General features: G+C 45.8%; 3 protein-coding genes across 4 annotated transcripts; 1 reads left to right on the top strand and 2 right to left on the bottom strand.

The window, feature by feature from the left end:
* Positions 1-28,055: 28,055 nt before the first annotated feature.
* On the bottom strand, positions 28,056-34,137 carry LOC136464781 (actin-related protein 2/3 complex subunit 1B-like). Its single transcript, XM_066463733.1, has 15 exons — positions 33,976-34,137; positions 32,749-32,834; positions 32,596-32,672; positions 32,403-32,497; positions 31,776-31,845; positions 31,416-31,485; positions 31,062-31,135; positions 30,931-30,973; positions 30,242-30,323; positions 30,038-30,126; positions 29,863-29,948; positions 29,524-29,584; positions 28,615-28,721; positions 28,467-28,525; positions 28,056-28,387 (listed from the first exon to the last, which is right to left on the bottom strand). Exons 1-15 carry the CDS (start codon positions 34,043-34,045, stop codon positions 28,329-28,331), a joined length of 1,128 nt encoding a protein of 375 aa, XP_066319830.1. The 5' UTR covers positions 34,046-34,137; the 3' UTR covers positions 28,056-28,328.
* A 4,995-nt stretch (positions 34,138-39,132) lies between these two features.
* LOC136467950 (probable voltage-gated potassium channel subunit beta) lies at positions 39,133-43,519 on the top strand. The gene is made up of 4 exons (XM_066466795.1): positions 39,133-39,833; positions 42,273-42,416; positions 42,865-43,029; positions 43,135-43,519. Exons 1-4 carry the CDS (start codon positions 39,270-39,272, stop codon positions 43,246-43,248), a joined length of 987 nt encoding a protein of 328 aa, XP_066322892.1. The 5' UTR covers positions 39,133-39,269; the 3' UTR covers positions 43,249-43,519.
* A 469-nt stretch (positions 43,520-43,988) lies between these two features.
* Positions 43,989-46,516, bottom strand: LOC136464779 (auxin-responsive protein IAA10-like). 2 transcript variants are annotated; one of them, XM_066463731.1, is made up of 5 exons: positions 46,018-46,516; positions 45,181-45,476; positions 44,703-44,805; positions 44,530-44,591; positions 43,989-44,347 (listed from the first exon to the last, which is right to left on the bottom strand). In XM_066463731.1, the coding sequence occupies exons 1-5, from the start codon at positions 46,392-46,394 to the stop codon at positions 44,289-44,291; spliced, it is 897 nt and encodes a 298-aa protein (XP_066319828.1). In that variant the 5' UTR covers positions 46,395-46,516; the 3' UTR covers positions 43,989-44,288. The 2 variants fall into 2 exon arrangements, with proteins under 2 accessions (XP_066319828.1, XP_066319829.1); XM_066463732.1 differs by having other exon boundaries at positions 45,181-45,473.
* Between the last annotated feature and the right edge of the window lie 22,979 nt (positions 46,517-69,495).

Genomic DNA, 69,495 nt, shown 5'->3' with positions numbered 1-69,495 from the left:
AGCAATGCCAATCGGTTTCAAAAGTTGTGGGAGATAAAGTGAACTTTGATGAAAGTTAAGAGAGGTCAAAGGACGTTTTCTCTTTTAAAATTTTTTGCTCCAATCCCAAAAGGATCCTTTATTAGTCCTCCCTGCCCTTGTACAAGGAAAAAAATCTCTATAAAAAAGTATAAATTTACGTGTGCGTCACCTTGTGCAACCAGGAAAAAGTATAAAAAGGGTTCACGTAGCCGCCCACATTGTTTTCCCTAGGTTTGCGAGTGATTTTCTAAATGGTATTTTTTCAAAACAAGAGCATCCAAACCAAGTAGAAATTGTCTCTAAAGAAAAAAATATATCCTTTTTAGTCAGGTTTTGTGCGATTAATAGCCACGAGGCCCATAACCACAAACAAAAAAAATGTTTCACTTCACGGGAAAATTAGAACCAGCAGGGATAGACCCAGAAGTGGGCTAGGCCTCGGGCTCAACCCCTACCTTCTTTCCTCATTCTGCACGCAAAAGATGAGAGCCACTTACTTTCAGGCTGTACGTAGTCTATATATATGTCTGCCTCTTGCAAATTAGGCTACCAAATACTCATTTGTATTTATCCATGTTTATTTTGCAATAATACTTATCCTTGCATGTTTATTGCCGTCTCCACGTAGATACACTCTGTGGATTGAACACCGTCAGATTAGGGCTTTATGTTAGTCTCAGTAGAGATTTCATGTCTCAGTTTCTAAGACTTTTGTGTGGTGTCGGAGACAGTGTGAACTGGTTTTATCTCTATAAAACTCATTTTACTCTCATAAAACTTTGATAATATCTCTCTTCATTAATATTGTGCCATGTAACCAGGGGCATAGATAAGGGGAAAGGGAGCCCCCTAAGGTTGCTTAGTATATACTAGGACTTCTCATTAGTTGTACTAATCTTAAAAATTACAGGTAAAAGTCTTTCCGACTAAGGTAACAAAAGTCTAATTAGGAATAAAATATGTCTCCTTATTGTGTTTTTCTCAAGTTTTATATATATTGATTGTATAATTTTTTGTGGCTAGATAAAATAAACATGATGACAATTGTAACAATGTCCCTTTTTATCTTCTGTTTAGACAATTAGCACTTGTCCAAGATGAAGAAAAAGAAAAAGACTAGAGATGGTTTATAATTTTTTAAGCCAACATCAAGGCCAATAATTCTTTAAGCTGATATTAATGTATGACACTGGTATCTAAAAAAAAAGTTGTTGATACTTAACGGACCGCCATCTTCCTCTGTATCTGAATCCTGGCTCCGCCCCTGCATGTAGCATACTTGCAAAGTTGGTAGCTTATTTAATACTCATCAAACTCAGGCCATGTTTAGTTCACCCTAAATTCCCAACTTTGACACTATGCAAAAAGAAGATTCTCCATCACATCAAACTTGCGGTGCATGTATGGAGTACTAAATGTTGACGAAATCAAAAACCAATTGCACAGTTTGGTTGTACTTTGCGAGACGAACGTTTTGAGCCTAATTAGTCAACGGTTGAACAATTATTACCAAATAAAAACAATTATTACTAAACACGGCCTCACTTGAGACTAGCCTTAATTACCCGTTGTTTTAACAGTAAGTTGATGTACATTGATTCATCAGGTACGTACGTACCCTTTCAACCTTGCATTGATGAAGCAAGCAACACAAGTCATTGCTTAATGCATGCATGGATGATTTCACTCACACACTACTACTACACTAGTATAAACTTTGGTGCGTCATGCGTGTGTCCAACGAAAATTGAAGGCTACGAAAGGCCGGAGAGCGAAGTGATCGATATGCTGCATGGATCGCAGTATTAGTTAAAACTAAAAACTAGGGTTAGGCATGTACCATGAGGGCACAAGCTTCATGTGGGAGTGATGTGATTGGGCGATGTCGATCACGGCTGGGCCGGGGTGATCAGTGATCACCACGTACGTCTTGCTCCTGCCTGCCTTTCTATATCGGGAAACGTATGAACTGCTTTTCATCTCGTATAATGCCTCGGAATATATGACGGCCCATACCTAAAGTTTTTATATACATATGTGACGGCCGTACCTAAATGTAGCTAGGGTGAGATCTGTGTTGCTGTGGAATGCTAACACGCCTTTTTTTCGAGTTGGAAGAGAATTGTTAGTACATCCCCTTTGTTTAGGATGGAGAAAAAGATGGGATGTTACCATGGACGTTTGGATGCAAGTGGTTGATGCATGCGGCTGGCGATTAATATTATATCATCATTAGAGTAAGAGACTTTGAGTTTTGATTTTGGTGTGGAATTGTACTCCGCTCTTATTCCATACTGAGTATGTTGATGTGTGAATCGACATATCTATACCATAAAGAAGCGAAGGAAATAGAAAAATAGACTTTCACCTAAATATTTTTTACCCACCTTACTTTTGGTCTCTTAGATCTGATTTGATGAGTGGATCCGGTCGGAAAGATGACATCGACAACTTTCTGTCTCTCCGCGCTATCTGTCTGCCTCCGCGCTTCCTCGCTCCCTGCCCACCCCGTGACTCCGCCCGCGCAACACCGCCAACCGCCCTGCTTCCTCGCTGTGGGCTGCCCCTCCATCCCGATCTATACTGCATGCCCCTTCGCCCCCTCCTTGCCTGTCCATGAGTTCTTAGAGAATCGATCGCCTCTTCAATCGAAACCCTACCAAATCGATGGCTGACGGCGGCGGCGACGAGCTGGAGGCCGGCGGTGGATCGGCGCCGGTGTTCGATGGCCGCGGCGGCAGTGGCGAACTGGGGGCTAGTGGTGGATCAGCGCCGGCCCTGCCGCGCCTGCGGGATCTGATGACGACGACGGCGGCGGAGGCGGCGCCCTTGCGACCACGCGCTCCAAGAAGGGGCCGTCGTCCTCAACCGCCACACTCGAGACAGAGACAGAGTTCGACCGCGATGCGCGTGCCATCCGCGAGAGACAGCTCAAGCAGGCCCATGAGTCCCTTAAGAAGAATCCCTCCGGTGCCTCTGTCTCTGCCTTTGGGGAGGTGTACAAGGGGATCCACGGCTACACGGACTACAAGGCTGGGTTCCGGCGGGAGCACATGGTGTCTAGCAGAGAAGGCCGGCGGAGGATGAGCATGATGAGGAGGAGTTGCCCTTTGCCTGCTTCATTTGCAGGGAGCCATTCGTTGATCCAGTGGTCACCAAATGCAAGCACTACTTTTGTGAACATTGCGGTTTGAAGGTATGAATCACTTTGGTTTGCTTTTGTTATGTGCAAGTTGAAACTGATTTTCAGAGGCTCTATCAGGATGCTCGGAACAAGCTAAGAGGGCAAAAGATTGATCTTTTGCTTGCTATACTGCCAGAGAAAAACGACAGCTTTTATGGTAATATTTCTTATAGCAAAATTAGTTTCTTCATTGATTATCACATACATGTCATGCCTGACTACTCTGAACATTAGTTAATTGCAAAAGGATCTGTGAGAAATCTTGTCACTATCATTAGTGGTTCATCTTTCTATTAATTATGAGTTGCATCAATTTACACCATATTATGTCGTAGTGCTAATTTCTGTATTTTAAATTACGACAAACGAGGTACGAACTAGCTAAGTGCCTAGCGCCAAGAACACCAACATAGCTCTGAATCCCGCATACATAGGATGAAGAATATTGCACTTCACTATGAAGAATATTGCACTTCACACCACGACATACATAGGATGCTACCTAGCAGTTTATGACTGATTTGGAACCAAACTCTCAAGAGTGTTGGTTTCACTACAAGAATTTTGTCATTTGGCACATTGTTACGCTCTTACTTTCTGTGCTCAGTGCTTGTGAGTAGTCTTTAATAATGTGTCGAATGTCAATCACCTTCTTGGATTTTGCATTCTTGCTATATCTGTTATCTAATCTGGTTGCAGTTACCATACACAGGATGAAGAACTTGCACAACATCAAGTGTCTATGTTATTGTTTCTTGCTCTTGCTTGTGGCATAGCAATGTTTTTGTTCACTAAGGTGTTTGCTACTCAATTATTGACTGGTAAGACTCTACAGAAAAATATTCTATGAACCTATAACTATCATCTTGTTTTTCATACTTCCATGGAAGTGCTGATCATTTCTGTATTTTTTCACTATATTATCTCATTTTCTGCTTTGCTGCCTTGTCCTAGACTCAACCAGCTAAGCATGCAAATAGGGATTAGGTACTGCTTTTATCTTTACTGCTGATCTTGAGCATTTTGTTAGAATATGAATTTATCTAGAAAATATAAGACATTTGAATTTGTCTTGTCAGTTTATTCTTTGACATGCTCCTCGTGATACATTTAATGAACTTTATTTATATGTAGTACCTTCAGTATCACGTGCTTCATTAACTATATAACTTCTTTCCTTTTCCCGTCTACAACTTTTACTGGATCTGGGAACTTATTTCTTTGGCCAATACATATGCACATGTTTGTATAGTTCAACATCTCTCTCTGCAATATTATCGTGGTATCGCCCCAATTTAATTGATATGAAAGGAAATATTTCTGGGTAAAGCTAGCATCTTGTGGTTTTGAGTTTTTTTTATTGAGCATTAGTAGTAAAAAGGTCGGAATAAAATCTCAGCGGCTTGTGCATGAGAGTGGGAACAATGCAGAAACTGTCAACATACTTCGATCATAAGCTCTGCAAGTGGTTTGATGTGGGAGATGGAGATATTAGCTCATAACTGATAAATATTTATGTACTTATTAATAATGCCTCAGGAGTTTGCAACGTAGCCTCGTGTCGTAATAGTATTTTCCACTTCAAATAGGCTAGAATTTTATTGTCAATTGTAATTCCTCCTTTATGAATGAGATTTTTTTTATATCCACGTGCGCGTCGCACGTGAAGTTGTTTGCTTAACATATGTTATTGTCACCAAGAACATTAACAATAGAAGTTGTCTTTTTGTTAAAAGTTGGTTGCACATGGACCACAATTCAATCTAAAACATGTGTGAAAAGAAGGTTGGTTTATGTCAAAATTTTGTGTTGCAAAAAAGATAGGTTCGTAAAGAGCATCAGTGAAAAATAAAGCTGTAGACCAAGCCTGATGGTATTCATGTGGCACGAGGTTAATTTTAAATAATCAGGCTTAGGCATCGGCAGATAATGCTGTTTAGTGCAATATTTCCAAACGAAATACAAGTGAGCTGTTATTTCTTTGTTATTGATGGAAATATTAATTGTATGCATACCCATTTCTTGTAAATGTTTCTTCTGATAAATTTGTGTCTTGCAGAAGCTGGTGGCTGATGAAATGGTATGCTAATATTCAGTGTAAATAAAAAGCGTAAATTTTAAGTTTTCAAGAATTCATAATTTCAGATGATATGATTCTAACCGGAGAATTCGTTGTTGGGGCGAGAACCAGGACTGAATAAAAGGCATCCAATTTGTTGTGTCGCCTTTGTTGTAAATAGGATATCACGTATTCTGTTGCTTCCCCAGTGACTGCTGGTATACAAGTGCTGATACTTGTAGTGAAAGAAAGTTATTGTTTTAATTGTGGGTTGGATTTTGATATGAATGTAAATATGGTGTTGGTGCTTAGCAACCAACTCTTGTTGTAAATACACAATTTATTTCTACTTGAATTCTTGTTATCTACTACACATGAATTGAGCAGTCAACTCCTGCAGTAAATACATATTTTAATTTCTATCTGAGTTCTCTCGAATGTGCATTGTTATTTCTCGAAAATTTCACAGTAATTCCTCCTTTATGAACGACCATTTTTATGACCACGTGCAAGATGCACGTGCCTGTCCACTAGTATAAAGAAAATTGGGATATGGGGAGCTCATGTGTGCGTGGTGGGTCGGGCTCTATGTTGCACGCTCTCGATCTCTCGCCACCAAGGAATGTTAGTGGGCCGGGTAAACCATGGTAGACTAGCTCATGCTAGCCTAATGTTCGGCAAAGCGATTCGAAGGGTGTGGTCTCACTTGATCTGATCTAAGCACGAGAGGGTACTTACCATGTTCAGGCCCTGCTAGGGTAAAAGCCCTACATCCTGGGTAAGTCAGCCTCATATGCGGGTAATAACATACTTTTTGCAAGAGTGTGTATATGTAGTGGTGGGACCTGTGGCGTCAAAACAGGTCATCCAGTGAGAGACTGCAAGCATTGTCGCGAGGTCACAACGTGGCGGGCATAGTTCACCTCAAGTTGCGCCTACCACAATGGGTGCCTCCCACCTAGGACACATCAACTCCTCCTGTGAGAGAGTATCTCCAACAGTTTCCCAATATCACCCCTCATCCCCATAAACCTGTCATATTGAGGGAGATGATACAATTTCATTGCTCCATCAGCTCCCCAATAACGCCCCCTTTTTTAGTGGCCACCAAAAAATACCCCATCTCCCCACAAATAAAGGGGGACTTGCATCTCCCCCAATAGATTGGGCCCATCCCTAAGAGCATCTCCAGCAGTTCTCCAATACAACTCCCCCAATACAGTGATCATGGGATAGCCCAATATCACTTTTTGGATTATTGGAAGAGATGCTACAGCGGAAACCCAATAGTCTCCCCCAATACATGGGGTCTACTTGTCAGATTATAATTTTTTATTTTCTTTTTATCTTTTATTCTCTCCCGTAGGGTGTTTCTTCCCTGGACGTCCTTCTTCCCCATCTCATCAATCTCGTATCTCGCGAGGCATGGCGCTCTTCGATCCCCTCTGGCCCCCTCCATCGTCCCTGCCTCCCTAGCCATGGTACTCCTTCCCGACCATGGTGCACGGCGTCCATGTCCTCAGCCGCGACACGACGCCCTCGGGATGGAGCAACGCCGTGGACAAGCTTTGCGAGCACAACCATCGGCGTCGTCCTCCACCCTGGGCGAGTACGAGGTAAGATGTGGCAAGCGTGCTTGGGGAAGAGGTCCACCGTGGCCATGGCTTCCACATCCATGATGGCTTCCACATCCTCTCCACCCCGTTCACCTCCGGCCATGGCTGTGGACTCAAGCTGCTCGGCGGATGCATAGAGGAAGAAGTGGCAGTTATGATGGGCCCCACTTTATGGGGGGAGATGCAACTCCCCTTTGATTTGAGGGAGCTACTTTTTTGGTGGCACCAAAAAAGGAGGCCATATTGGGGAGCTGTTGGAGCAAGAAATTTGCCTCATCTTCCCCAATATGACAGTTTTATGGGGATGAGGAGTGGGATTGGAGGACTGTTAGAGATGCTCTAACTATCACCGTGCTCCCTCCTCTCTCTCTTGCCTCCCTCTACCATGGCATCGAGCACACCCATCGGCGGCCGCCCTTCTCCCTCTGCCAGCACGGCCATGGTCCCCGCCGCTGTGCCTCGGCTCGCAATGCCTTCTCCAACGCCGGTAGAGACACCTCTTGATTTGGCTGCTCTGCTCTAGGATCTCCTGCACCAGCGGTTCCAGCTCCTACGCCGTGACAACAATGATGACCTGGTGCCCCACCTCCTGCTCCTAGCGGCATGGCTCGGGGACCCAGTGGCATCTTTACGGGGTGGGCGGCGGATCTAGTGCATCTTGCTCCTTCGCTTGTATTTGCATGGATGGGCATCACTCTAGCTGACCGTCGCTGGTGGCTGGCCAACGTTGGTCAGAGCCAAGGCTAGGGCTAGGCGCGGACTAGATGGGGCCAGCAATGGAGCTACGTTGGCGACGCTATGGCCTACAGGAAGAAGACATCGGGAGAGAAAAGGAAAAGGAAAATAAATAGAACCTGATATGTGGGTCCTCAAGATGCTCTAAAAGAAGTTCTGAAAGAAGTAGAATGACTTCAAGTTAGAGCCTAGTCGCTCAAAGGGCCACCGCATGGGCCTGACACATGTCTACTTGGATCCACATGGAAAGTTCTCAGTAATACCAACCCTAGATCCCATGACACTAAGAGGCCTCATCGAGGGAGCCTCCACATGAGGGGGTTGTTGATGTACCACCTCCTTTTCAAAAAATATGATGAATATTAGAATTAGAAAAAGGCCAAATTGTAAACTTTGATTATTTATTAGTCAAACTTTCTTTATATTTATTGCAAAAAATATACCGCGTGTCTTTTGGTATGATATTGCTCATACTGGATATATCACTACTATAGAAAACTTTGTGGAGACGTGTGTTTTGGATTTTTGGAGGCAGCCAAGGCAACCGCCTCCATTCAAAGGTCATCGTTAATGCGCAGACCACGGAGGTGGGCGCTTTGCCCGCCTTGGTTAACCAATACGAAAAAACAAAAAAAGCCTACAGCCCAGCCCTAGCCCAGCCTAGATCTGGGCCTTGCACCGCCACCCCTGCGCACCACTGCTGTCGGGGGAGCAGGCCCTGCCCCGCGAGCGCCACCGCCAGGGTTGCCCGATCCGCCACCGAGGGAGCTCGATCCGCCGCATGCGCGTCCACCGTCACCGGATCTGGCCATTACACCTTAGCTAGAGTAGGGGCCGCCGCACCTCCCCTTCGCATCACCGCACCTTCACCGGATCTGGCCACTACACCTTCACCGGATCTAGCCACCACACCTCTATCTCGCCCCATGGTCGCGAATCCAGCTACATGGTCACAGATCTGGCCACCAGCGATAGATTCGGCCACCATGGTCGCCGGAGGAGGAGCCAAAGGAGCCAGGGGAGGAGCATGCACTGGTCGCCGAGAGAGGAGCCGAGGGAGGGGTGGGGCGCCATAGGGAGGGGAGGGGTTGGCTGGGAGAGGAGCATCGCCATGAGAGAAACAGGAGCGGAGAGGGGTGTTGTCATAAGGAGTGAGAGGAACAGGAGGAGAGCCGGGTGCCATAGGGAGTCGGGAGGGAGGGAGAGCACTGTAGGAAGGGAGAGGGTCGGGAGGGAGGGAGGGAGTGAAATGCTAAGAAATCCTAAGTCTAGGTTATATACAAGCCCGGTAGAGAATAAATATGGGCTTTTGCTTTGGCTGGGAGCTGGGCCACTATTTCTAGAGGCGAGCCTTATAGTGTGCCCGCCTCCGGAAATAGATTTACGGAGGCGGTCTCCGGAAATAGAGGATTTTTGGAGGCGGTTGTCTTACGACGCCCATCTCCGTAAATCAATTTTAGGAGGCGGTTATTTTTTGACCACCTCAATAAATTGATTTTACAAGGCGGACAAACATGACCGCCTCGGTAAATGAAATTGACTGCCTCCATTAATAGTGTCAGGTTCATAAACCCGGGGTCCCTCATGTACCGGCTTCCCAACGAAGGCTTGGCCCAGCAGACAACATTGCGAACAACGCGCAACTCATGGGCTGGCCCAAACACCTAAACAACAGGCTAAAAGGACAATCCAATCTCCGACCAAAAGGCCTGGCCGAGAAGGAACGGCTGAAAGTGCATCTAGCCCTTTAGTGGGTTTTGGATGATTGAATGACAACATGATTAAAGAACTAACCTGTTTGCTAAGTGTGGACAGGTAATAGGTTATCTCACAGGTACTTAATGAAAGTCAAAATGATGTGTTATTGTGTAAACAATCTAGTTCAAGCACAAGACAACAATGCAAATAGAATTCATGCAAAGGCTTATTTATTGTGGGATTTCCATGTTCTATGTGAAAGCAAGCTTGTAAGAATTAATTAATGAGACATAAGGGATTGCATATGGATTGGTCTCATATTTGAAGCTTACTAAATTGAAATGAAAAAGATAATAATACATATGAATAAATGATTCAACACAAGATGTGACTTAATGGCTTGAGATGGTGAAGATAGCAAGGAAAGGCTTCGAGGTACTAAGCAAGGGTGAAGGGCAAGTGATGGCTTGGCGGCCGAAGAACCTAGCTAGGGTGAAGAAGAAAGTACTTGCATTTAGTTGAGGTACTAATCAAGCTAAGATGGTCATATTGATGTGAAGGATCAAATCTATATTGGACAAGTTGATTAAAGTGACTTGATGCATTTGGAGTTATTCATATTTGATGAATGGAATCAAGTCACATGCTCAAGATGGCTATGCTCAAGTGAAAAGATCAATATTGATATGTTGGCACCCTCACTTGATGAAGATTGAAAGACACGGCATCAATTTAAAGAAGATCAACTCAAAAGGTTTAATTTCGTTTTTCTTTTGATCTTGAGTTAATAGGTATGCCGTACTATTAAGAGGGATGCAAGTTTAGGTGGTCTGAGGAAGATAGAGTGCTCAAGCATAATAATTAAATCAAAAGAGAGACACTCTAGCACTTCACGAGCACAAAGAATAATTTTCTGTGACTGTCAGTGTCGGAAGTCCCGACGTAAGCCGGAACTCCCAACAGTCGGAAGTCGTGACTCTTGCCGGAAGTGCTGACTCCCAGTCACTGCCTGTGCGATGACTGTGGACGTCGGAAGTCCCGACGTGAGTTAGAACTCCCGACAGTCGGAAGTCCCGACCCAAGCCGGGAGTCCCGGCATCGATGGTTCTACTGACCTGCTGACTGTGCACGTCGGAAGTCCCGACGTTCGTCGGAAGTTCCGACCGTCGGAAGTCCTGACGTTCGTCGGAAGTTCCGACGTTGGCTGTCTCGAGTGGACTTTGACCTCGCATGAACAGTGTTTTCTTCATACGTCGGAAGTCCCGAGATCTGCGTCGGAACTCCCGACGTAGATCTGAACGGTTAGATTTTGCCTTGGAGTATATATACCCGTCTCCTCCATTCTAACCATTGCCCACTCATTTCATTGCAACAAACACTCGGCCAAAACAGCCCCCAAGCATTCTAGGCTTACCACTCTTCTCTCATTTGCCTCCAACTTCAATTCCTAAAGGATTTGAGTGATTAGAGAGTGGATTGAGTGAGAAAAACACTTTGAGCAAGCTTGAGCACTTGATTTCTTCGTCAAGCCAGTTTGATTTGCATTTGTTACTCTTGGGGATTTTCCCCTAGCCAGCGAGGCGTCGCCCAAGAGCTTCCATCTTATGGAAGAGCCTTGGGAAGTTTGTATTACCCTTGTTTTCTAGTGAAGAAACTCAAGTGACCTTTGTGGTATCCTTGAGTGAGGCAAGGAGGTGGAAGAGACTTCGACCAAAGTGGTCACCTCAACAATGAGGACGTAGGAGCTCCTTTGTGGGGCTGCCGAACCTCGGGATAAATTCTTGTCTCCCGCGTGCTTGTTGTTGTTGTGATTTGCTCGAATTTACATGTATTTGGTTATCTTCCTCTCTCTAGCTATTTCTTAGGGTTTGGGCCTCGATCTACGGAGTGGTGGCTTATCAACATCAAGAGAGTGACCCAACACCTTACCTTACCACTAGGAAGTGGGTTTGTAAGTTATCGGCATCATAAAGTTTATTTTAGCACTTGTAGTTCATTTCCCGTAGGGGTCGGAAGTGCTGACAGTTTGCGTTGGAAGTTCTGACCCAAACTGTCAGGACTTCTGACATGTCAGAAGTTCTGACCCAAACGCCGGGACTTCTGACACGTCGGAAGTTCTGACCCAAACTGTCGGGACTTCCGACATTAACTGACTAGTGCATTTTGATTCAACTCTTTGGTTGCCGTTGTTTGGCTCCCTAGGTTTATCTAGTATCTTTTATATACTTTGTGGCTAACTTGTGAGGGGTTGTATAACTTTGATTTGGAGTTTCCATTGTGGAAACTCCTATTACTAATCGTTTCCGTTTTTAAAGGTGTTGATTTTTCAGAATCGCCTATTCACCCCCCTCTAGGTGACATCCTAGATCCTTTCAATTGGTATCAGAGCGAGGTTCTCACCTAAAGCTTCACCGCCGTGAGAAAAAGATGTCGACGTCTATCGAGTTGGAGCCGATGCTTCTCCAAAATGACGGTTCAAACTTTCTACCTTGGTCAATTTATGTACTCAATGCTTTTAGAGATATTAGTCCTCTTGTTGAGCATATTGTGTTTGCAAGCATACCTCTTTCTATAGTTGATTGGAGCAACTATAAGAATTTATCAAAAGAGGAAGAGATATGAATGTAACTAAATGCTCAAGCTATTAATATCATTTTGAGTACATTGAGTGCAGAGGTTCAAGATGAGGCAATATTCAATGGACAACCACCTCCGGAGAGTGCTCATCTCATTTGGACCAAACTCATTGAGTTATATGGAAAATCCAAATGCGATGATGCACTTGAGGTCGAGTCAATGGAAAATATGTCCATTATGTCTTCATGTGGCGAAGAAGCCTCACAAGACCTCAAGAGCGTCGAGCCGGAGCAAGAGGTGCAAGCTGAGGCGACTGCGCTGTCTGCAAGCACATACCAGATGTGTTCGGTATCCCTACCAAATGTGTCCGGTATGGCTGAGGCAGCCGGACAGCAGGCAGTCTGTGATGATGAGGCTCAAGCTCGGTGGCGGCTAAGTGATGAGTCAACCTCAGTATCTCATGATACTCATCACTTGTGTCTCATGGCCAAGAAAAGCAAGAAGAAGGCTAGCAAGAAAGATCAAGCCAAGGAGATAGCACGAGTAGATGATCAAGAAGAGAGTGATATTGAAATTGGAGATAGCTACACTCTTGATCATCTAAGCAACAAAGACAAGCTCATTCTCATGAAGCTAGTTGAGAAGAATGATGAGCTAGAGGAAGAGAATGAGAAACAAGAGCAATCACTTCAAAATCAAGAAAAGTTTCTCATCTCCAAATTGCAAGAGCTAAAGGCCATAAATGAGAGGTATGAAAAATTATCAATTGAGCATGCTTTAGTTACTAACTCCTCTTCTAGTGTTTCACAACTAGAGAAGGAAAACTTTGAGCTCAAGGCAAAATTAGATGAACTCTCAAGCAAATATAATGTGCTACAAGCAAACTATGTTCATCTCAAGTGCTCTCATGAAGAATTAGTAGAATCAAGCATCATGCTTGAGGTGGCTCATGAGGTTGTGATTACAACGGTAAAATCATCTCAACCTCCTACTCACACACTCACTTGTACACAATCTCAATTGAATATTTCTTGTGCTAATGAGTGTGCTTCTCAAGCAAGCCAATCTTTGATTGAGCAAAAATTTATAGAAAACATAGAGCTCAAAGAAGAGGTGAAAAGATTAAAGAAAGATGTGATTCGATTGAAGGGTAAGGAGAAAGCACAACCTTCTCAAGATAACCGTGACAACATGGTGAAGAAGCTTGAGAAGGGTTCAAACCTTGCTTCCTTCAAAACCCAACAAAGGAATCACATTTCAAGCAAGGCCAACACAACCAAGAGCAAGAAACATGGAAAAAGTATGTGCTATGGTTGTGGATTGTATGGACATGAGTGGGCTACGTGTCCACATAAGAATTGGGCCAACAAGGTTGAAGCCGCCACTCAAAAGGCTTCAATCAAGGAGGCCAAGCAAGTGAAGAGTGATGGACAAAGCGCTTGTCTCATGAGCAAGAAATTGAGGCATCCTACCAAGAAATGCCCAATATATCAAGAGTCAAGAAAGGTAGCCCAAGTTGCAACAAGAAGATGCTATGGATGCAATGAGATGGGCCACAAGGTTGATAGATGTCCATACAAGCAAAACAAGCATAAAGCAAACAAAGGTCGCATATGCTATGCTTGTAAAAGAAAGGGGCATCTAAGCTATGATTGCCCAAATGGTAACATCCCTAAGCCGAACACATTTGTTTATGATAATATGCTTAGAAAGACCACAAAAGGAGTTAACACTAGCAAGGTGATGTGTTCACCACAAACTAGTACTAAGGTCATTTGGGTACCTAAGCACTTGTTGACTAACCCAAAAGGACCCAACAAGAGTTGGGTACCAAAATGTGCTTAGGTTGATAATGTAGGTACTTGGTGGTGAGATGAAAGCTTCGGGGTGGTTGAGCAAGTAAATTGAAAATATTCACTCAATCTATCAATCAATTCTTATCATAATCTCATATATGGTTGACCCGAAGATAAATCAATGACCATATCGTTTACTTCATCTCTACCATTGATAACAAGTATCTAAAGACCTTATAGGATAGCCACTTTGTGTTTAGTGCTCAATGGCTCACAAATAAGCATATTTGTGAAATAATTGGAAGTGACTAATTAATTTTATTTAATCATTATCATATTTGCCATGTGATGCTTTTAATGGCTCTCTAGTAGAGCAATGCATTTGTTCAGATGCAGGCATACAAGAAGTACTAGAGCTAAAACGAAGAATCACAAGCAGCGCTTCAATTGTTTCTGTCCTGCATCTACCGGACGTGTCCGGTATGGCCAGGGCAGAAAGGAAAAGTGTTTATGTTCTTCACATGCCGGACGTGTCCGGTATGGTAGGAACCAGAGCACTAATTGGGATGCAATTGAGGTTTGATCCATTTGATTTCATATATCCTTAATTCGCTCAGAAGCTTGAGATCTATCAAACCTAAGTGGGTTGTGAGTATGTCTCAACGAAATTTAAATATGGCAAATTACTTTGTGTTGGTAAAAATAGAAAATTGACTCCCAAATTCTTAAAAGAATAAAGTGCTTGTTGAAAGTCATTCAAATTACTTGTGGTACTTATTTAGGGGGAGCTTAGTTTCTATTTTGCACCATTGTGGACTAACAAATTTATCTAGCATTACTTATAGTCCTTTAGATGAAAATTGATTTCATATATGGTATGATTATTTGACAAGTAAGGTCAACATGATGTTGTAATGCCATGTATTATCTCAGTGGTGATACCGTGGACTAACAAATTTATCTAGTATTATTTGTAGTCCTTTGGATGAAAATTGATTTCATATATGGTATGATTATTTGACAAGTGAGATCAACATGATGTTGTCATGCCATGTATTATCTCAGTGGTGATATTGTGGGCTCAAGGCAAAGGTATGTATTTACATACATGCATTGTAAGTGCATCTAAGGCCCTTTATATGCTAGTGTGTGCATTAGTGTGATATAGGATAGATGTTTTTCAAAATCCCTAACTAGCATGTGTAGGTGGTGTGGTTTTTGAAAATCATGTGGTTTTTGGGTCTTTGTGACCTAGTCATGTCATATTGTGATTATTGCTACCCTTGGTTGATTATTTGCCTAATCACATGTGACATGGTTCTCTCAAGTCCATAAAAATCTCTATGTCCGTCTAAAATCTCTCTCAAGTTTTTGAAAATCATAAATTTGCCAAACATTTGAAAAAGAGAAAATCAATTCTTGGCTAATTTATGTCCCTTAAGTGAGAATCCTAAGCCTATTTCAATTGATGCAAATATTATGCCTAGGAAGGTTTGTTATGGTACCTTATTGGTTAGTATTGCAAAAAAAATCCGCTATTCATACTAAGGCTATGCCTAAGTATGTTGCGTCTAACATGAGAGGACCCAAACTAGTTTGGGTACCATCAAAAAGTGGATGATTATTTGTAGGTACCATGGCATTGGAGACTTGATTCAATGGAATTATTATTATTCATCTTATGTTGAGTCAAGTATTAAAGCTTAGTGCAATTCTATCCCAATGCCAAGTCAAAATTGAGTGAAGTCCATATGCTATCAACATACAAGTGTCATATTCAAGTTGTGGGAATTTATTGATATATTTGATGGCCTGCAAATAAGTGGAGTTGAAGCTTGCAAAGATGATCATAAGCTATCAAGGTATATCTCTTGTTGATCAAAGTTTATTTGGGTGCATATGAGTTAATTGAATTGGATATATATGCATATGTTGCTTGCTATGAGATGCTTGAATGGATTAAATGCTTAAGTAATCAAGTTTGAAGTTGGTTTGATTGGATATGTTCATAAGATTTCTTCTAGTAAGTGGTTTGAATGGACATATGTCTTGTGAGAGTATTCAAATAAGTTGATTTCAAGTTTGGTTCAATTTGGAGAAAAATAGCTCAATTATTGAAATCTGTCCAATATTAAAAATCTGAGGTAGCAGTGATCATAGACATGTTTGAGTAACCAAATCTATTTGTATTGGCTTGAAATTTGGTCTACATGCTCTACACTTATGGTATTAGTTGCTGTGCAAATTTTATGAGATTTGGATAAGTGATACTTCGGATTTGGAGTAGATCTTGTCAGCTATAGTGCAGCAGTTTTCAGCATGTAGCAGTGTGGAAAGATATGAAATCTGGTAGCAATATAGAAGTCAAAAGAAGCTAAAATTTTTACAGCTACTAGAAGGCTTAGTGTGTCACATCTTCACCAAATTTTGTGGTTTTTGGATATGTACTTTGGGAGATATGATTTATTCTTTGAAGAGTACAGAATCTGCCAGGAAAGTGACAATTATTGGATTGATCAAAAGTCACTTAGATTCAAAGGTCCTCAAATTAGAATCATATCTATAAGTGATTGAGGTACCTATGTTTTGGTTTTGGTTTGAGATAGAAGCATGACAAATGATGAGTACAAGACAATTTGTTTGAAGAGTGTATCTGGTACACATTTGGTACTCAAGCTAGAGATCAAGACCAAGATCAAGATGAAGATGAAGTTTAAGTTCTAGTGATAATTGGAGATCTTTTGATAGAAACAAAAGGACTTAAATAAGTAGAAAGAAAAGTACTTAAAGAAGGATTCAAAGTTATTCATCAAATTAAGTCCAACAATATGGATCAATTAAACAAAATCTTTCAAGTGGATCAAGTGGTTTCCTTTCAAGTTATTTTAAGTGAGTATCAAGGATGGTTCTTTGGACAGAGGTCACTTCGCTCTAGGCTTGGATGGCTAAAATTGAAGTGGTAATCTAAAGGGACATTTGAGGTACTTGGTTGAAGAAAATCAAGAGATTGGTCTAGAAAGCAAGCAACACCCAAAAGAGAACAAGTCATGAAATTTCAAGTAGTATCATGAAATTTCAAGTGGTATTACAAGTGGTGCATCTTTTAGTTCTCTCAAGCAAGCAATGATCAAAGAAGAAGCAAGCCAACCACAACAAGAAGAGTGCACTTGATCATTAGTGATTCTCAATTCATATGGGTGAAGAATAGGAATTCAAAGAATTGGTATCTATTGGTCTTTACTAAGTTTATAATTGAACATCATGGTGCTATTGGAGAAATAAATTGAAATCTATATGACTATCTTCCTCTCCAATATAGCAAAGGTATCATTGTATTATGCATGATCATTTTTCATCCCTTACTAGTATGCGGTTAGTGCATATAGTACATGCTTATAGGATCATGCATTACAAATGAATTTTTTTTAGATTTATAGACTACCACTATTGCTTGAATGATTATATGATCTAGTGGTTAGTGTATGAGTTTGTTCATGAGCTAGTAAACCCATGTACTTGATCTATTTTGAATTGCAAACAAGTGACAAGTACAGCCTCTTTAAGATGACAAAGGGGGAGAGTTTAATACAAAGGGAGAGATTAGTACAAAGTTTGAACCTTAAGCACCCTTTGTGCTTTGTGTGATAGCTTGTAGCCCCTTTGTCCTTAGTATGTTGTTGTTGGACCTTTATGGTGATAGATGACAAAGGGGGAGAGAGACCGATTAAAGCTTCAGGATAGTCTCATTTGCTTATCTTTGTACCTGAAGATATGTACTGCAGGCTGTCATTTCTTGTTTTTGAGCTTCTTTGATGTATCTTGGATTTGAGATAGATTGTATCATGTGAGAGATGAGACTCACTTATGCTTTATCTATGTATCTCTTGAGATATGATCTTTTTTATATATCGGTGGTTTCTGGACTTGAGAAAATGTGTAATGAGTGCTATGTGTGAATTACATGTGTTATATTTATTTTCATAAGGACTATGCATGCTAGAATGAAAATATTTGATATGATGCCTTTATATTTATTCTTGTGTGATATATCTTGTCATATGCATCACGGTTTAACTTTGTCACACACATGCACCCCACGGATGCAATGATTTAGGGGGAGTCTCCTATATGTTTTAGTATGTGCAATTGACATTTGAGGTCATTTTGTGAATTCTAATCATAAGCACATATTAAGGGGGAGCCTCTCATAAATCATCGAACCCAAAAGTTTAAATGTTTATATCATTTTGTAAGCTTTAATCAAGTTGTCATCAATCACCAAAAAGGGGGAGATTGAAAGTGCATCTAGCCCTTTAGTGGGTTTTGGATGATTGAATGACAACATGATTAAAGAACTAACATGTTTGCTAAGTGTGGACAGGTAATTGGTTATCTCACAGGTACTTAATGAAAGTCAAAATGATGTGTTATTGTGTAAACAATCTAGTTCAAGCACAAGACAACAATGCAAATAGAATTCATGCAAAGGCTTATTTATTGTGGGATTTCCATGTTCTATGTGAAAGCAAGCTTGTAAGAATTAATTAATGAGACATAACTCATATTTGAAGCTTGCTAAATTGAAATGAAAAAGATAATAATACATATGAATAAATGATTCAACACAAGATGTGACTTAATGGCTTGAGATGGTGAAGATAGCAAGGAAAGGCTTCGAGGTACTAAGCAAGGGTGAAGGGCAAGTGACGGTTTGGCGGCCGAAGAACCTAGCTAGGGTGAAGAAGAAAGTACTTGCATTTAGTTGAGGTACTAATCAAGCTAAGATGGTCATATTGATGTGAAGGATCAAATCTATATTGGATAAGTTGATTAAAGTGACTTGATGCATTTGGAGTTATTCATATTTGATGAATGGAATCAAGTCACATGCTCAAGATGGCTATGCTCAAGTGAAAAGATCAATATTGACATGTTGGCACCCTCACTTGATGAAGATTGAAAGACACGGCATCAATTTAAAGAAGATCAACTCAAAAGGTTTAATTTCGTTTTTCTTTTGATCTTGAGTTAATAGGTATGCCGTACTATTAAGAGGGATGCAAGTTTAGGTGGTCTGAGGAAGATAGAGTGCTCAAGCATAATAATTAAATCAAAAGAGAGACACTCTAGCACTTCACGAGCACAAAGAATAATTTTCTGTGACTGTCAGTGTCGGAAGTCCCGACGTAAGCCAGAACTCCCAACAGTCGGAAGTCATGACTCTTGCCGGAAGTGCTGACTCCCAGTCACTGCCTGTGCGATGACTGTGGACATCGGAAGTCCCGACGTGAGTCAGAACTCCCGACAGTCGGAAGTCCCGACCCAAGCCGGGAGTCCCGGCATCGATGGTTCTACTGACCTGCTGACTGTGCACGTCGGAAGTCCCGACGTTCGTCGGAAGTTCCAACCGTCGGAAGTCCCGACGTTCGTCGGAAGTTCCGACGTTGGCTGTCTCGAGTGGACTTTGACCTCGCATGAACAGTGTTTTCTTCATACGTCGGAAGTCCCGAGATCTGCGTCGGAACTCCCGACGTAGATCTGAACGGTTAGATTTTGCCTTGGAGTATATATACCCGTCTCCTCCATTCTAACCATTGCCCACTCATTTCATTGCAACAAACACTCGGCCAAAACAGCCCCCAAGCATTCTAGGCTCGCCACTCTTCTCTCCTTTGCCTCCAACTTCAATTCCTAAAGGATTTGAGTGATTGGAGAGTGGATTGAGTGAGAAAAACACTTTGAGCAAGCTTGAGCACTTGATTTCTTCGTCAAGCCGATTTGATTTGCATTTGTTACTCTTGGGGATTTTCCCCTAGCCGGCGAGGCGTCGCCCAAGAGCTTCCATCTTGTGGAAGAGCCTTGGGAAGTTTGTATTACCCTTGTTTTCTAGTGAAGAAACTCAAGTGACCTTTGTGGTATCCTTGAGTGAGACAAGGAGGTGGAAGAGACTCCGACCAAAGTGGTCACCTCAACAACGAGGACGTAGGAGCTCCTTTGTGGGGCTACCGAACCTCGGGATAAATTATTGTCTCCCGCGTGCTTGTTGTTGTTGTGATTTGCTCGAATTTACATGTATTTGGTTATCTTCCTCTCTCTAGCTATTTCTTAGGGTTTGGGCCTCGATCTACGGAGTGGTGGCTTATCAACATCAAGAGAGTGACCCAACACCTTACCTTACCACTAGGAAGTGGGTTTGTAAGTTATCGGCATCACAAAGTTCATTTTAGCACTTGTAGTTCATTTCCCGTAGGGGTCGGAAGTGCTGACAGTTTGCGTTGGAAGTTCTGACCCAAACTGTCAGGACTTCTGACACGTCGGAAGTTCTGACCCAAACGTTGGGACTTCTGACACGTCGGAAGTTCTGACCCAAACTGTCGGGACTTCCGACATTAACTGACTAGTGCATTTTGATTCAACTCTTTGGTTGCCGTTGTTTGGCTCCCTAGGTTTATCTAGTATCTTTTATATACTTTGTGGCTAACTTGTGAGGGGTTGTATAACTTTGATTTGGAGTTTCCATTGTGGAAACTCCTATTACTAATCGTTTCCGCTTTTAAAGGTGTTGATTTTTCAGAATCGCCTATTCACCCCCCTCTAGGCGACATCCTAGATCCTTTCAACGGCGCTCGCTTCTGACTCTAGCCTAGCTCTCCGACCGGAAGGCCTCGCCTCTAACTCCGGCCCTCCTCCGGATGGCCTCTCTGACCGGAAGGCCTGGCCAAACACCACTTCTGACTCCGATCCGTGTCTCCAACTAGGGATGCGCCAAACCCATGCTCACTGCTCTTCTCCAACTAGCGCAATCTGAGCCGACTGGGACCAACCGACCGGGGATGCCAGCTCGGTAAGGATTGGGAAACATACGAAGAAAGTAAGACAGGGCACTCAAGTCAACCGCAATACCGAGGAACGTATCTTGTACACCTGCAGGACAGTACCCTGCGACCTCCCTGGCATAACAAAACACAAGTAGTGTTGTAGGCACCGATATTTTCCCTACAGTATTGAAAGGATCAAGATGCCCAAGAGGGGGGGGTGAATTGGGCTAATTCTAAATTTCTTCACAATAATTAAGTCCTATGATTAGCCCAATTAACCTCTTATACCTAAAAAGTGTTTCTAATTGTTCTACCATACAAAGGACTTACAACCTAAGTTCCAATCCTACTCTATCATGGTAATTCTAAGAATGTAAAGACATAAATTGAAATGCACAAAGTAAATGTTCAAAGTAAATGCTCAAAGTAAATAGAGAGGAAAGAACACGGTGATATTTTGCCGAGGTATCAGAGAGTCGTCACTTCCCACTAGTCCTCGTTGGAGCACCCGCGCAAGGGTGTAGCTCCCCCTTAATCCGTGCAAGGATTAAGTGCTCTCTACGGGTTGATTCTTCGACACCCCGTCGTGGTGAATCACCCACAACCGCTCACAACTTGAGTTGGGTCACCCACAAGCTCCGCTGGGTGATCACCGAACTCCCAATCACCACCAAGCTATCTAGGTGATGGCGATCACCAAGAGTAACAAGCACGAACTCTCACTTGACCACGACAAGCCTAATGAGAAGGTGGATGCACACTTTGCTACTCTTGATCTTCACTAATGAGGTCTCTCTTTGGATTCTCAAATCTCAATCACCTCACTAGGACCTTGCTCTTATTGGCACTCTCTAAGGTGTTTCTCAGCTATTGAAATGAGCAAAAGTACCCCCACACACGAGTGGGGTGGTATTTATAACATGGGCTGAAAATCAAACCGTTATATGCCTCTGCGGGGTGACCGGACACTCCGGTCATGTTGACCAGACGCTCCGGTCAGTACACCCCGAACTCCAGAGTTTATAGTGTGACTGGACGCTGCCAGCACCCGATCAACACTGACCGGACACGTTCGGTCACGATTTACCCTCTCTGGAACTTTACTGGAAACGACCGGACACTGGCACTCAGCGTTCGGTCACTTGACCTTCCAACGTCCGGTCACACCGAACGATTTCACCTCAGTCAAATGAACTGACCGGACTCTGCGCTAGCGTCTGGTCACACTGAAGCCAGCGTCCGGTCAGTATTTGACCCTTCATTCACTTCCAACTCTCGATCATACATGAATGAAGTTTGCTCCATTAGATCTTAGGCATATGTAGGAGCTACCTAGCGCTAGTTTTAACAAGTATGCACCACACCTAACTCACTAGACTCATATAGGTCAAGCTACCCGTCCATACCCCCCTTAATAGTACGGCCAAAGGAAAAATAAAGTCCTAAACTACTCTAAGTGTCTCTTCAACTTCAATCGACACTTAGAACTAGTTCATCCTTAACCTTGTCGTCCATCCTTTGAAAACCAAAACAATTTCCATCGTAAGGGCATGACCACCTCGATTGCCCAATTGATCTCCATTACCATGACCTAACTTAATTGCATCTGCAAAACACACGTTAGTTATAGTAATCTTGTATTGTCATTAATCACCGAAACCCTACTAGGGGCCTAGATGCTTTCAAGTATTGTGGGCGCCATCAACTCCCATACCAGACAAACACGGTAAGGCTCTCCCCACATGCCTCTAGGCATCAACAGTGTTGTGGACGCCGGCATTTACCGTACCAGGCGAACATGGTAAAACCCCTACATGCCTCTCGGCATCAATAGTATGGCAGGCACCAACGTTTGCCGTACCAGAAGAAGATGACGTAACCTCCCATGTGCATCTGACATTAAACAGTATTGTGGGCGCCTACCATCATATTGTACCCGCTAGCGTGGGCAACAAGACTTAGTAGCATACGTACTCTCTCCCTCTCACTTGTAAGGTCATCCCTTTCATCTATAAAATGAGATGCGCTCTCTTCCAACAGATAGATCGATCAAGTTCACTAGTACATAATGGCAGAACCACTAGGTTCAAACCTCGAGCACACGCTCAAACACTTAGCGCATAGCGGAGCTCCCGTCACACTCGGTCCCTTAGACCGAAGTCCGACCGGACCTCTCGTACCCTCCATCTTTCTCCCTTTCGTTTGTAACCCCACAGCAAACTTCGAGCACCTGGGCTCAGGAATAAAGTCACCGACCGACTCAAACTGGACGTAGGGCACGTTGCCTGAACCAGTATAAACCATGTGTCATTGAGTGCTAGGCCACCTTCGATCACAACGTACAACAAAACTACAAATATTTACGTGTTGGTCACTTTCTGCACCGACAAATAGCCTGGTATTTTCGGAGGCAGTTGAATTTTGTGCCCGCCTCCGTTAATGTTTGGGCACTGCCTCCTAAAATCATTTGTACGTAGTAGTGTATATAGTGTGTGAAAAATTAATGGTCAAAGCATACCGCTCATAAGGCTTTAACAAATTCAAGTACGCCTTATAAAATTAAAAGAAATGGATGGAGTATAAGTTAAATGTCCTCCATTTCCCCCATCATCTTAGCTTTGTATAACAATATTACCCAGCTCAAAATTGTAGTTAATCAGCATGAAAGCTCTCTGAAAAATAGTCTATACCAAGGAATGTGTTGTGTATCTAGTAGCTGGTTATAGGCACAAGCAACTCTCTTCCTCCTTTGCTAGTAATTCGCTTAATTATATACATACAGGGTAGTTTTCCTAAGAGCACATGTAGTTTTTACTTGCTATAATTCCTTGTACACTCACACCAAGTCAAAACCTTGGTAGGAGTGTGTATCCACCTAGTTTGTTTCAATCGACCTGTTCGCTGGTTGGTTTCTGGGCTGGTTTAGGCTGGCTGATGCTGATTTATTATGAGAAAAAAACACTATTGACTGACTGAAACCAACAAGCGAACAGGTTACCCTCACCTCAAGATAGGTGTTGTACATGCAATAGTGGATATATCAAATCGTTTTGTAATATAATCCTTCCTAGAACTGGACCCCCTACATGAACCCATTTGAAAACATCACATCAGAGCAGGGAACGTGAGCAGCAGGCAGGTACATGAAAGAGGAAAAAATTGGCTAAGTCCAAGGATGGAGTTGGATGGCCCTTCAAGCTAGGGCTGCAGCTATGCTTGGAGGTGGCAAGTCTTGTACTTGCTGGTCCCTGGCAGCAAAAAGAAATGTACCTTTGTCACTGGCCATTGTGACAGTTGTCAATTGTCATGTAAGTTGCTGCTTAAACTAATTATCAGATAATTACTCACCATCACCAATGGGTTAGGACCACACTACATACAGATTTTTTTAGAATTAACTGTGCATAATTCTTGTGCTAATCACCCTCACTTTCTGCATGGCACATGCACTTTGTTCCCTCCAGATAGTGTGGTTAAGATCTCACAACCCAAACTAGTTGGCCTCTGCTTCTGTTATGATCGATCATGATCTCCATCTTTATCTGCTTTCCTTTTCAAAACTAATTATACATCTACACTAAAAATGGCAGCATGCAGTACGTAGTTTAGAAAAACAACCATTTTAATTTGAGCAATGTGCAACTGATATCCAGAGATGAGTAACAGTTTCCTGTTTTCATCATATATATTTGCATACACCAACAGTAACAGTAATGTCAACTAGCTTCATCATGACTATCGGCCTGTTCGCTGGTTAGTTTCTGGACTGATTTTGGCTGGCTGGTGCTGGTTTGTTGTGAGAGAAAAACACTGTTGGCTGGCTGGTTTGGGCTCGCTGGCTGATACATATATGTTGAATCAGGATGGAGCCAGCTGGGCAGCTAGTGCTAAAGCAAAATGCATGGATTAATGTCTCTGCGTGTCATTTCTTGCTTAGTAAATGCTAAGCTTATTTTAAGTGTTGTACTAACCTACCAATGCAAGAGCCCCACTTGCAGGTCTCTACAAGGCTCTCTAGTTAGCTTTTTCCTCTCACTGCAAGTTACTCTAACATGCTGCCTTCATTCTGAAGATTGAGAGCTGATCTTGACAAGTACACCCCTCTTCTTATAGTAAAACATAAGTTCCAGAGAATGTTGCAAAACCCTAGCCCAAAAAGTCCACCTATCCACATTAGGGCAGCCCTCCCTATCCTGCTTCCACACCACCCATCAGCCATATGGCGAGAAGTGAGACATGCCATGCTACCCAAATCATCACCTTGTTGTACCTTCGTGTGTGTATATACATCACATTCCTCTCCTCTAGCTTTACACCTAATTCCACACCAGCTAGGCTAGCTCATATGCTTGCACCTAGCTAGCTAGCTCCTCTTCTCCAACACACAGGTGATCTAGTGAGAATAATTAAGGTATAGTAGCTTCCATTGCCAAGATATGGTAGGCAAGCCGCCACAACACCGCCATCAACATGGCTCCTCCTCACTTGGGGCAGAGGAGCTCAACCTCTTGCACATGTCCAGGGGCTCCCCGCCGGACGGTGGCGGCGGCCGCGGCGAGAGCCGGGGCGCGTTGGGCCAGTGGAAGTGCAGGCTGCTGGGCTCCCTCCGCCCGCGGCGCCAGCGCTGCGTGGTGTGCCTGCAGGTGCAGCACGTCACCGGCCTGCCCCCGGCCGCGGAGGGCCGCGGGGTGGTGGTGGGGTGGCGGAGCAGGGGCGGCGAGGGAGAGCACACGGCGCCGGCCCGGGTGGCGTGGGGCGCCGCAGCGTTCGACGAGGTGTTCCTGCAGCACTTCACCGTCGGCGGCGCCACGCTGCGGGGCTTCACCGTGTGGGCAGCGCTCCTGGACGCGCCCGCCGATAACGGGGATCTTGGCGCGTTCCCCGTCGACCTCGCCGAGGTCGCCGCCGCGGCGCTCAGCTTCCCGCTGGGCGGGGCGGCGGCCGGTGCGGTGCTCACCGTCAGCATCTACTGCAGAGTGATGGATCAGCACGAGGACAACCATGGGGCTGCTAACAATGGTATGTGATGATTGTTACTAGACACCAAAGTCTGATGATGCGTTATAAGCTTTTTATTTACACCTATAGTATTATAAATACATGCAATATTGGTAGGCAAACAAATTATTTCATCAAAATGAATGAACTTTAATTTCCTGATGAGAAGCTAGTTTGTACTAGCTCTCTTCAAGTATGACCTGTTGTGTTCATCATATAGAAACATACCATGTTCATGCATGGTAGGAAGAACTCTTCATTCTAGTGAGTTTTGATACTAGTGCTTTTGACCATCCTCAATTGAACCAAGTTCATGTAGAGAATCAAAGAGTAGTAACAAATTCCCACATTAAAGATGCAAATTATGATAATACATTTCATAGTGTGTCTAATTATGCTTATTATTGCTATCGTAAATATTATAGTTTTTTTCTATAAATTTGGTTAAACTTATAATAGTTACTTAGAGGAACTCAAAACCATTTATATTTGAGGACGGATCAAGTATGTGTATATATACATGGAATCAATTGCTACATAATAAATAGGAGTATGATCTCAATTGCTTGATGCACTTCATTATGTTCATATATACTGTATATAGCTACTAGTTTAGGCGATGCAACTCTGCTTATTTGCTTTAAAAGAAGAAGAAGAAGAAAAAAACAACGTTGGTAACTTAATTAGGTCAAGCAAGGGAGAAGAAGAACAAGGGCAAAGCAGGCTCCTACGCCTCCTGCCTGCCGGGCCTGAGCTGCCTCCGCAACCGGCAGGTGGCGGCAGCGGCGGCATCCGGCGGGTTGGCGCGCCGTGCCACGTCCATCCGCTCCGACCGTGGCGGCTTCATCACCATCGAGAACTCGGTGGCCGAAATGGACGGCGGCGGCGGGGCCGGGGCGGCCTTCGGCGTGGCGGAGGACGTGGACGAGGAGGAAGGCGCGGGGTTCATCACGATGGAGAAGAGCAGGGTGTCGTCGAGGTCGTCGAGCCGGCCGCTGCCGCCGGGCACGGTGGACGACGAGGAGGAGAAGCCGTGCCTGTTGATGGAGCTGTCGTCGGAGGAGGCGGCGTCGGCGGCGGACGTGGAGAAGGTGGAGGACGAGTTCCTGGCGATGCTGGAGGACAGGTACTGGGCCAGGAGCAATGAGATCGAGAAGGGGCTGGGCGTGAGCCTGGATATGGGCCTGGACCTGGACTCGCTCATCAGGGACGCCGAGATGGAGCTCGCCAAGGCGGAGCAGGCGTGGAAGAGCAAGGTCGGCGCCGCCATCGTGGAGGAGGAGGAGTACAAGGAGCTCGTCCGGAGGTGGAGCGCCAGGGAGGCCAGCCACCACTCCGCTGCTGCTGCTGCCACTGGCTGCTCCTGGGGCTTTGGATTCGGGAGCCCAATCTGAAAATGGAGGTGGATGGATGCCTCCATTGTTGTTTTTCTGTCTATCTACTCTACTCTCATCATGCATGTCTAATGTTATATGTATACATGGAAATGTCGATTCAGATCAATGTACTGCCATTTGGCTGATGTAATGTAATGTTGGGAAAAATTAAAGGGCCGAAAGAGAAACCATGCATGGGTGACTTGGATCATCGTTCAATCGCTTCTTGTTTCAAGCTCATTCATGACGTGCATACGGGCTACTGGATTTGTCACCATGCTTACCGAAGCTCCTCAGTGATCGCTTCTGTTTCTCTATGCCGCACATAGGCATGGCCAAACAACCAAATTTTTAACAACAAACCACGTAGTCGTAGCTTGACACCACTTTAGGATATGCTTAGATCCAGTGCTAATAGTAAGCTAGCTAATAGCTAAAAAAAACTACTAACTTTGGCAAAAGACTGTTTGGATCCATCTACTAATACGTAGTTGGATAGTTCGAGGCGTATATGAATTACTAGCACCCCTTCACTAACTATAATGAACTTGTTAGCACCTCCACTTGATAATACTAATTAGCAAGACTGTTTACATCCCCACCTACTAACTACTAGTACTAATAGAACCAAACAGTTCCTTGCCTCTAACAAGCATGGCATAGTTGATCCAGCAAGTAGTCACAACACTACGAACTGAACAGCCATGTATTGACTAACAGATTCGGGCCGAGGAGATGACATTTGAACAATATATGCACCATGTGTCTCCTAGCTAGTCGGTCTAACCACAGCCCCACATGTTGCGTGACCACGAAACAGCAGAAAGTGATCTGCACGGATGCCGCCGCTAGATTTGCTCTCTTATCTTAGAACAAAACTGGCCGACCCGGTGGGATGTTAGCGTATGGGGATCCACCAGAAGAGCAGGTCCCCACAGGCCACATATCAGCAGGGCCTGGTTTCATGCATCATGCCCGCCCCTCCCTACTGTTAGATTACACATTGGTCACAGATTTCAACCGTCAGGCGAGTCTTTCCATCCTGCAAAGAACCAGCAGCAGAAGAAACGAGGTGTCCACAAGTCCCAGTAAAAGCATTCGCGGATGAATTCCACGTGTGGTTATTTTACACAGGGCATCGGAAAGAAAGAACGCAGGATCACGTCAATTGCCTACCTAGCTAAAATTATACAGGTTACACAATATATATGGACTCAATTCAAAGGACAAAATTACTCGCCAAAAATGAATCTACTTGATAGATGCAAGCTGTCCCTACGCTAAGGCAATGTTTCTGTGTACAGGTACAACAAAATAAAAAAGCAATCTACCTGGCTGGCCCTGGATCTTGAAAACCTGCAGGACCCTGCTGCCAAGAATGGTCCCCTGAGTACGATGGGTAATGACAGAAGTTCCCTTGATTTGATTGGTAATAAAGCCTTCCCTCGAGCTATTTTGCAATACTGACGTGATTTTCCAAATCCCATACCACGATTTTACCGTCCAATCCTGTAAAATGTGTGTCAAGTAATGTCAAAACATGTTCGAACAAAACAGCTGGAAGCAATTGGAAGGCTCAGCTATAAACCTGACGTGCTGAATCGTTTGATAGTACCGTCGCTTCCTTTTATCAAGGGTACAATACACCTGCCGATATGAAGAAATTATTAGTCTGTCGGAGACGAGAGCACATCACTGGAAGTACCGAAACAAAGACAAGGAGTTAAAGACGGTACGTTATGCAATTCTCATGGGCCCCACCACGAGGTTTTGACGGTTCAACGGTGTCGCTACTAGTCCCTTGCTTTGATTGGCCATATAGCTTTCCAAGGGCTTCAGAGAGCTGAAATGTTGTTTTTTTCAGTATTATTAGTTCATGAGTGATGTTGACTTGGTGAGTTCAACTCAGTCACATAGCTTGTCAGTGATCAGAACTTCAGCAGTATTATATACATAGCCATTAAATTGCAGTCTGACTATACATACAACTAATTAAATTATGTACTCCTGGCAAAGTTTCAGGTACTGAACTAAATTACTTTTAATGTTCAAGAGTTTAACTACACAAATAAGCAGTAAATTGCTAGCTATAACAGCAGGCTGCCAAAAAAAGACCCCACACTGACCAACCTTTGCTGCCTAGTACCGATTTTCCTAACTGACCAAAAATTAGATCAGTTTGGCATCAAAATAAATAGGTCAAACACCGCGGAATATATTACATGTAAATCTTTATGACAGAGAATTCCACCTGGACTGGGATTAGTTACATCTAAACAAAGCCTTACCGAGAACCACTACCATAAAGGTTATACTTGGCTGAAAAGAAACCCATAATAAGACAGCCAACCAAATTTTGCAAGCAGGGCTTGCAATATGTAGCAATTAGGGGGGCCATCCGAGCATCTGGCCATTGGCAACTCTTACATTATTTCTTGTATGAACAAACAACGAAACAATTCAAACCAAGCTCCATCACTAAGAAAGGAATTGGTTCACCTAATACTTAACCATTTAGGATAAAGTAAATCCTTGATGAACATAGAGTGAATAGCGCCCTCACATAATAGCAAAACAAAGGTAAGTATAATATGGACAGGCATCCACTACATGAATTAACGATAGGGAAGAAAAAAAATATAGACCTGTGAGGCTTTTGAAGCTGATGGGGCAGCTTTCCTCTCATCCAAGAATCTTATGAAACTCCTACATAACAAAAGGTGTAGCTATGGTGAAAAGAAGGCTTAGATGTCATGAGTGAAAATCGGAGTGACTTGTATATAGGATTTCAGTAAAAAAAAAAAGAGCAATGGAATATTTTGCGAGGGTACTGAGGTTAGAAGGATTAATAGATTTGAGGTATGGATAGCAATTTACATGGTTTCTACTGGAAGCAACAACTCAGTTCGGAACACTTCAGGACTACAAGGGAAATGAAATATAAACAATATAAGAAAAATGCTGCTATATGGATCTTTGCTTACCAAAGCCCAGTATCATCAGCAGCAAAGATCATAGGATTGCAGTCAAATCCGACACCAATCAATGTGCGCTCAGAGACAAAAAGAACCTGAAAGTTTGAGCAGTTGTTCAACATTATGAAACACAGAAATCACGACACGCAATTAAATAGTATCAGAAGGGAAAATGCTGACCCACATCACGGAGAGGCAGATCACGCAGCGCCAAATTTTGTGCTGCAGGAGACGATTCGACTTCGTCGATGAAATAAACCATGGAGTTGTGCCCTGGTAATCAACGTACATGTCAGTGCAACAGCATGGTTGTTATGCTAACAAATGGTGTCGTAGAAACAATGCAGATTTGACACTCTCAATAACAATTTGGTAGAGGAACAAGAACCTGCATAGGCCAATGTCTTCCCACTTGGTGACCACCTTACACCAAATACCCAAGTAGATGATAGATCAAGCTGAGCAATTTGCTGCATCCAAACAGGAGAAAAAAATATTATAAGGATGAATACTCACTTCCACAGGGAAAGAAAACAAATAATATGCTACTCATGATTTGCACTAAGCCTATGACAAATGAAGGGATCTGAGCAAGCATTCCACAAAAATAATAATAACTCAGCCATAGTCACAAAGTTTCTGGGTCGACGGGGTTGAGGTACGGGGTCGTAGAACGTGGTACGCTACTTGCGAGAGATTTTTACACTTCGGGTCGAAAATGAACCCGTGAACCTGGGTCGGGGTCGACGAACCCAGGTCGAGGGTCGAAGGTAGTGAACCCGTTTTATGTGACTAGCATAAGGTTTAAAGCTTAGCTCAGTGCATGAACGGATTGAGTGTTATTTTTCAAGAGTAAATGGTATAGGTGCGTCAATAGTCAATAGACTTGAAAATTTTGTTACTATTGCCAAAAGTATTAGCCTTCAAAGATGTTCAGTTGCATGTCATGCTTAGTAAGTGTTGCGACAGATAAATGGGGAAACATATCTGAACATTGCAAAAGTACAAACGTCAATAAAAATTGAAGTTACAATCAAACAGATGGCACAATATCAAATGGATGGGTTAATAAAATACCTCTCCGAATTTTGAATCAGTTGAAGTGCTCGATTGTGATCCCCTGGTCAGAAGTGGAAAAAGGGTATGAGACAAATAAAGCGTTTTGAAGATTTTAGATTCCTAATAGATGTAAGACCAATGTGTTCCACCTTTTGTCTACACCCTTGATAAAAGTAGAGAACACTCTGCATTTACCATCCGTAGACGTTGTTGCAAGATATATCTGAAGAAATACAATAGCAAACAAACTAGTGTCACATTCAATGGGAACAGGCCTTGCGCCTGCATCTACATGACAATACCAGTTCCTACATAGTGGCGTACATATAGAGAAAATTTACAACAAAAAGAACTGCATCATGTCATCCAATATCTTTAATGGTATAGATGTGGGTTCTCATAAATGGCGGGAATACGGTGCCAACAAAAAACATATTGAGAACACAACAAAAATGATTTTGTTGTTAGTTTCCTACTGAAGCCTCTCATTACTTTAGACTCACATTGTTTGGATGCCATGCAAGACTAGTGACAGAAGATTCATGCCTTTTCCTGATAACCTTGCTAATCCACCTGTAGCACAGTGTAGGATATAAGACAGTTAAAGATGTGTATCAAGAGTGTCAGATTAACCACACTAACTATAAGAACTAATCAATATAAAACATGCTCAATGACTCGTAATCATGACTCATCAATCACTTATTGGGACATGCAACACAGAATAATGGATAATTATTGATTGCTTCTGCTGGGTTTCAACTCTAGCCTACCCCAACTGAAAGGCTTTGTTGTTGTTGTAAGGTCATCCAAAAAATGGTAATCAATTGATGAAAGAGGGGTGGTGAACTGGGGTTAAATACCAGTTGTTTTCTTGTTCATAGTAGCAAACACACACAGATTTGGCACCACTTCCCACGGCGAACTTGTTTTCTGCAAACAATACATAAAGAGATTTAAGGAAACAGATCATAGTTACTTATAAAAATAAACAACAAAAACCATACTCAACAAGTTTTTTCTTCACATGTTTAACTCACAAGTAATTACATTCTTTCAACATGTACAGCATGGTGTTCCAACAAAGTGTGAAGTGTGCTGAGATAATCTGAATAGCTAAGGCACCTAACGCCCTGTTTGGCAGAGCTCCAGCTCGAAGAAATCAGCTGGTATTACTAGCTCCAGAAATGTCGGTACAGCTGAGTTGTTTGGTTGAGATGTTTTCTTCCTATTCTAGAAAAAAAAAAGTCTCGCGAGTCTTGATTTTAGCACACAAACTCTAGACCTGAGGTTTCATATGTTTGCATCACAGGACAAATATATTAGCATTACAGAATTTAGGTGTGGTCTGAGCTATCATCAAACTTAAGTCTCATACTGTGTATGCAATGAAAACTAGGAGAGCATGTGCACTTGGATAATCATTTCATTTCACCAGTAGAGTGAGAAAATGTACAGATGTGACAGAAATAGGAAGGGAATTAACTAACCTTTTGGGCTCCACTGAACACATAAAGCTGCACGATTTAACTTTAGAATAACCAGGGTAGGTACCCAATCAGATCCTTCTTGTGTCCAAACATATCTGAGGCCAAATAAAAAAAAATAAGCACCCATATATCGACTGCCGGAGTAAGAAGCAACACAAATCTTCTAGAAATCTGCACTTTGACGTATACTTACGAATTTCTATCATGTGAAACTGTTACAATTTTGTTGGATGATTTACTCCAGTCTATTCCCGAAACTATTTGATCATGCTGCAAAATATCAATAGAAATAAGCCAATGATTTGCATTCTAATTAGGCCGTGGTACAGAAAGAATGTTTATCTACCTTTGACAGAACATGAAGTTTCTCCCACTTATCTGTGAAGAATTTGTAGATATGTACTTCATGGTTGTTTGGACAAAAGGCAATCACTGAAAGAGAAGAAATTTTTTCCTGTCAAATTCAAGATCAAACTCCTTGATGGGTTCAAATGCAAGATAATAATAACAATTAAAAAAAACAGAATATCATGTATGTTTAGCAGAATCAGAAAGCTAGCGATGCTTTGTTCTTAAATTCCACTAGGCCTTTTGCCATTGCAAGCAGACACCATCCTCTGTTTTGGGGTATATTTCTTACAAACAATTGAAATGACAGCCTCCTATACATCAGAAGCAACTCGATAGTAGTGGAAAGACATGATTTAATCACCCATTTGAAAAACTAAATACTTAATACAATCATGAATCCCATGATCTAATTCCCTACAAGACTATTGTCATCGTATAAGGAGTCAGGGGTCACTTGATTTACTCAGCCATTTGAAGTAACTTGCAGGATACTAAAAGAGTACGTTGGCATTGAAGTAAATATCATGGCTAGTTTAGAACTGGTATTATTTTGGCATGCTCCCCTATTAGCAAAATGGGGTTATACGAGGGCAAAAAGTAAATGGAAGGGTGTGTCCAGAAGGCACCTGGAGCAAACACCGGTCCATTTCACCTTTTTATGAACATTGATGCCAAGACCAGCCCTGGTTGTCAGGATGGTCCATGGATGAAGACACATTGATTGATAACCCATAAGTGCAAACCAGCGCAGGAGGTAGCACTCCGCAGCCATGTTCTGGCATAACACTAGCCGCCTAGGTACCGTGAACCGAACCCTTCGAATTTTCGTTTCGACTGACATTTCGGCTTGGGTTTGGATCGTATCGAAGCCAAGCGCAATTTAAATACCCAAGGTAGCACCACAAGCCCGAGCAAGCGAAAAGCGAGGATGGTGAGAAGCACGGCAGGAGGATTGATCCCCCCGGCGATGCGATATAGTCCGATATCAAGGTGTCCAACGGAACAGCCCTTAGGGCGCCAGTCAGAGCGAGCATTTGATCCCCGAGGACGCGAGAGCGCGGTACCGAACCGAAACCCTAAGGAACCCGATCCCGAGAACCCCACGCGCGCTAACCTGCGGACGAGCTACGCCATGCGCGCGGCGACTGGGGATCGGAACCGACGAGCGGAGATCTAGAGCGGAGGACGGGGGGGAGGGGGAGGGGGAGGGCGTTTGTCTCACTCGACTGGTCGGGGCTCCAGGCGTGGCAGGTGATGCACTCGGCGAACTGGTGGATCGCCGCCGCCGCCATCGGGAGGGAACGCGAGGCCTCCCCTTCCCCTGCCTCTGGGCGGTAGCGCAGCGCAGGAGAGAAGTCGAGAGGAGAGGTGGAGTGGAGGCCAAGGGAAATGCTACCATATACCATAGCCATAGGCATAGGTAGTAGGCCGTTATAAGGCAGGCTCGGCTAGAGGACGGGCACGGGCAAGGGCACGGGCACGGGCACGGCCCACCACACCAATGGCAGCAGCGAGGGCCCACAGGCTGCCCACCGGTTCATTCCTCGCGCAACGCCCACAGGAGAGGGAGAGGGCCCAACAAGGGCACAAGGATTAGCTTAGCACATGCCTTCTTCGCTTCGTCTTTGTCTTGGTCACTCTGTTCCCTTCTCCCCAGTCCCACTGAGGCCATCGGAATATAGCTGCCATCGTTGTCCACGGCGAGCTGTGATGTTACCAGGACAGATTGTTGGTAACACAATCATCACGTCTATTATTGTTAATTCTCCGGACGCTTTCGCCCACTACATTTTTCAGATTCCATGTACCGTATGCCTCTTTATTTAGATCCCGTGGTCGGTAGGATCTAAATTCTCGTAGAATTGTTTGAGATTCAGATTATCTAAAGAAATGTTTCAGATAGTGGCATTGTTCGCTTGAACTACTTCAGCAGTACTTTTCGATGAGCAAACAGTGTTTTCCTCTCATAACAAATCAGCATAAGCCAAAATTTAGTGAAACAAACAGGGCCAGCGAATTAGAATCACTAGACCATTTGGCTGCAGGATCGGAATCACTGCGAAAGCACGTTTTTACCGATTCACATTCGTAGGCATGAAAACCTAAATCGCTTGGAGCCGTTTCTACCTGAAAACGTTTCACTAATTAGCTGTTTGGCATTGATTCTTGGGTTCCAGGCAAGAATTCGAAACGTTTCATCCTTCCAAATGGCCCCTTTTTTTTTAGAATTTAGAAACAAACGGCACCTTATTTGGCAAGAGATCACCACGACACCACCACATGTAATGTAAACCAGGTCAGCTGGTGTGTGTGTCAGTGTGTGTGTTTTACTACAGCTGGTGTGTGTTGGGGCTCCCTCGGCCCATGGCTGTGGGTCGTGTGCATGGAAAAGCATGAACGAAAAACCCGGTGTTCGGCTGATCCACAACTGAACTTTTGACTGATAATAGTGTTATGTGAGAGAATAAGCTGCGCACCCGTACAGTTGCAGCACAGTCAGGAGCAACGCCGCGCTTCTTCGTCGCCAGAGAAGAATGTGAGCAGCCTCGTTGGAGTCGAGGTGCTCCACCATGGTGAGGCTGCTCCACCCTCTCGCGCCGTGGACCTCCACCCTCGTCGAGAGTCGCCGCGGCGTGGACGTCCTCCTCCACCCTCCCCTGCGCGCCAAATCTCGTCGCCGGAGAAGAACGCGAGCACCCTCGCCGGAGTCGAGGTGCTCCACCATGGTGAGGCTGCTCCACCCTCCCGCGCGGAGGCCGTACCACGCGGAGGACCACATGCGCCAGATTCGAGGAGCTCCCGGCGGCGGAGGAGGAGGCCTTCGGCGGGTGGAGCGGCGCGTGGGCCTAGAGCAGCGCGTCGTCACGCGTGGCGGAGCTCCTGCTCGCCTTGCTGCTGCCTGTGTCGTGCTCGCCGAGGTGCTGTCGTGCTCACCGAGGGTGACTCCCCGCGCGTCTCCGGCGGCCCTTCCCGCGCACCACTCCCTTCTCCGCTGGCGCTCGGCGAACTGACGCGGCGCTCGGCGGCGGGCTCGCGCGGTGGCTGCGACTTGAGATGTCGGCGGCCGTGCTCTGCCGTGCTCGAACAGCGTCTGTCGCGCTCGTTGTGGTGGCCGTGCTCCGTTGCCGTGCTCGAACAGCGATCGTCGTGGTGGCCGTGCTCTGTCACGGAGACTCGAACAGCGACTCGGTAGCTCTGCCGTGATCGTCGTGCTTGCCCTGCTGCTCGACCTGCTTAGGTGCAGACCCATGTCGTGGAAGAGCATGCTGACATTGGATGATTTTGTGTTTGCTTCGATTTTTGTACAGATTTTATCCAAAATCATTTGGATCCTATACGGTGACATTGGATTTTTTGTGTTTGCTTCGATTTTTGTACAGATTTTATCCAAAATCATTAGGACGAAATCCTTCAAATATGGTAAACTTACCAATGCAGAGAAAATGTGACTATCAAAATAAACCAGGCAACCAAACACACTGTGAGGCTAACCAGACTTAGACAGTACAGACAACCAAACAACCTCACGTTGGTTTGCTAGAACCAGGCTTAGCCTAACCAACCTACCATCTTAACTAGGCTACAACTAAGCAGTAAAACAAACACAGCCCTATAGCGGCCTCGTTCGACTTGCTGAATCTTGGCTGAAAACACTGTTCTGGTTGAATTGTTGTGAAAGAAAAATACTGTTTCGATAGCAAAAATAAGTCGAACAACCTCAATATAGGGTAAGCTGAACGGGCTACGTCTCCTGCTCATCGGAATGGCACGTTCAGGGCTGGATTCCATCCAAAATCGAGTTCAGTGGCCTAGGCTGCGTGCATCCAGATCCTGCAGCGTCCTATTCGCTTCTTCGCGTCCGTGGTCGCATCGGATTTGGATCTGTCACGACTCACACGTGGCCACTGTGCACAGACAGCACACAGCATCGGAGAACTGCAGATGCGAGCAGCCGAGCACCCGCCTGGTAGCAGCCAGTTCGGCCGGTGATCGTATACGATCATGGATGCTGATGGTTCGGTGCGAGAGAAATATATTCTTCTAACTTATCCACGGTCGTTCACTCTCGTAGGCTGTAGATCCGTCCGTCCAGGTCCCGGGTCCGAGCGTGACACTGTCACACTGAACGTGCGCGCGCGCACACACAAAGAGATAAAAAAAAAAAGCCCACGCATCACATGCGCAAGCGCAGCCACATGACGTGGGGCGGCGCGGGCATCGGATCTTTGGATTTGGATTGGATCCTTTCATTCAATTCCAAGGCCCCGTCACCGCTGACGTACATGAACGTGATTGATGGTTCGTTTAGAAAAAAAAGTGCGATCCTAGGCCTTATTTAGATTATCTCAAAATTCTAAGTTTTTTTATTTTTTTCATCACATCAATTTTGAAACACATGCATGGAGCATTAAATATAGATAAAAAAATAACTAATTGCACAGTTTGGTTGCAAATCACGAGACGAATCTTTTGAGCCTAGTTAGTCCATGATCGGACAAAGTTTGTCAAATACAAACGAAACGTGCTACAGTGTCCAGATTGCAAAAATTTGCAATCTAAACAAGGCCCTATGTTTGATTCGAGTTCAATCGTTTTAGCTCTAGCTAATGGATTAAATAGAAACAATATGGAAATATATCATTATGAATCTAATAGTATCTAAATATTATCCATTCTGATTGTAAGTCGTTTTGTTTTCTATATATACATAGCTTTAATTATATACCTAGATATACTCAGTTATGAAACATCTCTGTTCGCTTGAACTTATCAGTCATGGTATAATATTTTTCTCTCATAACAAATCAATGAACAGTACTTTTCAGCATGACTTTTCAGTGAAGCGAATAGGGCCAGTAAAAACTACGCATCTAGATAAATCAAAATGGCTTCTAGTAGTTTGGAATGAACGGTGTATTTAGTATAATAAGTATCAGTGTTTTTACACAAATTTAGTTAACTTAAGAGAGTTTCAGAGCGTTCGGCTGGTGCATTGAATAGTAGATTTTGGATGGTTCTGGATGATTTAATAGTGTTTTGTGAAAGATAATAAGCTGAAACAAGACGGGAGTATACCAGCCGAACGCGTTGTCTGACTCTAGTGAACAATGTTCCAATATATGCATAACAAGATTTAAACTTTAGGATCTTTGATCAATTTAGGTCAACAATTTTTAAATATAATTATAAAACATTTGTACGGTTAGATTTAGAATTAAATACACTATCTATCTAATGATCATAAGTTATAAAAAAATATACTACAAAATAAATGAAATGATTAAAATATAGCTTGAAATACCGTGTCATGGTAAACGATGGGCATGTTTAGTAGGGCTCCTGGCAGAAAAAAAAAAACGGCTCTAGTAGTCCAGATCCTCTATTTATTCACCAAAAAGTGACTTCTCCTTCTAAAGTATTTGGTAGGGCTTCTGAGAGAAAAACTACTGACGGACCCACAGCCATACCAAACAGGCCCTATATCTAATAAAATGGATTGGATAGAGTACTATAGAATTTCATTTCATGCTTTTAGGGCATGTTTGGATGCTATACTGGGAAGCATGCCAGGCACATGCAAGTGCTCCTAAGCGATACGTAATAGTGGTGTTAAGAGAGAATTAAATAAGATTCTTGGTGTTTGAATCAAGGGTATATAGGACGAAGGCAGCACCAGCGTACCACTCCACGAGATGGTCCAATTCACTCGCATCCATGGATTGCTACACGCAAGTCGAAAAAAAAAAGGGATTGCTACACGCCGGCAGCAGAAACCACCAGGGCGAGGAGTCACGGTCGCAGGGCGGCCGCCCGGCCGGCAGGCCGGCAATGGCGTCGTTACCGTTTCGCTTGTTCTTAAACGATCGTAAATTTTTAGTTAGAAATATTCAGCCTGTTCGTTTGTTGGTTTCAGCCAGCCCAAACCAGTCAGCCAACAGTGTTTTTCTCTCACAACAAACCAGCACCAGCCAGCCCAAACCAGCCCAGAAACCAACCAGCGAACAGACCGAGTGTTTTTCTCTTACACCAAACCAGCCAGCAATAAATAATTTACGATATGGTATGGTCTTCCGAACAGGCTCTGGTCGCCGGGGACGTGGGGTCGTTCTCGACTCCAGTGTCATTGAGCGTTCTACCCCACATGTCAGTGTCAGGCAGGCCGCGCCTCTCTGAATGATCGGGGGGCGGGGGACCACACACCACCACACCACTCCCCACACACACCACGTGACAACGGTTCCCCCCAAGTGCCGCTGGCAGGTGGGCCCCGTACAGCCTGGTCCACCTGTCCGACCGCGGTGTCGCCGTCCAGGTCCGGTCCAGTAGAAATGAGCAGCCGCAGCCCGCAGCCGGCCTTCCAGCCTTCCTCCTCGTCCTCGCCTCGCCTCCCCTCCCCTCCCCTCCCCTCCGTTGCCTTGTTCAGTTGCGCTTCGTCTCCCCTCGGGCCCTCGTCCTCCCCGCCTCCTCCGCGCAGATCGCCAGGCGAGGAACCAGGAAGGCTAAGGGCAGGGCAGGATGCAGTACAAGAACCTGGGCCGGTCGGGGCTCCGCGTGAGCCAGCTCTCGTACGGCGCGTGGGTGACCTTCGGCAACCAGCTGGACGTGAAGGAGGCCAAGGCGCTGCTGCAGGCCTGCCGGGACGTGGGCGTTAACTTCTTCGACAACGCCGAGGTGTACGCCAACGGGCGCGCCGAGGAGATCATGGGGCAGGCCATCCGGGACCTGGGCTGGCGCCGCTCCGACGTCGTCATCTCCACCAAGCTCTTCTGGGGCGGCCAGGGCCCCAACGACAAGGGCCTCTCCCGGAAGCACATCGTCGAGGGCCTCCGCGGCTCGCTCCGCCGCCTCGACATGGACTACGTCGACGTCGTCTACTGCCACCGCCCCGACGCCTCCACGCCCGTCGAGGAGACGGTGCGCGCCATGAACTGGGTCATCGACCAGGGATGGGCCTTCTACTGGGGCACCTCCGAGTGGTCCGCGCAGCAGATCACCGAGGCCTGGGCCGTCGCCAACCGCCTCGACCTCGTCGGACCCATCGTCGAGCAGCCGGAGTACAACCTCTTCTCCAGGCACAAGGTGAGGTCTAGATCGCTGTTCATTCTCTCCCAAGTCTCGAACCCGATTCGCCCGCAGATCACTGCTGCGGCGGCACCTCTCTCCCGTACGATACAATCCTATCCTATCCCCGAGGTGGATTTCACGCCTTGGTTTGGTACTTGCGACGCTGTTCACCCGCACTTGCGAATCCCAGATGGCCTATTACTTCCTCCTAATTAAACTGTTAGTACTTCTCTTCAATATTGTATAGTAGTATTATTCAGTTAGCCGTACTCTCCGGATCTTTGACTCTGGAGCAGTGGCGGCAGTTTTTTCCATGTCCGGGAGCACAGGACTGTTGAAATGGATGCGAAGGGCAGGTTTGGTTTAATTCTAGTTCTGTACGATTTCGGCTCCTGCGAAGGTATGTCAGCATCGTACATTGTCTGTGTTGGTCGGATCACGGAATAATGGTTCTTCTTGCCATTTATTCTCCCTTTGATGATGCAAAGTAGATCTATTTTTCTCCATCAGCGACCTACCTGGTTTCGTTTGCTTATGAGAGAGGATTGGTTTGTTCTAATGATGACATATACCCTTCTCTGATGATGCAAAGTAGATGCATTCTCCATCAGCAGCCTACCTGGCTTCGTTTGCTCATGAGAGGATTGGTTTGTTCCAATGATGATGACGTATCCCCTTTCTCAGCGTCCAGATAGGCAGATAGTATGATGTAATTATCAATTCGTATCCAGGAGTGTAATTACTTCTTTAAAAAAACTGATCTTTCTTGATGTAACCTACAGCTCCAGGAATAGTATAGCTACCAAACTAGACAGCGATGAAAGCTATGCATTGTCGTGTATGCCTTTGCGCCATGTAGGATCCCAGGCACAAGACAGCAAATGCTGATGGTGAAAGGTTTGGTCTAGCACCATGCTATGGACAGCTTAGTGCAAGACTGGAAGGGACTTTTTTCCCAACAATAGAAACTCAGCTTGATGTTTAGTTTTAGTCGAGCAATTTTATTATTGGTCTGAACTCACTATCAAACTGAAGCCACCAACCTATCACTGTCAATGTTGCATTCAATTAGTCGGCGGTGGTTGCTCATTCCAGGTTAGGAGCTCACTACACAAGATTATTATAAGTCATGCAAGTTGCCTTGGCAAGTTGGAGTTTGATTTTAACTCTTACTACACTGAAGTGATGCAGCTAGGATGTAGAAGTGTTACAAAGTTCAGGATGGAACCAAACAAAAAAAAAGTTTGGTCAATTGGCTGTGGTTAATGGTACAAGGTAGTGGGTAGCTATTAGCCTATTACTGCAAGGTTTTTTTCTTGGTCGATACCTGAATAATTATGGCAGCCTGGGATATTAAACTGCATTACCTATGGTAGATCCAAATGAAACATGATTTTTTTTACAGAAATTGAAACAGCAAGTTATGTAGTTTACCTTTCAGAGGAGCTCCTGATTTAGGATTCCCATGCGTCTTATTTGCTTGTCTGCTTCCTAGTCTAACTCCGTTCTCTGTCGATTGCTTGTATTTCTGTTTTTGTTAATGGAAATGGGGGACAGCCTCGATTCAGGAAAAAAAAAGGAGATTCAATCTGCATCTTGAGTGCCTAGGGTATCCTAACATCTTAGTTTACATGTTTTGTCAGTCATGGCACATGGCATTTAGGTACATTTGACTTGGGATATTCCTCATCCTTCAGTTATATTATTTCATAACTTGACTTGGATTCCTCATCTTCCATGTCCATTTTATGTCAAAATTCAGTGAGCATAATTTTTTTTTAAAACAAGAGCTTGAAATAGTCAGGTTTGCCTTTAGTGTTATACGATATTGCTTAATTTCAGTCTCTGAGTGCAGATTTGGTGCCCAGGGGGGTTGGCGCCCTTGTTAGCTTAAAATCATCACAAAAACCATGGATGTAGTACACATAAAGTTAAGTATAGCCGCAACAATTCAGTTTGAAATTCATCCTAGATGCCAAGAATCAAAATAGACAAGCAGTCAACCTGGCACTGTTCATCATGTGTTGACAGTGACACTTCTGTTTTTTTAATCTCAGCATCAAAGATGAATTTCAAACTGAATTGTTGTGGCTACACTTAACTCTAGGTATACTACATACATGATTTTTGAAACATTGTAACATGGTATTTTAGAACGAGGGTGCCATATGATTTTCCTTCAGTTTCTAGTGATTCAGATACAGTTTGTTGCATGCCTAAGAGACTTTCTGGTAGGGAACTGCCATTTTGCGTGACTAGAATCATTCATGTTTATTTGTGTCTGTGATATTCCTTCTCTGTGCGGATGTATTCTATTTGAGATTCCATGGTTTGATAATAAACACTATTTGCTCTTGAATGATTTCAAGAAAAAAAGGTCTAAAAGACTAAAACAGATCATCCTATGCATGCAGTTTATGTTACAAGAACTAATAGCACACTACTTTTCTGCAGGTTGAGTCTGAGTTCATGCCACTTTACAGCACCTATGGCATTGGTTTGACTACATGGAGTCCTCTAGCTTCAGGAGTACTAACCGGCAAATATAGCAAAGGGAATGTACCTGCTGATAGCAGGTTTGCCCTAGACAATTACAAGGTATTTGGGGGAACCTTTTATATTATGCCAGTACTCAACACCTTTCAGGATGCAATCCCCCAAATGAACCAAAGAGCCAAGAGAAACCATACCAGAATCATCGTATCACATTCTATTCTACAATTCCACTTCGACAATTGCTTCTGTGGAGATAACAACTAAAATAGCAAAATTACCAATTTTCGTTAAGCAACACCAGTGTTCAACTGCATTGCTAATGTATCATAATCATCAGACATGAGCTCATGATCGGCAGATCACAGGTGGCCCACTGCATAATCAATGTATAACCTAGCATATCTTTGCAGGAATTAACTTTACTTTGTAGCAGCTACTGGTTTCAGTTCTGTTTTATCTGTTTGTTATGTATAACCTAACATATCTTTATTTTGTTGTTATTTCTTCTGAGTATTTTATAGCTAATCCGTTCCTTGCCTTGGGTTTCCAGAACCTGGCGAATAGGTCCCTGCTTGACGACACACTTCGAAAAGTGAATGGGCTAAAACCTATCGCCGCTGAACTTGGCGTTTCGTTAGCTCAACTCTCAATTGCTTGGTGTGCATCAAACCCCAACGTCTCATCTGTGATCACTGGAGCCACCAAAGAAAGCCAGGTACATTTTCCAAACTCGTGTTCTTCAGAGGATCTCTACTGCTCTAAGCAAGCATGTCTACATGGTAAGGAATACTCTGACCCATTTGGCAAACCGCATGAACAGATCGTGGAGAACATGAAGGCTCTAGATGTCATTCCACTGCTGACGCCGGAGGTTCTCGACAGGATTGAGGCAGTGGTCCAAAGCAAGCCCAAACGCACCGAATCATACAGGTGAATATGGTACAGCCTACGGCATGCAGATTGAGTAGCAGGGAGGGATTCGGCATTCATCCGGATGGAGTTTAGGCCTCTCCAGTGACTTGATTTCACGAAACTATATCCATGATTTGTGTATTCTGGGCGTCCCAGTCGTGTTGCTGTGTTCCAAACATTTTCCTTGTGAACCCACCTAGTGGTCACAAATACTAGTCTGTCTATCCTGTGTGTATTCTGCGTTTCAAATTCAGATTTTGGACCAATCAATTCTGGATTGTTGCCTGCGAGCATAGAGATTTGTTTGGGACCCTGGATGACAATGATTCTTACTCGTTGTGCTGCAAAGATTTCCTACTCGTTGTGCTGCAAAGATTTCTGGAGTGTGATCCTCTGCTATATCAGCAGCTCATGCTGTTGGCTGGTGCTTGCAGGAATTTTCATGTCCAGACACTTTCTGAAGAAGGAAGCCCTTGCAGTGCTGATCACGCGATCTGCGTGCTCCATGGCAGGGGTAACGTCGCTTTTGGGGGTGCTGTTCAAATGTGCCGTCGGATTTGTCCATTCACGAGGTTAGGTTCAGAGGCACTCTCAGGCACAGCCACGGACAACAGCAAAGTGAGCCATCAGCAGCACTGCACTGGTCTCAAACGTCCACATTTTGTCCCCCCAAACACCCGGGTGGTTGGCGTTGCATTGCAGATCACAGCAATTAGCACAAACACTGTGCGGCAACTGGGAATTCAGATGTGAACACAAATATGAAACAACAGAACTGATACTTTTGCTACAGCAAACAGAAGGATAAAAACCGACACTTTGGGCGACCATGCCTCACAGGTAAAAACAGTGTGGACAGAAGAGATGGGGGCTATGCTTAGCCCATGAGAAAAGCTCAACGAGGGCACCAAAAGGAAGAAGAAAAAAAATACTTCTATTTCCACTAGACACAAGTAATCTCACAACTATGCCAAAGATATGGGCTGCTGTTACGTGTATCAAACACAGTTCAAGCTTCACCAGCGGTATAGCTCTCTAGCTCCAAACACCCATCGGTGGTTTTCAAGTCCTGCCTCTTGTGTAAGCTGCTGTAGGTCTGTGTGCCCCTTGGAATCGCGGACCTGCAGTAGAGTTTTTATTTTTGGAAATTTTGGCGTCAAACATGGTAGAACCAAAATTCATGATGCTGACTAATAGGTAATAACAGCGCTATAAATCCAGCTTCTCAATGGATAACCGGCATGCCTTAAACCTCTGGATTCAACTATATCTGGGCTGAAGAAGTACGAGAAAAGGAACTAACCGAGACCGTTGGCATCTGAAGTCCTCATGATCTTGAGTCTCTTCACTGAACCTACAAACATCCTGCGGAAGTGCAGAGTAAAACAATAAGCCATCCGAAAGAACCATTCCATGACACTTCAAAAACGGTCTCCTGTTCAACTTCTGATTGCTAACATAGTGCAGGGGACTTACTCCCAGGGAACATCTCCAACAAGCATCCAGTCCCCATCCCTGTCCTCATAGGTGAGCTGATACTCCGATGAGTTGTCCAATAGCTTAAGAGACTTTGAACTACCTGATAATTTTCATGATCAATAGAGATCAGGGTCAGAAATGAGAGCAGAAAAGGTATCCTCACAAACGTATGAAACTATACTAGAACAGCATTGCGTCCTAAGTATATACAAAAGTATACATCCCCGGTGCCATAACTACGGCACCATAGACCCTGATGCAGTAGAGCATCGGATTGACCCATCAAGTGGACAGTACTCAGTGTTTTCAATTCATTTCAGTGTTACCGTTTGTAGAAATTGTACACTTGATGACGGTAATCGGAAAAAAAGGGACAAAATATAGAAAAGCTCCACAGCATATAGGTTGATATAATCAGAATATGCACTAGGTTCTACTATATATAGTGAAAGTAAAAGATCAGATTATGACTTACTAGAAGTGCAAAGACCGATGGACGGCTTCATGAACATGAGTTCAAGTGCTGAGGCAAGGGTCTTGTAGGATCGATGGGCGTTGAGATCCACCTTCCTTCCAATGATATCTCCTTCCATGTTCACCTTCACCCAACCAACGACCCGTCCTTTCTTGCTCTCCTCCTTGTCTTCCTGCATGTCAGCTTCAGCAGCGGGCTTCTTTGTGCCAGCCTCAGAGGCATTTTCTTTGGCCTGGTTAAATAGGCTGTTCATCCTGAAAGTTCTTATGGGTGGCCATCCCACCACTCCAAAGCTGCTACCAAACCGGAAAATGCAGTCACGATTAGTTGAAAGCATACTTGTACGTAGCTCGGCAAGCAAGGAAATGGCATTCTTTTTTAACCAAGAAGACATGATACTAGGATACTTTTCTTGTCAAGAAAATTTTGGTGGTTGCAGATCTGAAGGGCAATGCAAGTATGCAACAAACTAAAAGTCTCCTTTTTATTGCAGGATGCTCATGGTAAAAAAAAAAAGTAGATTTAATAACGGAAGCCGTGCAAATTAGGCAGCTTCGCCAGGGAAAAACATTAGTCTTAGGAGATGTCTGTGCATAAACAAGAAAGAAGGTTTCTTTTTTCGGAACAAATTAGGTGCAAATGCACGGCGACGCATCATTCTATGATCCTAACAACAAGCAGACGAGGAGGCACTTATACTGATAGAGTTCTGAACTTTTCCCCCTGATATTATATAGAAATAAAAGACGCATGCTTGGAGCTGTTGTTCTGCATAGCAGCATAGGCAAGGAAGAAGCAGAAGCGTGCAGTGCAAAGGAAGTTGCTCTTGCTGCTCACCTCTGTGGATGGCCAGAAGCGACCGTCCCCGGCGAGGTGGTGGCGTTGGGCGCCGCATCCGCCTTGGCCCTCTTGCTGGGCGCCGCGGCACCTGCACCTGCCGCGGGGGAGGAGGAGGACACGGAGGAATCCGGCGACAGGGACCCCGGCTGCAGGTCCCGGGCCGTGAGAATCCGGCACGGCGCCGGCGCCGGCTGCTGCTGCTGCTGCTGCTTGGAGCCGAGGCAGAGCCCCAGCTCCAGGTCGTCGTCGTCCTGACCCACCACCGCCTCCTCGTCCTCCTCCTCGCCGCCGGAGTTCTCCTCCACCTCCTCCGCGGCGGCTGGAGGCGGCTCGCCGGATATGAACGCCGCCGTGGGCCCCGCTCCTCCTCTCATCGCTGCGCTGCGCTGGTGGTGGTTTCCTTATCCTGGCTCTGCGACTGTGCTGTGCTGTGCTGTGCGTGGGCGTGCGTTTTGGGAGAGACACCTCGAGAGAGAGGAAAGGAGCTGTTGCTATTTCTGAGCTGAGAGGAGTTCTAGGTATGCGTGCAGGCCAGTGTAGGGAGCTTTCGCCTCCTGCGATCCTGACTTGTGGGCCCTACAATGCCGGGATAGCCCCAAATTGCTACTGGCACAGGCCACTGCCCACTTGTCCACCGTAAGGCACTCTTTGGACTCACCGTAGAGTTGATATTAGCTAGCTAGCTAGCTAAGTATATTTAGTTGGTTGCGTATTCTTTGGATTAAGAACTAAAAGATGAATGTATTGATGTTTTTGTTTATAAGTATCTTAATAACATTGTATAGGTTATTGGTAGAGCATGTAGACAGAGGTATGTAGAAGGACAAAAGTGTCTTTTTTATAATCTTTAGGTCTCGTTTGGCCAGACTCCTTTTTATTCAGCCCCTGATTTCGAGCTACGGCACCAAAGGAGCAACAAATTATGAGTTCTCCTGGCTCTATGTTCATTTTGCTATGAGGGAGAAAAACGCCTCTTTGTGAATAGTGCTACTAAGTGCTAGTGTAAGAGGAGCCGGAGCCGCGAGAAGCTGTGCCAAAGATACCATTATTTGTTAGAAGGGTGCCTGCCACAATTAGTTGGGCCTATTTGGATCTACCCCCAACTAATTTTAACAGCTAACTATTAGTTGACATCATGGTCTTAGAGATAAATTTGGCCTCGTTCGGCTTACGTTAAATCCGGCTTGTTCGGCTTCTTTTTTCAGCCGAAACCATGTTTTTCTCTCATAACATTTCAGCCAGAACAGTGTTTTCAGCCAAAATTCAGCAAGCCGAACGGGCCAAATTGCCATGTGGATATGGCTCCGACCTCTAGTTGGTAGCTAAGCTCGAAAGTCGAAATCATAGAATCTCGTTCTTTCCCCTATGCAAGCATCTTATCCGACGACGGGCCGTGGGGGGCGCACGGGGGGGCGTGGGGGGCGCCGGTGGGAGACGAAGACAACATCGGCGACGCAAGACTAAGCCAAAGGAGATCGGCATGGGTGCGCCTGCCGACCACGCTGATAGGGCACCTACTTCTACTGCTGCACTAGGCTTCCCCGAGCCAGATCCGGTGGCGCTGGTGCTGTGCGTGAGTGCGGGCCCCCCGTATTGGTCATCTCTTTTGACCCGATGCTAGAGGAGCTCGCCGCCTCGCTCGTCGGGAGCCGGCCAATGAGAGCAGCAACACCTGAGTGTCTGCCTGCTACGGCAGCCCCTCAGGAGGTTGAGGCACCGGTGGTGGACACCTGTTCCTCGACGACGGTTGCTCAGTGGACGACAGACTTGTCTCTAATGTCGCCAGTGTAGGGGCCGCCACAACTCACGCCACCACGAGCGGGAGCACCCCGCGTCGCAGAGGGTTACACCACCCCCAGCGATGCGACACCCACACCACACGAAGCTGCACGACGTCTCGCACGGCTCACTGAGGAGGTGCAGCTCGAGCGAATGCCGCCTCTAATCGCCAGCCCACCCAGGCAGAAGGTGGCAACCAGAGGGCAACCCATGCCAAAGCGGAGCAGACGGATTGTCGCTCAGCCGCTGGCACACATTCCGATCTCCAAGCAGGGCGAGGTGCTCCTCATGCGGAGGATGGGCTTTGCACCGCCGGCAAGTCCAATCTCATCCGCGTTCAAGAGAGCTTACGGCAACTTTTTCGCAAGGAACTGGATGCCGAGCGAAGTGGAAGCACTGGACGAGCTGTTCCCGACGACCGCTGCGATGATTGGTACAAGGCTCTTCTCGGATGACGGAGCAGAGTCGCATGGCCATTAGCGGAGACGCACAGCTCCATAGGTTACCGCGTTGCTCATAGTTCGGTTGTTTATTTTATGTAATATCGAAGTTTAAAACAGTCTGCTAGGAAGGCCCAGTCAGACTGTAAGACCTCCTAGGGCGCTCATTAGAAGCGTGTCGTGTATATGGTTAAACCCCTCTTCTTCTTAATTATAATGATACGCAAATCTTTTGCGTATTCGAGAAAAAAAGCATCTTATCCGAAGGAGAACAATGAATTAATAATACTACACTATGAAATAGACAATGACATGCACTACTAGAGAACAGACTTTAGAACGATGTCCCAATTTGGCATTAGCTTCGACATTTTTTGCCCCCGAGACTAGAGAGGCCTTTAGTCCCGGTTGGTGTCTCCAACCGAGACTAAAGGTCCCTGCCCAACGGCTAAACCGGGACTAAAAGTCCTCTAACCTTTAGTCTCGGTTGGTAATACCAACCTAGACTAAAGATAGACCATTTAGTCCCGGTTGGTAAGCATCCCTTCCATTGTTAGATGTGTTGTATAGGTGGGGTAGTAAGCTACGCGCGAGGCAGTGCATGAGGTCTTGGGTTCGAATCTCACGGGACGCAGCGGTGGGAGGCATTATTTTTTTTAAAGCTGAAAGGATCTTTAGCCCCGGATTGCTAGTCCCGGTTGGGAAACCAGGAGTAGAGCTAGTTCCCAACCGGGACTAGATCTCATTTCTGTAGTAGTGATGGTTGTTGGTCTTGTGCAAAACACAGCCACATGCATGCAGAGCATCGTGTGTGGTTGAGGCAAAAGGATGTTCGGGCTTGAAGAGGAAGCGCAACATTCAAGGATCATCTAAGGCCCTGTTTAGATCCCACCCAAAATCCAAAAAATTTCAAGATTTTTCGTCACATCAAATCTTGCGGCACATGCATGGAGCATTAAATGTAGGTAAAAAGAATAACTAATTGCATAGTTTGCCCGTAATTGGCGAGACGAATCTTTTAAACCTAAATAGTCCGTAATTGGACAATTTTTACCAAATACAAACGAAAGTGCTACAGTAGCCAAAAGCTAAAAATTTTCGCATCTAAACAGGGCCTAAGTAGTGAGGACTCAACTTCACTATTGGTTGTGAAGATCGTTGCACAACACATAATGGGCAGACATAGCCGAAAAAGACATCAAGAAAGGATTTATCATATTAGTATATAACAACTTATGAATTAATACTTACTACATTTGTAGATAGGATGGCCATGCACTTATGACCACATGTTAACCAACGAACATTTTTTTTCAAAGAGAAAATGATTTATAGCTAGAGTATATGAAAGGTATTTTATTTTAATCTTGATACTGTGGTTATATGTATATAGGGGAGAAGGAGAGGGTTGGCAAAGCATTTTGCAGTGGTCGACTGCTTTGGGCCTTGCCCGTTGGGTGGTGGGCCCCGGGGTAGCTTTTGCTGGGGTGTACAAAATGCAAAAGACAAGGGCGGGTGCCCGCAGAAACGAGAGTAGAGGGTGGACAAAATTGAGGACCGAGCGTAGCTTGGTTGGCTCGCTGGCCAGGTGTGCTAGTGGCTAGACGTGGGAGTTCGATCCCTGGATCCACACTCGCGTTACTTACGGCGTTTTTCTTCCGTAACGAGGTAAAATTCCAGCCACGTCCAATGTTTAGTATAGGTATAGAGTATTAAATATAGACTGATTATAAAATTAATTGTACAACTTGTGACTAATTTACGAAACGAATCTTTTAAGTCTAATTAGTCCATGATTTGACAACGTGGTGCTACAGTAAACGTGTGCTAATGACGAATTAATTAGGCTTAAAAATTCGTCTCGTAAATTAGCCTTCATCTATGTAATTATTTTTATAATTAATCTATATTTAATGCTCCGTGTTAGTATCTAAACATTCGATATGACATGAATTTTAGGAGCGACTAAAGAACCAAACACCCCCTAAATTTACAGGTCTTATATATCTATATTCTCACACGTAGATACGTCGTAATGATTAGAGTGACATGCCCGCGAAACCTGGACTTCAGATATTTCTTAGCCACGCGCAGCCTCTTTGTGTAAGTGTAGATCTAGCTTGCGCACTAAGATGTGTGAGTTTGTAGGTGGATGCGCCACAATGGTCAGAGTGACGTGTCCGTCACGTGCGAAGCCTGGAAGACTTCGGATATCTCAATCACGTGCAGCCTCTTTATATAGATGTAGGTCTAGCTTGCGCACTAGAATGTGTGTGAATTTATGTGCGTATGGTAACGTGAGTTGATGCAAAAGTTCAGGTAGTACAACTTATAAACCAAGAGTTAAGGCATAAAAAAAAAAAGGTTGCACAGAATCACAAAAGGCCGGGGGAAAACACCCCATCACGTGAGCGAGCGGTGAGCTCCCTCCCACCTCACTCGACAATCCACACTATGTACACTAGGCTGACTGTTTGGACAGCTGCGTGTCACTGCTGAAGCGTTAGTATCTTGCTAATTTGAGAAGATGAAGATATTAAATAAATCAGTGCAAGAAACTCTCAGGGAGTATTGATTTCTCTTGTAGTAATAATAACTGAAAATCTAATACATCCGCCCCCGCCCCCAACCATCATGAATTTAATCAAGTTTATATAAAAATCTAGATATTTATATTTATCAAACAAAGACCCTTAGGATTTATCGTAGAGCATACTTTCACATGTTATCCTAAATGTTGAAAATAAGGCATACCCATTCTGTACAGACTAAAAGAAAAATACATAGCTTTTGTTATGTATAATTAGATTTATCGTAGTACCTCCATTCCAAATTAGTCGTTTTGTTTTTTTAGTGCATAACTTTTGTTATGTATCTAGATATATATGTATTATATTTAGATACATTATACATAACTTTTATTACTCTCTCTCTCTTCATGAAAGAATATATTTATAGCAAGCTTAGGACCAATTAGCAAACAAGATAAAAAGACCTTACTATCTTTATTGAGCTTCTTAACTTTAACCCACTTACCGAGAAGTTGAAGCAACAACTTTTGTTATCTCCAATAATATATTAAATATATGCACCCACTACAGCAACTATTGGAGCATGCTATCTAGAGGGAATAAATATCGGAGACTCTGAGGAAGTAAACGAGTCTAATTGATGATGAGGGCCTAAAAGTTAATTTATTTTGGGATTTTTTTTGCGAATCAGTTGGTGTCGGGTATAAGTATTAGGGATATCTGGAAGAAGAAAGCTGATGGCCGCGAACGCTAACTCGCCCAGATGGTCAAGAGCGTATTTTGGTCTCACCTGACCCCGAGGGTGCGGGCTCCGTTACGTCTGACCCCCCCCTCGAACGTGGACTTTGCCTTGCCAGACCCCTCGAAGGGGGATTCTGCCTCACGCGACGGGGTCCGTATCGTCTCCAACTACTACGGGTCTAAGAGTACGAATTCAGAGTCAAACTTCTGACACCATAAGGGAGGTAGGCGTGTCTTGACGTGACCCACGGCCACGACGGACCATACCTGAGGACTCATGTCACCAACAGTGTTGGCGTGCCAGCGCTATGCTACCTAATCCCCGTAAGACTTCCGACGGGGGTATCTGCTAACCATGCCACCCGCTGGAACGACATGGAGCACCACGACCGGCTGACGACGCCCATATATAGCGCAATTGATGATAGGGTCACGACGTGGAGACGTTCCCGTCATCATCTACAGTACCAATGGGACCCGCGTAAAGGAGATGAAGGGCGCTATGACCCCAGAGGCCTTCTTTCTCCTCGCTTTTCTCTCTCTCTTTCTCTCGTGTAACCCACGCCTTCCCCTTCAACTATAAAATGGGAAGCAGGACGTGTCGCAAAAGGCAATGGCTCAACGCTGAAAGGAACTGAGTTCAACTAGACTCAACTCCATTTGATCATTCCATCAGAGACTTAGGACCTTCTCCCTCTTTTGCCCATTTGTAACCCCTACCACAAGCAAGTGCCGGTAACACGAGCAGCCTCAAACTAGACATAGAGACATTCTGCCCGAACCAGTATAAACCCTTATGTCCTCCGAGCACACCAACCGAGACAGATGCGCAAACACAAATTTACTAGTCGGTGGTTCAAAACACTAACAGTTGGCGTGCCAGGTAGGGATCTTTTGCACGTCTCGTCGTCCACGATAGGCCACGGATGGCTAGCCATGGCATCAGCTAGGTCCTGAGCACGCACATGTGCCTTAGGAGCTTGGATTTCTTTGTCACCATGGAGGGAGAGCCGGCGTGGGCTGCCGCCCCCATCGAACTTCTTAACTCCATCGGCCTCGACACAACCATTGAGGCCCTCGAGGAGCTACGGCTACATGCCCCCAAAGGCCCGTGCCCCCGGGAGCGACCAACTCCTTGGCTTCGATTACGGGAGGCTAGAGCGCTAGCTCGATGCCTTCCTAGGACCCCGACCGTCCTAGGAGGACCTGCATTGCCTCACCTTCTCGTTCACCAACGTCACGATGCAGCTTGATGGAAGGGAACCGTTCTCTAAGAATACCTCACCCGAAGCACCCCGACATCGTTCTCGTTCGGTCTGCGCAATGCCGCAAGGACCATTGGTCACCACACGGCACAACGCATGCACCTGTCCCCCATAGATGACAAATTCATGGGTATGACAGACTATGCTGTGGAATCTTTCCATGACCTTCTCGCGGGAGATTTAAAGACGATCTCCGACTCTAACTCTAGTAGGGGAAGCCATCACCCCTCGCGAGAATGCTTCATGGTAGGCATCCTAGAGGGGCGCATCGAAAGCATCCATGAGCGAGGGCTACTCCTACGAATGACCCCGACGACAATGTCGAGGGAGATACAGGGCCTCGCCTCGCCTATGGCTACGGGTAGAGCAGCTGAAGACACGGCATAAGGACATCGAGGATGCGTGACTCTAGCTAGAGCAGGAGAGTGTGGAGCTTGAGTGCGAGATCGAACACCATGGAGACGGTGGCCGTGCATGTGCCATCGCCTGCGACATAAACCGGAGGATCATCGAGGACGATGGAGGCCTCTCGCACTTCACCCGGTAAGCTAGAACATAGCTGCCACAATAGCCTTGCTTTGAGGGCTCCCAGAGCCCATGACACCCAAAGACCATCGGGTCCATTGCGAGATCTGCCCGCTGCTCGAGCGCGCGGAGGTGCAGCAGGTAGGAAGCTCACTATCTGAGCGACGCGAGCTTGATGCTAGTCAGCGCATGTTTTTGGATGACATGGCTAGGACGTATCCATCCACCAGGTGCCACGCGACGGTGGGGAGCTTGCCATGGTCCCGATGCATGAGCATCTCAGCCTCAACCATGACACACGTAACACCTTGGACGCCCGTAGGCACGAACAGGGGGACAAGAGAGTAGAGGTCATTCATGGCTTCCACCCTTGTCATGGTGGATGCCATGATAGCGGCGAGGACTGGATCCTGAGCCCCGATTTGCCAGGGCCCTAGGCTTTCGGTCGGCACATCCTCAACGCGGCTTTCCCGTCGTGGTATCGACCATCGACCAATATCCCAAAAAACTCCAAGGAAACAAACCCTAGCCTGTGGCTCAAGGATTACCGGCTTGCTTGTCTAACCGGTGGTGTAGAGAGTGATTACTTCATTATCCGCAACCTCCCCTTGTTCCTGGCTGATTTGGCATGAACATGGCTAGAGCACCTTACGCCCAACTGAATTCAAAGCTAGGTGGACCTAAAGGAGATCTTTGTGAGAAACTTCCAGGGCACCTACATGCTCCCTGGGAACCCCTAGGATCTAAAGAATTGCTGACCTAGGTCCAGGGAAACTCTTTGTGAGTACATCTAATGCTTCTCCAAGCAATGCAATGAGTTGCCCGACGTCGCCGACATCAACGTCATCAGAGCCTTCCTGTCCAGGACCACCAGCGAGTCCTTGGTCCACAAGCTAGGACACAAGGGCCCTCAGACCACTAAGGAGCTCCTTGACATCGTGACCAGCCACGCCTCAGGTGAGGAGGCGGTCGGAGTGATTTTCGACCGCCCCAAGAGCAAAGCGAAGCGAGATGAGGACGCCGATGAGGGCACCTCCAACTGCCCAAATAAGAAGAAGAACAAGCAACGACATAGGTGCTCGCTCATGGCCACTGCCGAACAAAAAGGTAGTCAGGCGCCCACCGAGGGCACTCTCGACCACTTCGAGAAGCTACTCGAGGGTCCATGCCCGAACCATGCCTTCCCCATTAAAACACTTATATAAGGACTATGCACTCATGAAGCATTTCCTATCCAGCGGCTCCAAAAAGGGGGACTAGGGGAAGAAGCCTGAGCCAACGGTGGATGATGCCAAGGGGAAGGATGGCAGCTTTTCGATGCCTGATGGCTGCCTCATGATCTTTGGTGGGGCAGCTGCTTACGACTCTAAGCGCCATAGAAAGCTCGCGCATCGTTAGGTCTACATGGCTGAGCCACCACACCATCTTTCCTCCAGTGGTCGGAGTCTGTCATCACCTTTGACCGATCTAACCACCCAGAGAGCATCCCATAGCTGGGAAGGTACTCGATCATGGTCAACCCGATAGTCAACACAAAGCGGCTCACCATGGTGCTGATGGATGGAGGCAGCGGCCTCAACATTATGTACACCGAGACGCTTGATGCCATGGGCATCGATCGATCATGCGTACGACCGACTAGGGTGCCTTTTTCATGACATCGTGCTAGGGAAACATGTCGTACCACTCAAGCAGGTCGACCTACCCATCACCTTTGAAGATCTGTCCAACTATAGGACAGAGACCCTCACCTTTAAGGTGGTCGGGTTCCATGGAACCTACCACGCCATCCTAGGACGACCATGGGCATCGACTGGTCATGCATTCGACCGACCAGGGCACCTTTTCATGGCATTGTGCCAGGGAAACAGGCCATACCACTCAAAGCAAATTGACCTACCCATCACCATCAAAGATCCATCCAACTATAGGACGAAGACCCTCACCTTCGAGGTGGTCGGGTTCCATGGAACCTACCACGCCATCCTAGAACGACCATGCTATGCGAAGTTCATGGCCATCCCCAGCTACACTTACCTGAAACTCAAGATGCTAGGCCCGCATGGGGTCATCACCATGAGCACCTCCTTTCAACGCGCTTACGAGTGCGAAGTTGAGTGCTGTGAGCATGCCTCAGCGATTATCGCCTCCGAGGAGCTTGTGGTAATCAAGGAGGGGACCCCAGAGGAAGCACCTGACTCCAAGCGATCGGCTGGATCTTTTGAGCCCATAGAGGGCATCAAGGAGGTCCTCATAGACCCCTGCAGCTCTGAGGACAAAGTGGTGCACGTCGGCACCACACTTTCCTCCAAATAAGAAAGCGTGCTCGTTGACTTCCTCCGAGCCAACAAAGACATCTTCACGTTTAACCCTCGGACATGCCAGGCATTCTGAGGGAAGTCGCCGAGCATGCCTTAAAGATTAGGCTAGGCTCTAAGCTGGTAAAGCAACGCCTGTGTCACTTGGACTAGCAGAAGCGCAGGGCCATCGGCGAGGAGATCGTGAAGCTTTTGCCAGCCGAATTCATCAAGGATGTGTATCATCTCGAGTGGTTAGCCAATCCTGTCCTTGTACAAAAAAAGAATGGGAAATAGAGAATGTGTGTTGACTACACGAGTCTCAACAAGGCATGTCCAAAGGATCCATTTCCTTTGCCACGTATAGATCAAGTAGTCAACTCAACCTCAGGGTGTGAAACCCTCTGCTTCCTTCATGCGTACTCTAGGTACCATCAGATCGTAATGAAAGAATCTAACCAGCTCGCGGCATCTTTCATCACCCCATTTAGATCATTCTGCTATGTCATGATGTCATTTGGTCTGAAAAAACATAGGGGCTACATACTAGCGTTGTATGCTCAAGTGTTTTGGGGACCTCATTGGGAAAACCGTTGAGGCTTACGTTGATGATATCATGGTCAAGTCTAAACAGGCTGACCAGCTCATACCAAACTTGGAGCAAACCTCCACAAAAATCTAGGCAAACGGCATCAAACTCAACCCTGATAAATGTGTTTTCGAGGTCTCAAGGGTATGCTGCTTGGGTTCATCGTCTCCAAGCGTGGCATAGAAGCCAACCCAGAGAAGATTTTGGCCATCATGAGGATGGGCCCGATTTAGAATCTAAAGGGAGTACAATGAGTTACAGGGTGCCTCACCATGCTTAGCCATTTTATCTCATGCCTCAGTGAATGAGGCCTCCCCCTATACTAGCTTCTGAAGAAAACTAACCGATTTATGTGAATGCCCGAGGCTCAGGATGCACTTGACAAGGTCAAGGAAATCCTGATGAGAGCCCTAATTCTAGTCCCGATGACCGGTGGGGAACCACTCCTACTTTACATTGCGGCCACCACATAAGTGGTCAGCTCCGCCCTAGTGGTAGAATGGGAAGAAGAGGGACACACCCTCAAGGTGCAGTATCCTGTATACTTCATTAGCGAAGTCTTATCCGATTCCAACATTTGCCACCCCCAAATCCAGAAGCTCTTGTACGCTGTCTTGATCACCAAGAAGAAGCAACGTCACTACTTCGAGTCGCACCCAGTGATGGTCGTGACGTCCTTCCCTCTCGGTGAGGTCATCCAAAACTAGGATGCCATAGGGAGAATCGCAAAGTGGGCACTCGAGTTGATGGGTCAGGGCATTTCATATGCCCCTTGGACGATCATCAAGTCCTAGGTGCTAGCCGATTTCGTTGCAAAATGGATCGAGATCCAAATGCTGCCAGCAGTCGTCGATCAAGAGTATTGAATGATGTACTTCGATGGATCACTAATGAAGAAAGGTGTCAGCATGGGGCTGGTCTTTGTTTTGCCCCTCGGAGTGCGCATGAGGTACATGGTTCATATTCACTTTCCTGCCTCTAACAATGTGGCTGAATATGAGGCACTCATTAATGGCCTATGTATCGCTGTCGAGTTGGGGATCTGATGGCTTGACATCTGGGATGACTCATAGCTAGTCATCGATCAAGTCATGAAGGAGTCAAGCTATCACAGCGCCAAGATGGCTGTGTATTGCTAAGAAGTCTAACAGCTGGAGGACAAGTTCAATGGCCTCAAACTCAACCACATCCCAAGATGACTCAACCAGGCAGTCGACGCGCTAGCAAAAATGGTGTTCGGCCGAGAGCTGGTCCTGACTGGCATCTTCACGAGCGATTAGTACAAAGCTTTGGTCTGCTACGAGGAGTCAAAACAGACCGGTGATGGGCCGCTTGCCCTAGGCTTAGGGGTTGACCAACCATCAGCTCCTTCTGACCTTAAAGTCATGGAGCTTGATGAAGATCCAGTGGCAGAGCCTAACCCTCTAACTGACTAGAGGACACCTTATCTTGATTACCTCCTCTATGAGGTGCTCTCGACTAACAAAACAGAGGCTCGATGGCTCGTATGTCGCACCAAGTCCTTCATCATTATTGAGGGGGAACTCTACAAGCGAAGCCACACCAAGATCCTACAGCACTGCATCCCCATCGAACAAGGGAGGCTACTATTGAAGGACATCCAAGGTGGGGTCTACTGACATCATGCTACACCTAGAACCTTGATTGGAAATGTGTTTTGACAGGGCTTCTACTGGCCAACCATGGTGGCCGACGCCGAGCGAGTTGTGCGCACCTACGAAGCATGTTAGTACTATGCTCGTCAAACCCACCTGCTGGCCCAAATGCTCTAGACGATCCCTATCACATGGCCATTTATGGTCGGGGGGCTTGATCTGGTTGGACCCCTCAAATGAGGGCCCAGGGGCTACACGCATTTGCTTGTCACTGTGGACAAGTTCATGATGTGGATAGAGGCTTGGCCAATTTCTGTGATAAAATTCAAGCAGTCCGTGCAATTCTTCCTTGACATCACCCATCGCTTTGGAGTCGCAAACTCCATCATCATGGATAATGGCACGCAGTTCACTAAGAAAAAATTCTTCCAATTTTGCGATGGCTACCACATTCACATCGATTAGGCTGCTGTGGCACCCCCCCGCACAAACAGGCAGGTCGAGCACGTGAACGGCATGGTCCTGTAAGACCTCAAGCCTAGAATCTTCAACCAACTGAACAAATTCGGCAGATGATGGGCTGCGAAGCTTCTCACGATACTCTAGAGCTTGAGGATGACCCCTAGCCAAGCGATCGCCTACACACCTTTCTTCATGATATACGGTTCTGAAGCAGTCCTCTCGGTCGACCTCGACTACAGAGCATCGAGGGTCAGGGCTTACATCAAGTAGGGAGCCAAGACATCGCATGCGGACGCCATGGACCAGCTTGATGAAGCACGTGATGTTGCCCTCCTCTGCTCGGCTAAGTACCAACAAGCATTACACTGGTACCTCGAGCGCTGTGTGTGGGGCTAGACCTTCAACGTCGGGGACCTGGTGCTCCACCTTGTCTAGAGCAACAAGAACCGCCACAAGCTCTTTCCACCATGGGAGGGACCGTACATCATCATGGAGGTGCTCCGACCGAGCACCTACAAGCTCAAGTCCATCGATGGCAAAATCTTCACCAACGTCTGGAACTTCGAGTGGCTACGTCGCTTTTACCCCTAGTCTATGTGCGTACTTATGAAAATTAAGAATGATATTTCTAAAACGCAAAAACACTTTCTCTTATCGATTTTGCTACCATTTCCTCGATCTTTAGTGACACCCGACCCTAGCAACAGCAAGGGGTTGGGCCTCACTTGGGGGCTGATAAGAATATATCTACTTAGAAACATTCTTTGCGCCCGACCCCTCTTTACATTAAGATCTAGAAGTAAGTGTTGTGGAAATAAACGCTAAGTAAAACTGGTCAGACCGTAAGAAACCTACGCCCCAGTGGCTACGATGTTTTTGCTCACCAGCATAATCAAAGTTTTTTTGTCCACACCTCGAGTTTTACAACCTTAATATCAGAAGGGGTTGGATCGCATCAACCATTTTATACATAAAAAAGAGAAGGGCCAAAAGTCTATTTGGACAAAACAAAAATTAAAAACTTGTCCATATATTACAAGTTCACCACCCGACTCATCCAACTAACTAACCCCTCGGGAGGTATGACTTCGTCCTCGGTATTTATAGCTAGATCCTATGCCAAGGGGCCACCATCTCCTCGATCTCCTCTAGCTCAGCCTCGGAGTAACCGGGCGCGAAGCCTAGACTCATCGTCGCCAGATCAATGTTCTCGTAGTGAGAATGAGAGATCGCAAACGACCAAAGAACGCTAGAGCGAAGCGCGTCCATCACGGTCTCACGTGCCCGATCCATAATTCGGACGGTGCGGACCATGAGCGAGCTCATCTCCTACTTCGAGGCTAGCTCAAGGTCGTCGTAGACCAGATGGATGGCGATGCATAGGGTATCATGCTCATCACTCTCCTTTAGGAGGGATGCCTTCACCTTGCTGAGCTCTTTCTCCTTCTGCTGGCTATGGTTCTTCATCACCTCTACCCTGAGCTTGTTGCCGAGACCTGTCCAAGTCACATACCGACCATGTCAAAAGGCCTACCACGGATGCTAGGGAGAAAGACAACAAGGTAAATCAGAGGCTTACCATCCACATCCACCTGAAGCTTGCGCACCTCATCACATTGCTAGGTCACCTCAGCTTGCAGGCACTGGACCTCTTCCTAGCGCTGACCAAATTCTATGGCGAGCCTAGCAGACACGCCCTCAGCCACAACCTTCAGATCCCTCTCCCCCTTAAGCTTGACCTTGAGGAAGTTGATCTGCTGCTAGGTATCACCACATTCATGGTGAACCAAGTCACACTTCATGCGAAGACCCTCTATGGACCAGAACAAATCATCCCGCTCCTTCCATAGCTGCTCAGCCTCCGTGGTGTCCGTGCACGCCCTCTCAATCAGGGCCAAGATCTTCTCCCTGGCCTCATGAGTGTCCTTCTCCCTAACTTAGATGTTGGCTAGCTCCTAGGCGGCGAGGGCAAGCTCAGCCACCTCCTGATAGGCGAAAGTGATCTATGCGGCCAGCCCCTCACTCCGCCTCATCTCTTTGGTGAGGCAGTCCCAAACGTCCTTCTCATGATAAAGGAATTGGGACTTCTCTCGGCTACGGACCATAAGGGACAGTGGAGAGGACAAGACTTAGAGGTGCGGAAAGGGAAAATGAGAGTCAAAATATGGCCACATCATACCTGGCCAACCGAGGCGATGACATCGTGTAACGAGCTCAGCATGATGATCAGGGAGCAAACCATAGTCCCAATCTCCATGTGGATGCTCCCCCATTCCCTCTCCTCCACAGCGTCGTCAAGGGTAAAAAGTGTTGCCCCTATGTCCCATCGGTCTGGCCATGCATGCGGGTCACCACCCACATGGACCAGAGACCGGGATGGCTCCACGTTGATCCCAAGCGGCGTCGACCCCTCTTGCGGCAGCAACTCCTCTAGAGTGGCCCCTCCAGTGGTAGAGGGGGTGGGTGACGTGGACACAGAGGTCTACCCCAGTCGTGCCACGTCCGCCACAGATGCCTTGGGTACGTCCTCCTCCATCTGGCCCATTGTAGAGGTGGCCACCTATGTAGATGATGACTCCGGCTACGTTGTTCCCGCCTATGATGTCATGGCCACCTGCATGGATGATGGCCTTGGCTGTGTCATTTTTGCCTATGACATCGCGGCCACACCCGACCATGCCACATTTGCCATGGGTGCCCCAGACGCGCCCTCCTCTGTCTGCTCCCCCATGGATGCAGCCACCGGCTACGCCCCTCTAGTTGACGCCGCGGCTCCCCTAGCACCACTCCCGCTCACCTCTGGCATAACGCCAGTCAGCTCCTGGCACGTCTACCGAAGGGAGAGGCTCTTCTTTGGCGTAAGCCTTAGGAGAGTCTTGCGTCCTCCAATGCTACGAAGGACATGATGGTTAGTTTTCAACAAAAATTTGTTAGAGCAAAGGGGCAAAGAAATTCTTAACTCACCTCGATGCCATCGAACGGTGATGTTTTGGGGTCAGTTCGCCCGACCTGACCGTACCTCGTTGGCACATTGTCATTTCAAGCCTTCCCTCTGCTCGAAAGGTTTGGATGGAGCCAAGTGGCCGGATCTCACCGACTACGGGGGCGCCCTGGAAGGCCCGGATGGAGCGGAGTGGCCTTATTCCGCTGGCTCCAGGGGCACGCCCTCCCCCTCCTTCCTTAGGGCATGCGATGAGAAGGGCCCTACCTATGGCAAAGACGAGTCCTCATCCCCACCTCCTAGCTCGTCCCATTGGATGGGCAACCCAGAACCATCTGAATGCCCTAGTTTGGTTTTAGTGAATTGATGAAATCCTAAAGGCTAACCTAGGTTATCAAAGTGATCATGAGATAGGTAGCACTATTACAAGTGGTGGAGCAATGGTGAAGATCAAGATGATGGTGTGACCATGGTGATGATCAAGTGCTTTGACTTGGAAAAGAAGAAAGAGAAAAATAAAAAGCTCAAGGCAAAGGTGAAATTTGATAGGAGCTTTTTGGTTTAGTGATCAAGACACTTAGTGAGTGTAATCACATTTAGGATCGATAGATATACTATTAAAATGGGTGAAACTCGTATCAAAATGCAATTATCAAAGTGTCACTAGATGTTTTAACTCATTGCATATACATTTAGATCTAGTGGAATGCCAATACCCTTGAAAATGTTTGTGAAAATATGCTAACACACGTGCACAAGGTGATACACTTGGTGATTGGCATATTTGAGCAAGGGTGGAGAAGTTGGTGAAGTGAATGATGTAATTGTCACTGTGAAAACAGTGATCGGACATAGGTCATGAAGTGACCGGACGCTCAGGCGGGTCAGTCCGGTCAGTAGAGTCTAAGGTAGTGTAACTTAGGGTATTGCACCGGACGCTGTGAAGGGTCCGGTCGAGATGCACCGGACATGTTCGGTCATGATTTGGCCGCTCTAGAACCTCTTTAGAAGTGATTGGACTCTAGGCGTAGATGCCTCTGGTCATCTCAGCAGAGCGTCCGGTCACGACATAGCAGTGGCGTGCGTGCATGGCCGAAGTGAGCACTGACGTGTCTGGTCTTGGACTATGGTGCGCCCGGTCGTTCTTTAACATGTGCGAGGAAGCGAGTTGACCATTGAAATTGTATGTACAAGGTTGAATGCAGGGGACACATGGATGATGATCGGTGATTAGATGATGGGGCTGGTGCGTCCGGTCGATCTGACCGGCACGTCCGATCGCCCCAAGTTGGGCTGCTGTCAGAGCCCAATGGCTCTATTTCGAGGGGGTCTCTATTTAAGCCCCATGGCTAGCTCAAGCTCACTCTCTTAGCCATTTACATTGACATAGCAATCTTGTGAGCTTAGTCAAAGCCCTCCCACTCATCTCCATCATAGATTGATCATCTTATTGAGATTGGGAGTGAATCTAAGTGCATTACTTGAGTGAGTGCATCTAGAGGCACTTGATATTTGTGTTTCACTGTGGATTTTGCTTGTTACTCTTGGTGGTTACCACCACCTAGATGGCTTGGTGCAGCGAGGATCATCGAGAGGTGGAAGGTGCTTGTCTCTGGCTCCGATCATGGGAATTGTGAGGGGTTCTTGACCTTTCCCTGGTGGAGAGCCAAAAGGTACTCTAGTGGATTGCTCATAGCTTATGTGATCCTCATCTTGTGTTGGTTGTGTGGCACCCTATTGAGGGTTTGGCGTGTGATGCCAATTAGCACGTGAACCTCCAAGTGATTGTATCGCCACAATGGGGAGTAGCTTGCCGGCAAGCAAGTGAACCTCGATAAAAAACACTGTGTCACCTCTTGTCACTAGGACTTTATTATAATTGATTGGCTTCATCTTGTGATTGGCACACCTCTCTACATGGCGGTATACACATCTCAACAACTTGTGTATTTGCATTCATAATGTAGCTAAGCTCTTTAGTGTAATTAGTTTTGAGAGCTAGCTTGTGCCGTATCTAGTGGTTAGTAAGTCTCTTTAGTTAGTCATTGAGAGCTCACTAACTTAGTGTAGTGACATAGCTTTTGTGTGCCTAGAGATCAGTGGCGCCACCCTCCTCGTGTGATACGCCTCGATGACACTGGCCCCACGGAGACCATGGTTCTTCAGGAACGTGATAGCGTCTAGGAGGTTGTAGATCTTCTTCTTTTCCTTCTCAAAAGGTCCCCACCCCCACACCGACGGTGCCTCTTTGATTATGCATCCGGTAAAGTCCGACAAGGGGGCAATGGCATCGTTCTTCATGTAGAACCAAAGTGCGTGCCATCCCTTGTTGGACCTCGATAGCAGACAGGTCATGTACTCGGTGGACCGATGGCCTCGGAGGTGGATACCTACTCATCCCATCAACATCGACAGGTCCCTAATTCTCTCCATTTTCTTGTGTAGGAAGACAGAGAAGAAGTACCTCCACAACTCAAAGTGGGGTTCGATCCCCAGATACCCTTTGCACAGCGTGATGAAGGCCACGATGTTCTAAATCCCATTGGGATTCAGGTGTTGCAACTTGATCTGGTAGTGGTGCAGTAGTCCCTGGGCATGAGCCACGCTCATGGAAAGGGAACGAAGGTCATGACGTAGCCGTCGGGTGGTGCCGGTGCCTCCTCATGACCAGGCAAGAGCCATTCCATCACTTTAGTTCTCCCATAGAGAAGACCGCGCTTGACAAGGCCCTCCATGCGCACATGGGTGACGTCAGAGTGATACCACGACTCCATGGGAAGCAAGGGCGGAGGAACGAGAACTTCACTAGCGGTAGAAGAGTGAGAGCAAGAGATCCGAGCACTTTGTGGTGGAGAAGTGGAGAGGACGAGGCTGTAGTTAGGCATATCAAAGATGAAGGGAAAGACCCCTAGTTATCAGGGAAGGTGCAGCGAGAGGTGAATCGTCTGCCTCGATCGATGTCCCTGCCGTGCCTCGTCACTTTGCCTCTCCAGAAGTCGTGTGTAACACCTCGGTGTTAAGCATGCATTACCATTTCATCTCATGAGCATAATCATCATCACCTCATGCATAAGCATCATTCATGCATTTCATTTCGAAAGAAATGAAGTATTATTTCATGTGGTGCTTGAATTGATTGAAATTCATTTATGTTTAAAACAAGGTGAAATGCCATGCTCATGTTTGGATGCCATGATTTCTTGTTTTGATCACTAAGATAGCTTATAAATATTTAGGATACAATTTGGAGCAAAGTTCATATTTAAATTTTTACCAAATTTTGCCTTTAAAAATAATTCTTCAAAATTAGGGTTTTGAATTAATATTGATTTTTATTTTGTAATTCAAAATCTATTTGGAATTTGACTTTGGTCATAAAAGCAAAGTTGTAGATCTTGAAAAATGGAACAACTTTCATTTTTACACCAACTTTTGAAACTGCTTTGAAATAATTCAAAATTTCGTTTGAATGAAAAAGGAATTGAAAAGAATTTGAAAAAGATCAATTCACCTAAGTTGGGTCTCGCGCCTCACTTCCGGCCCAGCCGCGTAGACCGGCCCGGCCTGCCCCGCGCCTCGCCCGCTCGCCAGCGCGCCGCGCCCAACCGGCGTTAGGCCGCAGCCGCCATGTGGCCGCCGAACGCCGGCGACGGCATACGGGTGGCACCCTGGTGGGCCCAGGCACTCCACGCGCTCGCCTTCACCTTCCTGACCGCGCTGCGCTCCTCCTCACTCCTCCACTTTGCTCTCGCATCTGCCAGCGCAAGCAGCAGCCATAGCGCTCGCCTCTGCCACTGCCCGCACCAGCAGCTCACCGGAGTTGGCTGTTCCGGCTGCTCCAGTTAGCCTGAGCTATCTTCATCTTGCCCTGAGCATCGCCTCCTCCTTGCGCACCTTGTGCTCGCCTCGGTAAGCCATGGGAGGCTCCCCTTCCCCAAGAATCCCTCGCCGGAGTCATGACCGAGCTCGCCAAAGTGCTCCGCTCTGTGGACCTTGCCCCTCCGTCCTCCTTCTTGCTCTCCCTTCACGCGCACGAGCACCGCACGAGCTCAATGAAGCTCCCACGCCACATCTCACGCCCCTTCTCGGTCGGAGATGGCCGGCCGACGGTGAGCCGCACCACCATGGCGCCATGGCCGCTGGCCAGCTTGCTCTCGAGCTCCTCTAGCCCTACCGCTTGCACTGACGTGTCTGCCTTGGCAAGGTGGTCATGATGGTGGTGACCTCGTCGCCGGCCACCTCGCCAACGGTGAGCTCACGCCGGTCAGCGTAGCCTCCTCTGCCTCAGGGGCTGGCAGGTGGGGCCCGGCTGACCCGCGGGGGCCACTGTTAGCCGTAGGGGTGCACGCCTGGGTAGAAAGCTGGGTGGATCTAGCAGTTTTGAACGGGGATTTTCAGAAAGAATTTAAGAAATGATTTTTAGATTTCTAATTAAATGCTTTGGGAATTTATAACTTGCTCAAAATGACTCCAAATTTGTTGAAACAAATTTTGTTGTGTTCCTCGTCACCAGATCTACATGATAAAAATATTGCATGTCATTTTTGAGATACTTTAATGTAGAGCTTTATTTAATTCTTGATATTACTGATATCTTGTGAAATGTGTAGTAAATTCTATATGTATCAGAAAAATATGATCCCAAATTGGTTAGCCTATTCTTGAGATGTACTTTCTATGAAAAATATATGTCATGCATGTTATGTGGAAAAATATGGCTAGGTAGGTTATGTGTATTAATTGCTGATTTCTTGTAAAATTGCTAGGGCTAAAAATATGAATAGTACATGTAGGTAAAACTTTTTGTACAGTAATTGTATGCTCTGTAGATCATAGGAAAAATACCAAATCTGTTGTTTGACACTTTTCGTAGTACAAAGTATTTTCATGCTCAATTATCCACCATAGCTTGCCATTTTTGTGTAGGCTGTTATACTTATCTAAATGCAATGAAAATTTTATGGTAGTCTACTTAGAGTAGTACTATGCTACTGTAATGTTCTCAGATTTTTATGAGCACCAGAAATATATGTTGTTGTTGTAGCCCTAGTTTAACATGAAATAAACAAATCTTCTTTAACACATGATTAGTTAATAATGTTTGCTTTGGTGTATCTTTGAAGCATCTTAGATTGCTCTATGACTTGGCATGTTAGTACCACGGTTGTAGTAGTAATATAGTAGTATATGTTCTTGGATGATGTTGGCTACCTTGTAGAAGTGCTTTACTTCTGCTATGCCCAATACAGTTGAACATATTCATCTACATTTCATGTATCATGATCATGATCATTACATGTCATCTCTTCGATGCACCTATGCATTAGCACTCATACAGGATCGTAGGAGGAGTTGCTAGCAGTAGTTCAGGAAGAGCAGACCGGGACAGATCCACAAGAAGTCCAGGCACAGGAGGTGCCAGAGGAAGAGGAGTCGGGAGAGGACTTACCCGAGTGTGTAGATCATCAACCTAGTTTGTTCGAACGAGGCAAGCCCTGGAGCATTCTAAGTCTCCTACTTTATAGAAGCAATTCTTTCTATATATATGAGTTTATATATTGTTGCATTAAGTGGTAGGAGTTAATTGAAACCGTTGATGCATTTATTACTATCCTTGCCTACCTTACTACCTTGATACCCTGTTAGGTTAGGATCGAATAACTGCTTAGCCTTGCTTAGACCGGTAGCGATCGATGATAATCCGATCACCGACATTATAGGTGGTTACTGGAAGAATTTAGCTATGGAAAGAATGATATCCTGGAATTAACCATGTGTGATGGATAATTGAAGACCAGACAGAAAAAGTTAGAGGCAACTAGACAGGGTTCTGGGGTGCTGTTAGTTTCCATCTGTGTTGATTAAGGACCGATCGTTGCTCGTCCCTCTTGTCATGTTGAATGCATGCCTCACATTTAGCTGGCTGAATAAAGTACCTTTTGACCGTGAAGCTAGTGACACCATTCGAGCTAGGATAAACCCGGATTGGCAGACTGGTGCTGAAGGGGGTATGATGGGGACGTGAAGAGTGAGCCCAAGGTGTGTCCTGGCAGTCGGGCGGTCCCTGGGTAGTGCGGTCCTGACAGTTATCCCACAGCTACTTGGAAAGTGTCATTGGTGATCTAAGCGACCCTGACGGGGGAAGCGTGGTTTGTATGAGGAATAAATCACCAGCTGGTTAGGAATCAATTCGAATCGCCATCGCTCTTGGATAGTGAGCACTTGACTCGAGCTACGACATCATAGTAATTATTATGGAACAATGATGGTTATCTGGATGGTATGGGATATGCTAAATCTAAATTGGTAACTGGATGTTATTGGTTAATCAAGTGATTGCTATAGTATAGGTGCTTACCTAGATGGATAGGTTATAATAAAGATGATGCAAAGTACTTAAAATAGTTTCTTCATGATAGTTTATGCTTTTCACAAACCGGTCAGCTAGCCCACTAAAGAAAGCCTTGCATAATCCTTGGTGTCATCTTATTTTGGTTTAAGACGGGTAAGTTTAGCTGAGTACCTTCTCGTACTCAGGGCGTTGTTCCTATTGTTGTTGCAGATGGTCAAATGTACTACAGTTATTGCATTAACTGCCTGTACCCAGCAATGGGTGACAACTAGGACCAAGGGCAATGGTCATTCCGTATCTCTCATCTGATGCTTTTGTTGGAGATGACTACCTACTGGCACTGTATTGAAACTAAAAGTGTGTGTGTGACTTGAAAACTATTTGCTTCCGCTATTTTAGATGGAACCTGGTTTGTAATAACTTTATATTCTAAACTCTGATGTATCCTACTGTTATTGTGAACTTCATGTAACATGTGACGGTACTTACTAAACTTGTATGATCTTGGTCGTATGTCGTTTGGTTTGAAATCCTTCATGGTTTCACGGACTACCGAGTTATATGGGCTTAAGTTTGCTAAATTATCTGCTTCGGCGGAAGATTTCCTTACTTAATCTCGTATAATTGGTTGGTTCTGTTACATCATGCACACGCCACCCCCGACCGCCCCCTCAAAGGGTGCGTCGAACGACAATTCACCCCTTGGTGGGCCGAAAACCGCCACAGGTAAGGAGGGATACAGAGCTGAAAACGTTCCCTCGGCCCATTAAGGCCCAGGAGTTCGAAGATTGGCCCATCGATGGGTTCGCAACCGCTCTAGGGCACCTTTAGAGTAAGAGGTGGTTAAGGATGGGCCCGCTAGTGGCTAGCCCCCGGGCACACAAGCGCCACGGGCATCTCGACCCACGTTCGAGTCTTGGTTGGTGCACGAGCCATGGGTTTTCCTCAAAGAAAGGCAATGAGCCCCTCGGACCGGTCGAATGAACCTGAGAACTATATGGACTGACCATTAGTAATTTAGGGTCGGTCACCATCTGACCCATGCCGAACCCCCATGAACAGGAAGCCAGGGCCCCACTTAGACTAGCCCGTTAACAGCTCACCGAGCACCATGATTCGTTCATCAAGGAAAACATGGCATAGCTCAACCCCTCCATTTTATCAAAAAGATGCTTGAGGGAGGACGACAACAAGATGAGCTGACCCCTTGACCGGACCCTTGCTACCTGTGGGGGCTTGAGGGAAGTTGGACTCGCAAGGAGATCGAATACGTGGTCGCATGACAATGGCAGATCGATCGGATCCTAGGGAGGGATCGGAATAAAGAGAGATCTTTTTCGACCCCCAAATCCCGCAGTTGCATGCTCTAGAAGAGTCCAAACGTGGTGGAAAGAAATCGCGACCCTACCAAGACATCTCACGACCCGTAAAGAGAGATCAAGATCCTCAGAATCCTTCTGTCCGAAAAAGCCTTCAAAGGAGTATCCTACTCCTCCATAGGCTTGGAGGCTACTGTCGGGTATCAATATTAGGGATACCTGGAAGAAGAAAGCTGATGGCCACGAACACTAACTCACCTGGATGGTCAAGAGCATATTTTGATCTTGCCTGACCCCAAAGGTACGGGCTCTGTCCCGCCTGACCCCGAGGGTACGGGCTTCGTGTCGTCCGACCCCGAGGGCACGGGCTCCGTCACGCTCGACCCCGAGGTGTGCGGGCTCTGTGTCGCCCGACCCCGAGGGCGTGGGCTCTGTCATGTCTGACCCCGAGGGTGCGGGCTTCGTCTCGCCTGACCCCTCGAAGGGGGATTCTGCCTCGCCCAACGGGGGTCCGTACCGCCTCCAACCACTACGAGTCTAAGAGTACGAACCCAGGGTCAAACTTCTGACACCAGAAGGAGAGTAGGTGTGTCTTGACATGGCTCGCGGCCATGATAG

The sequence above is a fragment of the Miscanthus floridulus genome, chromosome 7 (assembly GCF_019320115.1).
Source record: "Miscanthus floridulus cultivar M001 chromosome 7, ASM1932011v1, whole genome shotgun sequence".
Classification (NCBI taxonomy): Eukaryota; Viridiplantae; Streptophyta; class Magnoliopsida; order Poales; family Poaceae; genus Miscanthus; species Miscanthus floridulus.
This window is presented reverse-complemented; position numbering and strand designations above follow the sequence as displayed.

Excerpts from the sequence above, each read along its gene's own strand:
- LOC136464781 (XM_066463733.1), bottom strand. The coding sequence starts at position 34,045 with ATGGCGGCGGCGGCGATCCACCAGTTCGCCGAGTGCATCACCTGCCAC. Across the intron at positions 30,127-30,241 it reads GAAGACATTGGCCTATGCAG|GGCACAACTCCATGGTTTAT; the intron begins GTTCTTGTTCCT and ends GTTGATTACCAG. Across the intron at positions 29,949-30,037 it reads GTGATCTGCCTCTCCGTGAT|GTTCTTTTTGTCTCTGAGCG; the intron begins GTGGGTCAGCAT and ends TCAAACTTTCAG.
- LOC136467950 (XM_066466795.1), top strand. The coding sequence starts at position 39,270 with ATGCAGTACAAGAACCTGGGCCGGTCGGGGCTCCGCGTGAGCCAGCTC. Across the intron at positions 39,834-42,272 it reads ACCTCTTCTCCAGGCACAAG|GTTGAGTCTGAGTTCATGCC; the intron begins GTGAGGTCTAGA and ends ACTTTTCTGCAG. Across the intron at positions 43,030-43,134 it reads GAGCCACCAAAGAAAGCCAG|ATCGTGGAGAACATGAAGGC; the intron begins GTACATTTTCCA and ends CCGCATGAACAG.
- LOC136464779 (XM_066463731.1), bottom strand. The coding sequence starts at position 46,394 with ATGAGAGGAGGAGCGGGGCCCACGGCGGCGTTCATATCCGGCGAGCCG. Across the intron at positions 45,477-46,017 it reads GCTTCTGGCCATCCACAGAG|CAGCTTTGGAGTGGTGGGAT; the intron begins GTGAGCAGCAAG and ends CCGGTTTGGTAG. Across the intron at positions 44,348-44,529 it reads TTCAGATGCCAACGGTCTCG|GTCCGCGATTCCAAGGGGCA; the intron begins GTTAGTTCCTTT and ends ACTCTACTGCAG.